The sequence below is a fragment of the Schistocerca americana genome, unplaced genomic scaffold (genome assembly GCF_021461395.2).
Source record: "Schistocerca americana isolate TAMUIC-IGC-003095 unplaced genomic scaffold, iqSchAmer2.1 HiC_scaffold_46, whole genome shotgun sequence".
Taxonomy (NCBI): Eukaryota; Metazoa; Arthropoda; class Insecta; order Orthoptera; family Acrididae; genus Schistocerca; species Schistocerca americana.
In genome coordinates, this window is record NW_025726192.1 from 2,785,815 (window position 1) to 2,857,903 (window position 72,089).

Sequence of the window (72,089 nt, forward strand, 5' to 3'; positions counted from 1 at the left end):
ACCTCCATTATGACAGCTGCCACCCATTCCACATCAAACGGTCCCTTCCCTACAGCCTAGGTCTTCGTGGCAAACGAATCTGCTCCAGTCCGGAATCCCTGAATCATTACACCAACAACCTGAAAACAGCTTTCGCATCCCGCAACTACCCTCCCGACCTGGTACAGAAGCAAATAACCAGAGCCACTTCCTCGTCCCCTCAAACCCAGAATCTCCCACAGAAGAACCACAAAAGTGCCCCACTTGTGACAGGATACTTTCCGGGACTGGACCAGACTCTGAATGTGGCTCTCCAGCAGGGATACGACTTCCTCAAATCCTGCCCTGAAATGAGATCCATCCTTCATGAAATCCTCCCCACTCCGCCAAGAGTGTCTTTCCGCCGTCCACCTAACCTTCGTAACCTGTTAGTTCATCCCTATGAAATAACCAAACCACCTTCCCTACCCTCTGGCTCCTATCCTTGTAACCGCCCCCGATGCAAAACCTGTCCCATGCACCCTCCCACCACCACCTACTCCAGTCCTGTAACCCGGAAGGTGTACACGATCAAAGGCAGAGCCACGTGTGAAAGCACCCACGTGATTTACCAACTGACCTGCCTACACTGTGACGCATTCTATGTGGGAATGACCAGCAACAAACTGTCCATTCGCATGAATGGACACAGGCAGACAGTGTTTGTTGGTAATGAGGATCACCCTGTGGCTAAACATGCCTTGGTGCACGGCCAGCACATCTTGGCACAGTGTTACACCATCCGGGTTATCTGGATACTTCCCACCAACACCAACCTATCCGAACTCCGGAGATGGGAACTTGCCCTTCAGTATATCCTCTCTTCTCGTCATCCGCCAGGCCTCAATCTCCGCTAATTTCAAGTTGCCGCCACTCATACCTCACCTGTCTTTCAACAACTTCTTTGCCTCTACACTTCTGCCTCGACTGACATCTCTGCCCAAACTCTTTGTCTTTAAATATGTCTGCTTGTGTCTGTATGTGTGGATGGATATGTGCGTGTGTGCGAGTGTATACCTGTCCTTTTTTCACCCTAAGGTAAGTCTTTCCGCTCCCGGGATTGGAGTGACTCCTTACCCTCTCCTTTAAAACCCACTTCCTTTCGTCTTCCCCTCTCCTTCCCTCTTTCCTGATGAGGCAACAATTTGTTGCGAAAGCTTGAATTTTGTGTGTATGTTTGTGTTTGTTTGTGTGTCTATCGACCTGTCAGCGTTTTTGTTCGGTAAGTCACCTCATCTTTGTTTTTATATATAATTTTTCCCACGTGGAATGTTTCCTTCCATTATATTGATACAATGTAGTCCAATTTTTTGCTAATACAGAAATAACATTTTGTGATTTATGTTGTGTACTCTTCAAAAGATCTAATGATGTCCTCATTCCTTTCTTATAAACAAAACAAGAAAAAACTGACAATAATTGTCGTTAAAATAAAACACAGAACAGTGTCTCCATAGCATCAATGAGCACATCCTTTCAGCACCTTTGACCCAGGCAGTGAACACAGCAGCGGTCAGTCTATGACTTGCAGCAGGTGAATCCCAGTCAGCTGCATTGTTCATGCACCCCACATAAATAATAATAAACAAAATCTAACAATACACATAACCAAGGCTTGATTTGTGACAGTATACCGCTGATGACGAAAAAAATTGGACCCAAAGATTTTGAGATGTGGTACAATAGAACTTTTGCTCTAGTTGAAGCGGTAAGATGCAAATGTTGTATTCACACTTTTAAAAAGCTCAGAAAAGTGTTATAACATTTTCAGAAGTCTAAATCAAACTACGGAAACTCTCGGTAGGAACTTAGAAATATAGGAAATGATAGAGTGCTACTTACCATAAATACATGTTAAGAAGTCTATTTTTTTTCTTTTAACAAATCTAGCACTGCATATTACTGCCAAATTAGTCATTACCTGTGATTGCCCCAGTGGCAGACGTATGTATAATAATGTCAAAACGTTTGTGACACTACACACTAGGAGAAGCTCAAGTTTCAGATACACATTGATTGCGTTCTTGATGATGCTATCCACATGTTCATCCACACTCTGCAAACCACTATGAAGAGTATGACAGAGGGTACATCTCACTGTACCAGATATTAAAGCTTGTTCATGTTTCAAGACCATTTAAATCTTTCTCTGCATGCTGTAATTAATCTAATATTGTCCTCATGGTTCCTATGGGAGCAATAGTTACAAGGTTGTAGCTTATTCCTAGAGTCGTCTTTTGGTAAGCATACTTTCTTAGGATAGTGTACATCTTATCCTGAAGCGTCTGCCAATTCAGTTATTTCAGCATCTCTGTGACACTCTCCCTTGGGTCAAACAAACCTGTGACCATTTGATCTGCCCTTCTCTGCATGCGTTCAATTCCCCATTAATCCATTTTGATACAGGTCCCACACATTTGAGCAATATTCTAGGATGGATCATACAAACGATTTGTAGAATGACTGCATTTCTATGGTATTCTACAAAAAAAAATCTCACTCTTTCGCCTGCCTTACCCCTGAGTAGGCCCATATGACTGTTCATTTCATATCCCTACAAAGTGCTTCACCCAGGTAATTGTACGAATAGACTTAATCCAAGCAAGACACCCTGATACTGTAGTCAGACCACACTGCGTTTTCTTCACTTTGCAAAATGCACGATTTTACATGTCTGAACATTTAAAAGAAAGTTTGAAATTATCAAGATCTGACGAATGTTTGTACAATTTCTTTCAGACTGCACTTTATTCTAGATAAATGCACTATTTGTGAAAAGAGTGCTTTACTATTAATATTGTCTGCAAAGTCATTAATGTACATGAACATGAACAGCAATGGTCACAACATACCTCTCTATGACACATCTGAGGTTACTTCTACATCAGATGATGACTCCCCAGCCAAGATAACATGTAAGTCATTCCTACCAAAATATCCTCAATTACAGTGACAAATTTCACTCGATACCCCTCACGGTAGCAATTTTGATAATAAGCATCAATCTGGCACTAAGTCAAAAGCTGTTCAGAAATCGAGAAATACTGCCTGCACCTGTCGAGTCAGGAAGACGAAAGTTTGAAGGTCAGGTTGACAAAACAGATTTTTAATACTCTTGGAAAGAACCCTAAAGTTTCTGACATAGTTCAGGGGAATGACAAAGGGATCTTTGACAGGCTGGATTAAATCTAGGCGGCGTCTCAGACCGACCAGAGTTACAACTTTAAAGGCTTCTACGCTGAGCAAATACAACGGGCTGTTGGAGGAAGAATGCAAAGCCAGCTTCTAGTAATGTGCAATTGCTATTCTGCGTGGTCTTTAATGGCCATTATCAAATTTTAAAAAATTAAGAATAACAATAACAGTACACAACAGGAAGGGTACAGCGGACTTTTCCTGATTGTTCCTTACATTACCTTTCCTTGATTTTTTTTTTAATGATAATGTTTCTAAGTCTTTCCTGGTTTCCATTGAAAGCTTTGGATTGTTTCAAAGATTAATTTACACATTTTTTAATATTTTAATGTATTCTAGGACAGGAACTCAAAGAGCACAAGTATAAAAAAACTGCATGTAGGACATTCATGTAAAGCTTCCCATTTTTAACTGCAAGGTAATGGCAGTCTATTTTGTTACAAGAAAATGAATCGGGACTTAGTTCTCCAGAGCTGATACTATTATAAGGAGTTGTGATGGAAGAACATGAGTTCCAAACAATGGATGCCTTGGATCTGTTTGCTGCTGCTTCTTTTTAATCTCTGCTGCTAATCCCATGAGTGAAAGATCTCTACCAATGAAAAAGTAGATTTGAATGACATCAAGTTTCTTCTCTTGTCAATAGTTGTTTCTACTGAAGAGAAATGAGTCTGGTCATCTTTGTCCATTTGCAGTAATTCAAAGGTGTCGTGGCACCTGACATGTATGCTTGAAAATAACAAACGATCAATATTGTAATTAAGAAAAGTATTGACAGCAGTAAGCTGTATTTATCACATCCAAAAAGTTTGTAAAAGCTGTGGACCCTTGTTTTATCATGTCAATCCATTTGTGCCAATGGCTAACAGAGTACCATTCACCATCATGTCAAGTGGCAATAACAGTTTGCTTGCATCATAAATATTGAGTGTCAAAAGTTAATTCCAACAATATGAAATAGGACAGATTGCTACTAACCAGTTAGAGCAGGCAATGGGCAGCAGACAAGCATACTGAAAAAAAAAACTGTCAGATACTATATACTCAAAAAAAACACTTAGGTACTGAAGGAATTATCCAAATACCAAATAGGGCTGAAATCAGTAAATGTGACATACATGTGAAGACAGAAAAATAATTACAGTTTCAGAAAAAACTGGATGATTTATTCAAGAGAAAGAGCATCACAAATTGGATGAGATGGTCCACCTCTGGCCCTTATACAAGCTTGGCTCTGGCTGATAGAGTTGTTGGATGTCCAACAGAGGGACATCATGCCAAATTCTATTCAAATGTCACGGTAGATAGTCAAAATCCCGAGGTGGTCTAATGGCCCTGCCCATAATGCTCCTTACATTCTCAATTGGGGAGAGATCCAGCAACTTTGCTGGCCAAGCTAGGGTTTGGCAAGCACGAGGACAAGCTGTGTGCGGACAGGCATTATCTTGCTGAAATGTAAGCAATGTATGGCTTGCCAAGAAGGGAAACAAAATAGGATGTACAGTATTGTCAACAGACGACTATGCTGTAGGGGGGGCATCCATGTCACCCCTACAGCATAGTCGTCTGTTGACCAAAAGGGATCTGTTAGGAAAAGAAATCGCACCCCAGATCATCAGTCCTGGTAGTTGGACCATATGGGATGTGACATTCACGGTGGCATCCCACCGTCTGGGGCGTCTTCAGACACATCTGTGCTGATCATTGGGGCTCAGTTCATAGTGGGATTCATCACTGAAGCCAATTATATTCCAGTCAATGCAATTCCAGACCAGGGACGTGCCTGGGAGCACACCAGATAGCAGTGCGATACCAACCTGGCTGCTGGCTGCCATACAGCCAAACGAGGACTGATGGTCTACTGTGCCATTTCTTTTCATAACAGGACCCCTTTGGTTGTCATCTGTGTCACCATTACAACACAGACATCTGTTGACGATATTATAAACCCCATTTTGTTTCTCTTCATGACAAGCCATCATTTGCTTACATTTCAGCAAGATAATGCCTGCCCACACACAATTCGTCTTCATACTTGCCACACCTTATCTTTGCCAGCAAGGTCACGGGATCTCTCCCCAACTGAGTATGTCTGGGGCATTATGGGCAGGGCCACCCAACCAGCTCATGATTTAGACAATACAATGCGCCACTTGGATAGAATTTGGCTTGATGTCCCTCAGTAGGACATCCAACAAATCTATCAATGCCAAGCTTGCTCAAGAGTCAGAGGTGAACCAACTTGCTCAATTTGTGAAGCTCTTTATCTTGAATTAATCAATCAATTTTTCTGACATTGTAATTTTTTTTTATTTTTTTTTTTGTCTGTGCACGTACATCACATCTACATATTTCCATCCCACACAGATAATTCTTTCATGCTGCATAATGTTTATTTTTATCTTACGAGTGTAATCTAATGGACAGAGCCCACCTCAGCATAGGGAGTCTCTGCTGGTTGGGAGTGTGGAGGTGGACAGACAGAGAGAAGTGTACTAGGGGGACAGTAACAGTGTGTGAGATTGGAATGGGAGCAGGGGAGGGCATTGAGGTGTGGGGCCACAGGAACGAAACCTAGAAACTTTAGCTGCGGCATATTCTTCACTCCTGTAAACCCCGTTATGTAAACCTTTGCTAGTCTCTCTGTCTCACCTGTCCTTTACCTGCTCCCACCCCAGCCTCACACCACCACACCTGCTTGATGAGGGCTGTCCCATACTTTCTAATATCCAAAAATCTTCCTTCAATGTGCCAGTCTGCCACTCAGTGTCTCCTCTAGGTGGGGAGCAGAAAGCTATCCTATTCCATATTATTGTTATTCCATCCCAGATTTCCCAATGTTTAAAAATTAATTTTACGCTTGCCGTAAAGTATTACACAAACACTAAGTGGTGAGTGAAAATCTCATTCTGGAAACTAAGTGGTTATTTTTTCTGATATTCAAATTATATTTTACTCTCATTTTTGTCCCTTTACCTAATCAACTTTGCAGTGTGACATTTCTGACGAAAGTACGAGTTATTCAGAAAGTAGGTAAAAAGTAGTGAATTCTTCCTTTGAATCACTCTCACTTTGTCTCAGGCGCGAGCAAATGTGTGTACCCGTATATGCATTTAGCTGTATCAAATTATCTTCCCCAACACACAAAATGGGGGTCATTATTCAATTTATCTTGAAAGTATGTGTGAAACGCACTTTCCACAAAAAGGCTCAGATGTATAACTCTCAAAATATGTGTTTGCACAATAGGTCTGGAATTTTTAAAGACAAGGCGAAGAAACCATTGGATTGTATAATTTTTTTATTAATCACAAAGAACCAACATGATTCAAAGACATCAACAACAGCAATGGACGTTCAAGTAAAAATGGAAATGTCGTGTGGCTAGGGCCTCCCGTCGGGTAGACCGTTCGCCTGGTGCAGGTCTTTCGATTTGACGCCACTTCGGTGACCTGCGCGTCGAGACGTTCAAGTGAATTGTCTGCCTCCAATTCTGATCACAGAGAAACACTCCAATAGGAGAGAGGGCACAACATCCTGCTCCATTTTCAAAAGCTGCAATGTCAAATATTACAACCTGTAACAAAAAAAGGTCATGTGATAATTATTGTTTACATACCGATTACAGTAACAGAGGCATATATGATCTAATAGGAAGGGGGAACAGAAGGGCAGGACATGGGGAACAATGAACAGATGAGATGTGAAACCATGGTAAGTTAATAGTGGCGATAATGCCAGTTAATTACATGTGTGGGAAAAGCAACCACTCTTGCAACTCAGAGCTACTCTTGTTTCTGCAACTGATCTTCCGTTCTTTCACTGTTCCTATTTTTCTCATATTAATAATTCTAGTTATAGAAGGTTTTCTAACTAAAAGCTTATTAGCATTTTGTAATGAAACCGATAAACAATACAGTCTCATTCTCTAATGGAAGAACACAGTACATCGCGTTCGTAAATAACTTGATCCAACAAAACTTATTATATGAGTATCTGGACATTCATTACATGACATTTAATTTTAAGTATCAATACAAACACTTACATAAAACATTATTTACACTCAAAACCCATTATTCAAAACTGATGTCCATATGTGTAACTGTTTACAGCAGCAATTATTAATATAGTTACTATTGCTAGCTTTAATATGGATTGTTAAAAAGTTTAGGAATGTTAACTAAAAAATGAACTGTAAGCAAAATCTTTTCTGTTAAAAAGTTAATGTTGAAACCACTGGAGAAACATTATAATGTATTATTGTAGTCATCATGTACACTGCAAAAAAAAAAAATTTGCAACACCAAAAAGTAATTAACGTAGAGTAATGAAATTTCAGGAACATATATGTCTAAGTAACTTATTTAAGTGATTAATGTTGCAAGATCACAGGATAATATAAGTGCGAGATACACCATTGCAAATGTGATACACTAATACATTGAAATCCAGTGTAACTGCCCAAATGTAAGCATGCAAACATGCATGCATTGTGCTGGATATGAGTTTGTGGGATGAAGTTCCATGCCTGTTTCACATTGTCATCGAAACAGGGATGGTTAATGCTGTTTTTGGGAGACACTGGAGTTGTTCGATGATGTCCCGTGTGCACTGAATTGGAGCCAGACCTGGTGATCAAACAGGTCAAGGCAACATGTTGACATACTGTAGAGTATACACCCATGCCTCCATCTTTGCTACCCTCCCTGTTTACCTCTACCCTGTTGCTTCATAACCTGGGTTGTGAGTAACTGAATCCACTTTCTCTTCTTCCCCTTCTTTCCCCTCTCTCCTCCCTGATGAAGGAACAAAGTTCCAAAAGCTACGATACGTAAATTTTCTGTTATGTTTTGTGTATCTATTGGCTGTACTGGCCAGCCCCTCTATCTCTTTGTTAGTATTTGTTTCACGTCTTTATATGAGACTTTCCATCATCACAATAATGTTAGTTTATAATTTATGGACAGCCTAATCCATTATTTCCTGTCAAGGTTTGAAACTTTAGTAAATCATAATTTTTGTCTTGGTAAAATAAAGGTGATTAGATGTTTCCCTCATGCACATGTAAGAGACTGTCAGTTCACATCTACGTTTGTAATCTGCAATCCACCAGGAGGTGCATGGTACAGGGTAAGTCCCATTGTACCAGTTATCAGGGTTTCTTGCTGTTTCATTCATGTATGGAGCGTGGAAGAATGATTGTCTGAATTTGTCTGAATGCCTCTGTGTGAGCAGTAATCATCCTAATCTTATCTTCACGACCCCTGTGAGAGCAATATGTGGGGGGGGGGGGGGGGGGGGGGGAGGGGGGGGGGTTGTGGTATATCCCTAGAGTAATCATTTAAGGACAGTTCTTGAAACTTTGCTAATACACTTTCTTGGGATAGTTTACACCTGTCTTCAACAGTCTGCCATTTCAGTTCCTTCAGTATCTCTGTGACACTCTCCCATGGATTAAGCAAACCTGTGACCATGCTGCCTTTCTTTGTATACATTCAATGTCTCCTGCTAGTCTTATCTGGTACAAGTCCCACACACTGTAGCAATAGTCTAGGGCAAGGTCTACAACCTGCTTTACCCACAACTGAACCTATGTGATCATGCCATTTCATATTCCTACAAAGTGTTACACACAGGTATTTGTACGAGTTGGCAGATTCCGACAGTGACTCACCAATATTATAGTCACAGGATACTAAGTTTATACATTTCTAAACATTCAGAGCAAGTTGCCAATCACTGCACTATGTTGAAATCTCATCAAGATCTGACTGAATATTTATGCAGCTTCTCTGAAATAGCACTTCATTACAGATAACTGCATCATCTGCAAAAATCCTGATTTACAGCAAGGTCATTAATGGACAAGAACTGCAAGGGCCCCAACACACTTCCCTGGGGCACACCTGAAGTTACTTCTACATCTGATGATGACTCTCCATCCAAGGTAACATGCTGTGTCCTTCCTATCAAAAAGTCCTCAATCCAGTTATGAATTTCACTTGATACCCCATATGATCCTACTTTTCACAGTCAGTGTAGGTGTGGAACAGAGTCAAATACTGTTAGGAAATCAAAAAACACTATCTACCTGTTGCCTTGATCCAATGCTTTCAGCAAGTTATGTGAGAAAAGTGAGAGTTGGATTTCATATCATCTATGTTTTTGAAAACCATGCTGGTTGATATTGAGAAGGTAGTTCCGTTCGAGATACCTCATTATGTTTGAGCTCAAAATATTTTCTAAGAATCTACAACAAATCGATGTCAAGGCTACTGGATGGTAGTTTTGTCACTCCTACAACCCTTCTTGTAGACGGGTGTGATCTGTAACTTTTTCCAAAAACTGGGTAAGGTTTTTTGGATAGATTACAGTGAGAAGAGAGGATAGCTCAGCCACAAATTCAATATAGAATCTGACTGCGATTCCATCGGGGTCTGGAGCTTTGTTTAATGATTTCAACTGTTTCTCAACACAACTGACACTAATACCTATTTCGTTCATTTTTTCAGTGTACGAGGATTGAATTGGAGCAGTTCTCCTGGGTTTTTATTTGCAAAGGAACATTTGAAAATCGAGTTCAGAATTTCAGCTTTTACTTTGCTACCCTCAATTTCAGTTCCTGTCTCACTTGCTAGGGACTGGACACTAACTTTTGTGCCACTAACAGCCCTTACATACGACCAGAATTTATTTGGATTTTGTGAAATGTCATTTGACAATATTCTGCTACAGTAGCCATTGAAGGCTTCATGCATTGCTCTCTTGACAGCCAAACATGTTTCATCCAGCGTCTCTCAATCTATAATCCTACACTTTGTTTTACACCTATTATGCAGTAATCTCTGTTCCTTTAGACGTTTTCTTTACAGTGACTGTATACCACGGAGGTTCCATCCCATTATGAACTGTTCTACTAGGAACCTATCTACTCAGTGTGTGGTCAACTGTTCTTTTCAAGTAGAGGAAGAGCACCTCTACATGCTCCTGACCTGTCCTGAAAGTTTCAAGTTCCTCACTGAGATAAGATATTACTAATTTCTACTTAGTTAACTGAACGCATAATAAGAGGATCCTCACGACACAGTAAATAACTGTGCGTCAGTCGGGTGTGGCCAATGTGGAGCCGACAAACGACGACTGAGTCCCTGCGGGTGGCTCGCAGGGATGACCGCCAAACAGTCGTCATCTCCTTGATACGACGGAGTTTGTTTGGCACGGGCAGGTTGCGCCATTCAGTGTCCCAGAATTCGAAAACTTTGCGGCGTAATAGTGCCCCCGAATCAGTCGCTGGGAGGCCAATCTCCAGAGGTGGTTTACTGATGGCCTCTTTCACCAGGCGGTCAACATTCTCATTGCCGGGGATCCCAACATGGCCTGGGGTCCACACAAAGACCACAGAGCGGCCGTTACGTGCAAGAGTATGCAGGGACTCATGGACAGCCATCACCAGACGAGAACGAGGGAAATACTGGTCGAGAGCTCGTAAACTGCTCAGGGAATTGCTACAGATAACAAAGGACTCACCTGAGCAGAAGCGGATATACTCTAGGGCACAAAAGATGGCGACCAGCTCAGCTGTGTAAACGCTGCAGCCATCCAGCAAGGAACGTTGTTCAGAATGGTCCCCTAGAGTAAGCGCATATCCGACACGACCAGCAACCATTGAACCGTCAGTGTATACAATGCCAGAGCCCTGATACGTGGTCAAGATGGAATAAAAACGGCAGCGGAAGGCCTCTGGAGGGACGGAGTCCTTCGGGCCCTGTGCCATGTCGAGCCGAAGGCAAGGGTGAGGAACACACAATGGGGGTGTCCGCAAAGTGGCCCGGAAAGGAGGTGGAACTGTAAAAACCGTAAGCCCAGAGAGAAGCTCTTTGACGCGGACCGCGATCGTACAACCTGACCGGGGCCGACGTTCAGGAAGATGGACGACCGATTGTGGGAACAGGAGACGATAGTTTGGATGACCAGGCAAGCTAAAAACATGGGCAGCATAAGCGGCCAGTAAATGTTGGAGCCTCAATCGCAGTGGAGGTACACCTGCCTCCACAAGTATGCTGTCCACAGGGCTGGTGCGGAATGCTCCTGTCACCTGTCGAACCCCACAGTGGTGAACGGGGTGCAGCAGTTGCAATGCTGAGGGCGACGCTGAGCCATACGCCACACTCCCATAATCAAGCCGGGACAGCACAAGGGCTTTGTAGAGCTGCAGCAGCGTATTACGATTGGCACCCCAAGTTGTGTTGCTGAGGCAGCGAAGGGCATTCAGATGCTGCCAGCACTGACGCTTGAGCTGATGAATATGTCGAAGCCAAGTAAGCCGGGCATCGAACAGCAATCCCAGAAAACGGTAAGTGTCAACAACCTTGAGAATGGCATCCTGAAGATAGAGCTCAGGGTGGGGATGGACAGTTCGGCACCGACAAAAGTGCATAAAAAAAGTCTTTGCAGGATAAAATTGAAACCCATGAGATAGGGCCCATGCCTGCGCCTTGCGTATGGCTCCCTGCAACCCACGTTCTGCAACACTAATGGTGGAGGAGCTGAACAAGATGCAGAAATCGTCAGCATATAACGTGGGTGAGACAGACGACCCAACTGCTGCTGCAAGGCCATTTATGGCCACAAGGAAAAGGGGCACACTCAATACTGAGCCCTGTGGAACGCCATTCTCCTGGATATGAAGTGAACTATGGGATGTGCCAATTAAAACGTGGAATGTCCGAACAGATAAAAAATTCTGAATAAAAATGGGGAGAGAGCCCCGGAGACCCCATCCGTGCAACGTGGCGAGTATATGGTGCCGCCACGTCGTGTCATATGCTCTGGAGAGGTCGAAAAAGAGGGAGACAAGGTGTTGGCGCCTGGAAAAAGCAGTGCGGATTGCAGACTCAAGAAAGACCAAAGTATAGGCGGTGGAACGGCCCTGACGGAAGCCGCTCTGGCACTGAGCCAGAAGACCCCGAGACTCGAGCAGCCAACACAGCCGTCGACTCACCATACGTTCCAGTAGCTTGCACAGAGTATTTATCAAGCTGATGGGTCGATAGCTATCCACAGTAAGCGGGTCCTTACCAGGCTTCAGCACCGGAATGATGGTACTTTCTCGCCACTGCGACGGAAAGACACCATCACCCCATATGCGGTTGAAGACGGCAAGAACACATCGCTGACAGACCGGGGACAGGTGTTTGAGCATCTGATTGTTGATGCCATCTGGCCCAGAGGCCGTATCGGGGCACTGTGCCAGGGCGCTTTGGAGTTCCCACAAACTAAATGGGGCGTTATACGTCTCAGGGTGGCGAGAAGCAAAAGAAAGCCGTTTGCCTTCCTCCTGGCGTTTAAGCGCACGAATCGCAGGCGGGTAATTCCCCGACGCAGAGGCCCGAACATACTGCTGTGCGAAATGCTCGGCGATTGCATCAGCATCGGTGGATACCGCCCCGTTGATGGTAAGCCCTGGGACACCTGTAGAGTGCTGCACTCCAAAGATGCGCCGAATCTTCATCCACACCTGGGAGGGTGAAGTACGGGAACCAATGGTGGAAACGTACCTCTCCCAGCGCTCCTGTTTCCGACTCTTGATGAGCCGCCGTGCCTGAGCACGGAGACATTTGAAGAAAATGAGGTTCTCCAAAGACGGGTGCCACTTATGTCGCTGAAGAGCCCGCCGACGTTCTTTAATGGATTCAGCGACCTCCGGAGACCACCAAGGCACTGCCTTTCGCCGGGGGCACCCTAACGAACGAGGAATGGTACGTTCTGCAGCGGAAACAATCGCTGCAGTCAGTGTCTCAACCACCACATCGATGGTACTGTGGGGGAGAGATGCAACAGTGGCAGCAGAGGAGAATGTTTCCCAGTTTGCCTTGCTAAATGCCCACCTAGGCAGGCGTTCATTGGATCGACGCTGGGGTAGTGAAAGGAAGATGGGAAAATGGTCACTACCACACAAGTCATCATGGACTCTCCAGTGGACCGATGGTAAAAGCCCTGGGCTGCACAACAACAGATCTATGGCCGAGAACGTGCCATGCGCCACACTGAAATGCGTGGCAGCGCCAGTGTTTAAGAGGCAGAGATCAAGTTGGGAGATGAGATTCTCGCCATCTCTGCCTTGGCCAGTAATCTTCGATCCACCCCACAGGGGATTGTGGGCGTTAAAATCCCCAAGGAGAAGAAAAGGCGTGGCAAGTTGGGCGACAAGTGCAGCCAATTCGGTCAGGGAGACTGTACCACCTGGAGGGAGATAGACACTGCAGACGTTTATGTCCTGGGTAGTCCTTACGCGGACAGCCACAGCTTCCAAAGATGTTTGAAGGGGCACAGGAGCACTATATACAGAGGTAAGGACATACACGCAGGCTCCACCTGACACACTATTGTAAGTGCTTCGGTTGCAGTAATAACCCCTGTATCCACGGAGGACAGGGGTCCGCATTGCCGGGAACCAGGTTTCCTGGAGAGCAATGCATAAAGCAGGTGTCAAGCTTACAAGCTGACGCAGCTCAGGTAGATGGCTAAAATAACCGCCACAATTCCACTGGAGGATTGTACAAAGCGTGTCCTGTAGAGGCATTCAGGCACTGAAAAGGCAAATTACTGGGCAGGGTCACATGCTGCCACCGACTGAGTGACGGACATCGCTACGGCCATCGTTTCTGAGGAGACGGCGAGATCCAGGTCATCAGGGGACGCAAAGAGCTCGACCTCATCCTCAGAGGCTGAGCTGACAGGAAGCGTTGGTGCGGGAACCACTGGGTCCTTATCCTTCTTGGAGAGCTTCCTCTTCTCTCTCTTGTCTTTCGGAGGAGGGTTGGCATGCTGGGAGGGCTTTACTGACGCATTATCAGGAACAGAGGAAGAGCGTGAAGCCCTTCGACCAGCAGCTGGTGGCTTCTTCAGCCACTGGCTAGTGTCTTGTGAGACACTGGGGAAGTCCTTGGAAGGGACTCCCCCAAGGGATCCCTTCCGAACAAGTGAGGCCAGAGGAGGCTGTTGCGTCTCCGGCTGAGCAGCCGGAGAGAGCTGTCGCTTCCCCGGCTGAGGAGCCAGAGAGGGCTGTCGCCGCTCCGGCTGAGAGGTGGGGACCGACGTCCTCGGTTGCTTGGGGCGCACTGCTCCCGAACTGTGTGTTTTGGGAGCAGTGGAAGAGAGAGTGGCCCCCACCGGTGGTGGGGCAGGCGAAACATGACTGTTCGGTGGGCCAAATGTCAAAGGAGTCTTTGCAGGAACTGGTGGCTGCAGTGTTACAGCAGCATAACTCCTCAACATAGGTGTGGGGTTGAGCCATTCTAATTTCTTCCTCGCCTCTTGGTAAGTTAAACGGTCCAGGGTCTTAATTACTTGTATCTTCCGCTCTCGTTGGTAGACTGCACAATCTGGCGAGCAGGGAGAATGATGCTCCCCACAGTTAACGAAGGTGGGAGGTGGAGCACACGGAGCATTTGGATGCGAAGGTCGTCCACAATCGCGACATGTGGGGCTGGCAGTGCATCTGGAGGACACGTGCCCGAATTTCCAGCACTGGAAGCATCGCATAGGGGGCGGGACATAGGGCTTGAAATCGCACCGGTAGATCATGACCTTGACCTTCTCAGGCAAGCAGTTGCCCTCAAAGGCCAGGATGAAAGCACCGGAAGCGATCCTATTATCCTTGGGTCCCCTAAAGACACGACGAACGAAGTGTGCACCTCGTCGTGCCAGGTTCTCCCGTAGCTCGTCATCAGACGGTAGCAGAAGATCTTTATGAAAGATAATCCCCTGGACCAAATTTAGTGACTTATGGGGAGTGACGTTAACAGGTATGTCACCAAGCTTCTCACAGGCGAGCAACGCCCTTCACTGTGCAGAGGAAGGTGCTTGTATCAAAATGGCCCCGCTCCGCATTTTGGAAAGAGGGGCCACTTCCCCGAACTTATATTCAAGATGGGTCACAAAGAACAGAGGCTTAGTCCCCAAAAATGAATCCCCATCAGTTCTGCTGCACACAAGATATCGCGGTGAATATGGCTCCTGTCTGTCCGCAGCCCTGCGTCCCTCCCAGGGCGTGGCTAGGGAAGGGGACGATTTGGGGTTATATGCCACAGCGTTAAAGTCTACTTTATTGCGCTTAGAGACGTTGGTGGTCGTGCGACCACCGGATTGAGATTGTACCCATTTCATTGCGGGGTATCCGCCCCGATGCCACCCACTCCGACCAGGGGCTCTCCCCACGGGTGGCACCCAGCCACAGCAAAGGCCACCTAGCAGGATGGCCGTTGCCGGGAGTCCTGATGCCCCGGAGAGACGGGCATCTACTCCTAGGCTTACGTGGGGAGGCGGCAGTTCAGGCATCGGCAGTACGATCCCTGTGTTGTCAGGGGGCTACAACCTAGAGGGTACATGACGACCCCACCACAACGGGCTGGCTACCGTGCTGGATTTTGGGTGCCATGGGTAGTCCATAGTGATCGTGGGTGCAGATGATGATGCACTAAGGGCGTAACTTACACAATCCATCAGGTGTGTATGCCCAAAATGAGGGATGGAGGGTGCAGTTACGACACCCAGACGATAAAGAGTGCCAAGGTCTTAGGGCACAGAGGACTGATGGTGCACCACGTAAGGGGTCCTTCCCCAAAAGGCTCTTACTTCTGTTGAATTTGGAAAAATGGAGGTCAAACCCTAATGGGGACCATCACATTAAAGGCCGAAACAGTTGAGACTCCTATTAGTCGCCTCTTACGACAGGCAGGAATACCGCGGGCCTATTCTAACCCCCGAACCCGCAGGGGGGAAATGGACACAGGCAGACAGTGTTTGTTGGTAATGAGGATCACCCTGTGGCTAAACTTGCCTTGGTGCACGGCCAGCACATCTTGGCACAGTGTTACACCGTCCGGGTTATCTGGATACTTCCCACTAACACCAACCTGTCAGAACTCCGGAGATGGGAACTTGCCCTTCAGTATATCCTCTCTTCTCGTTATCCGCCAGGCCTCAACCTCCGCTAATTTCAAGTTGCCGCCACTCGTACCTCACCTGTCTTTCAACATCATTTTTGCCTCTGTACTTCTGCCTTGACTGACATCTCTGCCGAATCTCTTTGCCTTTACAAATGTCTGCTTGTGTCTGTGTATGTGTGGTTGGATATGGGTGTGTGTGCAAGTGTATACCTGTTCTTTTTTCCCCCTAAGGTAAGTCTTTCCGCTCCGGGGATTGGAATGACTCCTTACCCTCTCCCTTAAAACGCACATCCTTTCGTGTGTGTGTGTGTGTGTGTGTGTGTGTGTGTGTGTGTGTGTCTGTCTCTATATATATATATATATATATATATATATATATATATATATATATATATATATCATTTATTTATTGTTGATGTGCCCTATTCTTGTATACACATAATATACAGAGAAGAATTGCATTTTATGTTCTTTATATCTGCTTTTTTCATATTCTATTCGAATTTTACGATTCCAACAGGACAGAAACATGCCACGTGAACTTACATTTGAAGAAATTCTAGCAGAACTAGAGAACCATCAAGAGAGTGACGATGAAGATGATATACAGAATTGGCAATTATTCCACCCAATGCAGATGTAATAACAGATGAAGAAGACACTGACGAAAATGTACTGTTGTACAAGATGACGCCGGTACTTTAGAGCTCACAACCAGCTGAGATGAAGTTAATGCTACAGTTGTACATCCAGAAGCCAAAAGAAGGAAAGCGTTGGGAGGTGGAGGAGAAAGTGGTATGTTATCTACAAAAAAATATATATGTAAGTGGTATAAATGTCAACCAACGTACACAAACAATAGTGATCCAGGGAAGAGCAACAAACATTATGATGCGGAATGTCTAGCAAATAACACAGTGCCCCAGGTGTTTGAGGATTTTTTTTTCTAAGAAACTAATGGATACTATTATTGAACAAAGCGAAATTTATGCTTGCCAACATAACAGAATAAATTTTCTGCTAACCAAAGAAGAACTAAAATTATTTATTGGCGTACTACTTCTGAGTGGTTATCATAAGCTTCCCCACAAGAATAAGTACTGGGAACAGGCTCCTGACGTCGGTGTTCCTTTAGTCTTCAACTCCGTGTCAAGAAATAGGTTTTGGGAAATAAAGAGATTCATTCATCTCAATGACAACTCCAAAATAGACAGAAACGACAAGATGTACAAACTGAGGTTATAATTTGAAATGCTGAAATAGGAATTTGGTAAATTTCGCGTATTTCATTCAGAACTCTCAACTGATGAAATAATGGTACATTATTATGGCAAACATTCAGCTAAAATGTTTCTGAGGGAAAAGCCTATCAAATTTGGATATAAAATTTGGTGTCTTACAAGTTCCAATGGCTTTCTTTATAATTTTTCACCATACTGTAGCAAGACTGACAACAAACAGGAGCCTTTAGGTGCAAGGGTAATAAATGAACTAAAAACCATTATTCCAGAATCAGAGTATCCGAATTATAAGCTTTTCTTTGACAACTTTTTCACCAGTGTTGACACACTGATCACACTCGGAAAGAGTAAAATGAAAGCTGCAGGAACAATAACAGAGATCCGAACCAATGCATGTCCTTTGATTGACTCGAAAAGAATGGCAAAAGGAAGGAACGTGGATTCTATGACTACATATTTGACAAAGAGAATGAAGTTCTGGTTGTGAAATGGAGTGACAACAAACCAGTATGTGTAGTGACAAATAACAGTACTATTATTCCTTGAGTTCTACTAAAATATATTCACGGGCAAAAAAAAGGAAATATCTGTTACACTGCCACATATCATTGAAGAATACAATGCCCACATGGGTGCCATATATCTACTGGACAAGCAGATATCACTTTATAGGACGAGGATAAGGTCAAAGAAATGGTGGTGGCCATTATTCACACAGATGATATATATCTGCATAGTAAACACATGGCGTGCATACCAAATTGCTAACTCTAATGAGAAGCTCTTACTTTTGGATGTCCGACAGAGAATAGTGATGTTTTTTCTATCAAAGGAAAAAGGATCAGTACCAAAACAAAGAGGAGCACAAGGAAGCAAATTGATGGGAGGATGGGTGAGCACAGATGTACGACTAGATCCAGGAAATCATTTCTTTGTGCCAAGTAAAACACAGAAGAAATGTGCTTACTGCAAGAAAAAAACAACAAAAATTTGTGATAGGTGCAATGTTGGTGGACATGACAAGTGTTTTGCTTCATTTCATACTGAATATTGTAATGTAATTAACTGTCAGAGATAAAGTTTATCTCATGCGAAAAGTACGATGCCCACAGTAGAGAGTTAAGGTAACTTCATTATGTTGCCATACAATGTGTTTAATTTATTTATTTATGAATATTTTCTTTCATGATAAATAATGGATTTGTTTGAGATGATAAATGTGGTATATTTATAGGTATTTATTTATATGTGTCTTTGGAGTGTATTAAGGTCAGAAGACCAAAGAATCTGGAATGCAGGAATGTCTGCAACTTCCGGGCACATGTTGGCTTGCACGCCAATTCTTTGTCGGTATTGGAGGGAGATGGACGTGTTTAAGTGACCAGTACAGTATAATGCATTTTTAGGGTATCAATGTTCGAAGAGAATATATTGTAGTTACTAAACAAAGAGTACGAATAAATATTATTTTTAGCCGAAAGTAATTCGAACCCGGTAGTGTTTATTTCAAACAAGAAGAAAACCCAGGCCATGCTTGTTAGAGTAATGTTTTGCAGACAAAACCCCTAGACAAACGAGATCTGCAGTGTGTAATCTATCGGCAGCTACTAATAAATAAGCCTTGCTGAAATTGTGCTGGAACTACTCGTATTATTATCAATTACAAACACGTTGTGCGAAAGTGGTCCTACCACAATATACCGCGTAAGATTCCACATCATTCAGTTATCAAGAAACGAGATAGGTAACAACCGGTACAATATGGTGGCGTCGTCCGGGATTATTGAAAATGTTACCGAAATGAACTACCACCGAGATTGCGAAGAAAACGACAGAATTCGTACATCCTGGCTGAAAATGTTAAAGGAAGTCAAATGCTGATACCTTCAAGACAAAGGAAGTCGAATGCTGATACCTTCAAGACAACGGGATGCAGTTACTGGAGCAAGAATAACGGCGCAATAAGTCACGAAAGAAGAAAAAAGTGTAAAGTGTTGTGCAACCAAAAAAGCAATATTCATATAAGTGTAGTGTTTCAGTGTTGTGAATTCCATCACGCACCAATCAACAAAGAAGACCTTATAAGAAAATAAGTAAACTGTGAGTAAAATAGTTTAGTTTCCTTTAGAAAAGATAAATTTGTTGTGTTTTGTTTATTCCTGTGTAAAAAGATGACTATTGTAAAAGAGGAAGGTATTGACGACGGTGTCGCCAACGCTAGTACAGATGTGAATTTATCATACGAAAGTGAATGCAACAGTAATAGTCCGAATCCTGTAGACAAAGTTGAAACTCATACGGAAAGACAGAATGAAGTTAAAGACATGCTATCAAAAATAATGAATTATATGGAGGGAAAATTTAAGGCAATTGATGACACTAACAGACAAAACGGACAGTGGTTAGGAAATATTAAAGACAGACTCGATGCTAATGAGATTCGTTTGGATCAAATGGAGCAAAACAATGCTGCTCAGTTAGACCAGACTCTCAAGCTCATGAGTGATAAATTTGAAAAACAATTCAAAGAATATGAAAAGAAAAATGACAATCACTTTCAAAAAGTAGAAGCAAAAATTTCCAGTTTGAGTCGTAATATGGTTAAGATCACGGGTAAGGTCAATTATGTCGGGAGAAAAGTTAAAAATGTAGATGCAAAAGTAAAAAATCTGAAAACTGAAGCAAGTACAGGTAGAGAGAAAATCCATAATGCGTTTAAAGTTGTGCATTCAGATATCAAACATGTAGAAGAAACAGTATCTGAGCGTATTTCTCTTGTAGACGATAAAATTGTTAAAGTAGAAAGCAAATTTGAACAAAAGATAGGAATTATTACTGAAAAAATAGATGTAAATAATCAGATAAACAAAAATGAAGTCAAGAGTTTAGAAAGTAGTATTAATGACATCACTAAGAAACTTGAAAGTGTTAGTAGCAATATGGTCAGCAATAGTTTGCCGAACAATATTGGCACTTTGTGGTACAATATTCCAGTACAAAACTTTTCAGATGAGAGCAGTATGCATCCGGTAGATTTCCCGCAGCATTTCAAGGATATCTTTTTTCCAAATATGAATGATAATTTGAAAATTAAATTTGTGAAAAGATTTCTAGAAGGTGAAGCATTGTCATGGACTAATCATTATTGTACTGAGGGAATGTCTTTTGCAGAGTTCGAGGAGAGGTTCTTAAGTAAATTCTGGTCAGAGACAGAACAGGCAAGAATAAAAAGCGAATTCTTGAATGGACCTGTTTATAAACATGAATTTCGTAGCATGAAGCAATTTTGCAGAAATCAGTTAAGGAAACTCACTCGCCTAAGCAAACCTTTTGATGAACTCACTCAAATTGATGCACTCAAAAGGAGGCTACCATGTGAACTACAGTGGGAGTTAGCTTATGGTCCAGATGACACAATAGATCAGTTTTTGAAATATGTTGACAAACTAGACAGAATTATTGAGAAAACGGGTAAACCACCACACCATAGTCAAAACCATTTTCAAAGGACAGGGCATACAAATTGGGGAAACACACAACATGATAAAAAGGAAACACACAATTTTGGAAGTAGTGATTCTCATCAGAGAAATCACCAGTACAACTTCAAGGGATCACAAGGACACAATTTCCATTACAAAGGTCAGTATGGAAATAATCATAACCAATCTGGTAACAGACACTTTGGAAATAAACCAAAGGAGTGGAATAGTCATAATGGTATGGGGAGAACTGAACAGGAGTTAAAAAACTGAATGAGGCTCCATTGGCGGTCCGCAAGGTAGGAGCTACTTATACACAAATGGAAAGGGCCAACCCAAACTGTCTAACTAAACAGAAAGATACCTGTGACATAATGAGTAATTATTTCAAAGAGGAGTGTTATCCCATTAATGTAGTATCTGTTACAAATAATATATGACATACAAATAAACCAGAAACAAAAGGTAAGTTATTTAAAGACACTGATTGCTTAGAAAACTGTGAAGACTTAAACTTAGATTCATTCTATGAGTGGGCTGAGAGGAGCACCTTGCTGGAAAATAGTTGTTCAAATGATCAAAGTGTATTAGGAATTAGAGAACTTATGGAAGAGTCTGGTGGGCTAGGAATGAAAAGAGCACCTAGTAAGGATGATTTAAATGTGTATCTGCATACTGAAGGTAAGAGTGCAGAGGATAAAGATGATAATTTTTGTGATGTTGATTGGGAAGAAAAGGAAATTGAGGATAGTAGTGAAGATAGATGTTTTATTGGTGTAAGTGAGGAGTTGGAAGCTTTAGGGATTACTAATATAAAAGAGGATAGTAATGAAATTAGCGAGGTACACATGAACACAGTTGACAATTTCAATGATAAGGATGCCAGAATTTCAGCCAATGAGTTATTTGATCTTAATACATGGAAGAAAAATGAGAAGGAATTGACAGCAGGTAATCTTAACAGCATTAGGGGAGTAGATGATGAAATGTCAGATAGTGAGCAATTTTTGTTTAACTTATGGGTTAACAGTAGTGCCATTAAGGATGATGAAAATTTCAGAAAGGTAACACTTGATATATGTGAAACTTTGTATCCAGACTGGTGGCATAGAATTAAGTATCACATTGCACAAATGTTAAGACAGAAATATAAAGGAGAGACACACAATAGCACAAATGAATGTAGTTGGCTTAATGAAATATTCAGAAATAGTAATCAGGCCAAAGAAAATGCAATTAGGGTAATAACAGCATATAACTCTGGTAGTAATGATACAGGTAAGGATACTGGAAAGGGATATGGATTCAGTGAAATTGAAGATGACTTATTACATGAGAATATTAACAAAAAATTTGACTTTGATGTAAGCAGTCCGTTTATTGATGTGCAGATAGGATCATGGAAAGGAAAGTGTTTAGTAGACACAGGAAGTCAAGTATCTGGGATATCAGAATCATTAAGTAAAAAACTGAAAACTAATAAGGATTATGTCGAGTTACCTGTGGTAGGAATTAAAATAAGAGGTGCTACCGGGAAGCACAGTAAATCAATAAGGAGTCAGGCTTTTATTACTTTTGAAATTGAAGGAGTATCATGGTCACATGGGTGTCTCGTCATTCCTGATCTCACAGAGGATTTTATCCTAGGCATGTCTTGGATAACAAAAGTAAGTGCAGCATTTGATTGGGCAGGGCAGAAATTAATGATGACTCTACCAAGTGGTGAAGTCATCACTACGAAACTTCTTCAATCAAATGTGTTTTGTATGAATAAGACTGTGAACAGTATTGAATTTACAAAAGAAGGTGAGTACATTGAAAGCCATGTCACAGATTTCGATACAGATGAGATAGAGTTTGAAAAGTTAGTAAATGAAAAAGTAGTCGAGGCTAGAGAACTAACTGAGAACCAAAAACAAGATTTGAAATTATTTTTGTGGGAATATAGTGATGTATTTAGCAATATACCAGGTAAAGTAATTGGATACCAATGTACTTTACAGTTGAAGCCACATGAACCTTTCTTTACAAAACCATACAGTATTCCAATCTCGAAAAGGGTAGCAGTGGAGAAAGAATTGCAAAAGATGGAAGTGTGTGAAATCATTGAGAGGAGTATAAGCCCTTATAATAATCCCTTAGTCACTGTAAATAAACCTAATGGACAAGTCAGATTAGTACTGGATTCCAGGAGGTTAAAAAAATGTTTATACAGAGAAACTGACCACCCAGAGAACATCGATGAGTTGTTATATAAATTTAAAAATATCCAAATTATGTCAAGCCTTGACCTAACTTCAGGTTTTCATCAAGTACCTCTTGCAATTAGTTCTAGAAAGTACACTGCTTTCTTATACAATGGGAGATGTTACCAGTATTGTGTAGTGCCTTTCGGATTAAACTCATCAGTCGCCGAATTTATAAGGGCACTAGACTATGTACTTGGCCAAGAAGTTGTGTCAGAATTAACAATTTATGTAGACGATATATTAGTTTCAAATCAAAGTTGGGAGGATCATTTGAAGTTATTGAAGAAGGTGTGTGAGAAACTCAGAAGAGGTGGTATGACATTAAAACTGGAAAAATGTAAATTTGGTGTGTCAGAACTAAAATTTTTAGGTCATGTCATTACTAAGGAAGGGATAAGTGCAGATCCGGAGAAAATAAAATCTATCGTAAACTTTCCATCTCCTAGAAACCGGAAACAATTAAAGTCTTTCTACGGACTCTGTGGATTCTATCGAAAATATGTAAATGGACAATGCCTTAATGTAACATGTTTAAGCAACTTACTTAGAAAAAATACTCCATGGAATTGGTCTGAAGAGTGCCAGAAAGCATTTGATAAAATTAAGAATGAACTTTGTAAGAACAGTCTTTTACACAGACCAGATTTTAGTTTGCCATTTTGTCTTCACACTGACAGTAGTGATTATGGACTAGGAGCAGAACTATTTCAGGAGAAAATTGTGAATGAAAAAAATCTTCATTGTACAATTGCATTTGCCAGCAGAATGTTACTTAAACATGAGAGAACGTACACTGTCACAGAAAAAGAATTACTCGCAGTACACTGGGCGTTTACAAAATTTAAAACATACCTGTTAGGACACAAGATAAAAGTCTATTCAGACCACAAAGCTTTAAGTTACTTGCAGGAGTGTAGATTATATCACAGTAGATTAACCAGGTGGGCAATGTTCATGCAACAGTTTGATTACGAAATTGTGTATATTAAGGGATCAGAAAACGTAGTAGCTGATGCTTTATCCAGGTTACCAGTAGGAGGAGATCAGGAAATGTTTGATCAAGAGGAAGAAAAGGAATTTAAAATAAGATACATGAAGGGAATCCAGGATGAAAAGCTCATAAAGACACTTTGCAATAACATCAGGAGGGGACAGAATAACGATCCTAATTGGAAATTGGTTAAGGACTGTTTAGGCAAAAGAGGGTATGATAAACTTGACAAGTACTATAAGGTCTTTAAGGGAACACTCTTTAGAAGAACAGATGTGGACTCTGACAATTGGAAGCTACGTTGGCCAGAGTGTGAGGCAGACAAATTAATGAAGTACACCCATGAGAGTTATGGTCACTGTGGAATACAGAAATGTGTAAAAAAAGTTACAAGAAAATATCTACTTTTATAACATGGTAAAGAAGGTGAGGAACGAAATATCAACATGTGACAAATGTCAAAGAGTAAAAGTAAGCAACAGAACATGTCAGGGAGAAATGCAGAACATCATTCCAGATAAACCATTAGATTTAGTAGCTGTAGACTTTTATGGACCTTTACCTAAAAGCAAAGGTGGCCATTGTTTTATATTCGTCATGGTTGATGTATTTTCCAAACTAATTAAACTTTATTCTGTGCAAAAAGCTACAAGTAAAGAGATCATTGCAAAAATTGAGAGAGATTACTTCAAGAGTGTAGGGAAACCTAAAGCTATACTATCTGATAATGGTTCACAATTTGTTTCAAAAAACTGGAAAGCATTCATGGAAAAAAACTAACACAAAACATATCTTGATATCCGTGTACAACCCATCTTCAAACCCAGCAGAAAGGTACATGAGAGAAATAGGGAGACTTTGTAGGACATATTGTAGTCACAAACATCCTAGTTGGTCCGACCATGTAAACAACTTCGAGGATATCATGAACAGCTTGCAGCATAGCTCTACTGGGTTTTCACCATATGAAATTATGTTTCACCTCAGACCAGCAAATCTTATTTCTGAATTAATAGACTTTCCACAATGTAGCTTAATATCAATGAAAGAACGTGAAGAGATTGTAAAGAAAACCATGAAGAAACTAGGTGAAGCTAGGAAAAACAGACGTAATAGGAAAATAAAGGCTACCACATTCAGAGTAGGTGACCACGTCTTAGTGAAATCCCACGAACGATCAAAGTTACTAACAGCAGAACTCAAGAAGTTCTTTGACATTTACATTGGGCCATTTGAGATTATTGAGAACCCCATCCAAATGCGTACCGATTAGTATATCCCAAGTCGAGAAAGCTGTTTGGTCTTAGGAATGTTTCTTTGAAGCCGTATATTGAGAAAAGAGCAAACTGAGCCTAAAAACATGCCTTTATCTGGAAAGAATTTTACTGGAAGTAAAGAAAGAAAGAAAAAAAATGCAGTCACCATACTATGCCATGTAACACATCTCATGCAAAACGATGTTGTATCTAGACTGATTGTCACGTAATTATATTATAAGATTAGATTTCATGATTCCTATGTGTTTTTTAAAGTAATTTTACAGTATTTAATGAATTGCAAAATATGTAAACTTGATAAATAAGGGATTTTATTTTATTGATGATGCTAGGAGACAAGACATGTCACCCACCCTCACAGTTTGAGAATAGCAAATCTCATAAATTTTGAAATTTGTTCATTCACTTAAATAGACCATAATGCTAAAAAAAAAAAAAATTGAATAGTTGATAGAATATATTTTCTTGTATATGCAAGTGTGCCTTTGTTTTACATCATGCTCACCATAACTGGTTTTATTCAGCTCTGTTTATAACCCCATAAAGATACTTTGTTGGCTTATTTTGCCTCTTAATTTTGATATAACATAATTCACAAGGCTCATGAGAGAATAGTGTTGTTGAATTGAAATACTTTTGCAAACTCACTGATGATATAGGAGTTAGTACTATGTTTGTTCTAATATGAGAAAATGTTTTAACTTTAGTATTATTTTATAGTAAATTTCTGGGCAACAAATCGACATATGTATTTATGTTGTGAGACAAAGGAGGAAGTCAATGGTTGATGAAAGAATAAACAGTTTACTACAGTTGTGATAAAAAGTTGTATACAAGCTAAGACAATGATGCAATTTCTGTATCGGACTGACAAGTGGACCAAGGTACACTTGCAAGTCCTGGTGGGCTATTGTAATGTAATTAACTGTCAGAGATAAAGTTTATCTCATGCGAAAAGTACGATGCCCACAGTAGAGAGTTAAGGTAACTTCATTATGTTGCCATACAATGTGTTTAATTTATTTATTTATGAATATTTTCTTTTATGATAAATAATGGATTTGTTTGAGATGATAAATGTGGTATATTTATATGTATTTATTTATATGTGTCTTTGGAGTGTATTAAGGTCAGAAGACCAAAGAATCTGGAATGCAGGAATGTCTGCAACTTCCGGGCACATGTTGGCTTGCACGCCAATTCTTTGTCGGTATTGGAGGGAGATGGACGTGTTTAAGTGACCAGTACAGTATAATGCATTTTTAGGGTATCAATGTTCGAAGTGAAAATATTGTAGTTACTAAACAAAGAGTACGAATAAATATTATTTTTAGCCGAAAGTAATTCAAACCCGGTAGTGTTTATTTCAAACAAGAAGAAAACCCAGGCCAGGCTCGTTAGAGTAATGTTTTGCAGACAAAACCCCTAGACAAACGAGATCTGCAGTGTGTAATCTTTCAGCAGCTACTAATAAATAAGCCTTGCTGAAATTGTGCTGGAACTACTCATATTATTATCAATTACAAACACATGGTGCGAATGTGGTCCTACCACAATATACCGCGTAAGATTCCACATCATTCAGTTATCAAGAAACGAGATAGGTAACAACCAGTACAATATACATTCCATAACATTACAATATTCTTTATTTAATGTTTGTGTTGCTTCTTACAATATTATGCATGGAGAATAAGATTGTGAATTTGGATAGCGCATTTGGCCAATGTCCCAAAAATGAGGACTTCTGTAGTTTTTGTTCTAATAAACTGAAACTTTTCAAAACAACTTTTTATTCAATTTATCACTCAATGTAACATATTTATGTATAAAAGTTTGCAAAAAAAAAAAGATCCAATAGAGTTTTGGCCAGTAAAGGGTTAAGGGAAAACCAGATGTAACACAAAATGTCTGGCAGAAAATCTGCTACAGGAACTACATCACAAACCCCGACTGCTCACAGATTATGCAAAGGACAATGGTAACTTCCGAAAATTCTCAAAAATACACATTTATTTGCATTGATATACAATGAAATTCAGGGGTGATGTATACTTTGGCTGAGCTGTGAACCACAAAGCATTGATTTGCTACGTAAATTACGTATACAAAACACTGGTAGCACTAACTTACAAAGTATAGTTTTGCAGGCATCTCAAAATTCTGAAACTTAACTATTTCTCACATAATTGGACAACAAAATAAGAGACAGAATATTTTGAATGAGGATGATAGGCATACTGTTCTAAAAATTTTTGAAAGAACACAGTTTAGTTTAAGCCTACAATTGACGGTAATAGTACTGGTTTATCACGGGATTCCCAAATGTTTGAAATTTCACAACATATCAGAATTCAAACAAGTATCGATACAATCAATGAAAAATTACGCAGAAGTGACATGAACAGCAAAATATACAAATATAGAACTTCAAACAGACACATTATCTAGTACAAACAGTCCCCACATAAGGGAAAATTCCTAAGTCAGCTTTATTTAAATGGGCAAATAAAATAAATAACAAAACTGGAAATTGTCCCTCCTCTTGCAATGAATTGCTACTGGACAACTGCTTTTGTACATTAAATGGAGAGTACAGTACACATCTAATTAACACCAATGGATATCTGTTCACAGAATAACAATCTTTGGATACTGTACTGCATAGTGTGGGAATTCTGAGACATTCTGGGTTGCTGCAGAGTGATTCATTTTTTAAAATAGACAATGTGTAGTGGTGTACACTGTTAACACACTAGGCATATTACACGGGCCACTTGTTCACTCCTTTTGTACACACATCAGTTAGACTGAGGTAGCAATGGAGTTTAAAAGCAAACATTCATACATGGCACTGAATTTAAGATAGAAGTGAATTTAAAGCAGTATTTGGAATCTCTTCATGCAATAAACCAACAGTCTGCTGCTGATTTAATGATTTCTGAGACACACTCTTGAAGACTGAAGTCAATAATGACAGCCACTACTGAAAGAAACTAGCTTCACCTCTGGATAATGATGACTGAAGAGGACAGCTCCCCACTGTCTCTACCAACAAAATGAATGCAGTCTTTGAATCAGATCAGAACTAGTTTGTTGAGTTCCTGCATGGCAATCTTCAGATCAGAAAAATAGTTGTGAAGATCAGAAAAATAGTTGTTAGATACAACACCTTTTAACACTTGAGTAAAAAAACTTGCTGCTAAATCCTGATATTAAACAGTTGAAAAATTTGATTCTCAGTGGTCAAAAGCAGCATACAATAACTAATGACAGAAAACAACTGTACCAATCTTAGAAACAAACATGTGATAGACCTTCTCAGAACACACCCATATGGCAAAAGTGAAAAAGAGGACACAAAAATTATTAATGTCATTGGATGAAAATGATATTTTTCAGCTTAAGATAATAGAGTTACTAAAAATATTTTTAATTAAGCAACTAGTTTCAGCTCGAAAAGCCATTTTTCGGTTTACACACATAGCGAGGTCCCACAGAAATAAAAAGGCAGCAAACTCACACTATGTGCTACTGTTCATCATGGCTTACAAATTACAGTAGAAATGCTACTGTTTGTTGTACTTTAAAAACATTTAAAATGACTTTTTGGGCCAGAACTAACTGTACAGGGTGATTCAAAAAGAATACCACAACTTTAAAAATGTGTATTTAATGAAAGAAACATAATATAACCTTCTGTTATACATCATTACAAAGAGTATTTAAAAAGGTTTTTTTCACTCAAAAACAAGTTCAGAGATGTTCAATATGGCCCCCTCCAGACACTCGAGCAATATCAACCCGATACTCCAACTCGTTCCACACTCTCTGTAGCATATCAGGCGTAACAGTTTGGATAGCTGCTGTTATTTCTCATTTCAAATCATCAATGGTGGCTGGGAGAGGTGGCCGAAACACCATATCCTTAACATACCCCCATAAGAAAAAATCGCAGGGGGTAAGATCAGGGCTTCTTGGAGGCCAGTGACGAAGTGCTCTGTCACGGGCTGCCTGGCGGCCGATCCATCGCCTGGGGTAGTTGACGTTCAGGTAGTTACAGACAGATAAGTGCCAATGTGGTGGCGCTCCATCCTGCTGAAATACGAATTATTGTGCTTCTTGTTCGAGCTGAGGGAACAGCCAATTCTCTAAGATCTCCAGATACTGTAGTCCAGTTACAGTAGCACCTTCGAAGAAAAAGGGACCAAAATCTTTATTGGCTGAAATGGCACAGAAAACGTTCACCTTAGGCGAGTCATGTTCATACTGAGTTGTTTCCCGCGGATTCTCAGTGCCCCATACACAGACATTGTGACGGTTGACTTTCCCGTTAGTGTGGAAAGTTGCTTCATCACTAAACACAATCTTTGAAATGAAAGATTCATCTGTTTCCATTTGAGCAAGGATAAAATCACAGAAATCGATTCTTTTAATCTTAAGCTGTTGATATTTTTTTTTATGATGCAACCAGTTTTGGTCAAAGACCATTTTTGAGGACCTGTTGTACCCACAGCATGGAAACAGGAAAAATTCAGGCAAAATGGATACTTCAAAATTGTAGTAACAATACATACAATGCTTGTGGATATTTAATTTATATTTCTGACATTGTATTCTTTTGATATATATAGTTTTTGCTGGTAATCAAATTCTGTAAGTGTTGCTTGTATTGTTACTATAATTTTCAAACATTCTTTACATCCCAAATTTTCCCGTATCCACGATGTATATACAACAGGTGCCTGAAAATGGTCTTCAACTGAAACCAGTCACACAGTAAAAAATTAAGTTGAATAACAGCTCAAGATGACACATACTGTCATTTCTACAACTCACTGCTTTTGGTATCACCTGTGAGTAGCTGTACGCTTTGATGACGTTGGCACTGGGGTCGTGCGGTATTCTACCACCACCAGTGCACTCGGTATCAACGCCGAGGCCTTTCACCCTGTCCATCGTCTCATCGTAGACGTCCGAATGGAAGCCAACTCACTTGTATCCTCGCACCTAGTAGCAGGAACCATAGTCAAACTTTCAACAAAATGTATCAAGAGTACTAAGCAAGAAGAAAACACAAAAGTAGCAACGTGAGTGGAAATTGTGGCATCAAAAATAATCTGAAAACATAACTTAAAGGAGCTGTTGTTATATCCACTATCTATAGGAAACACAAACAGGGGCTTCTGTTTTTTTTTTTTTTTTTTTTTTTTTTTATTCCATACCTACTGCAAATGCAAACGAAAGCTTTTGTATATTCGGACATGTGTTCTCTCGGAAAACACTGAACATAACGTAAATCATCTAGCTGACAAGGTAGTTGGCAACATCAGCACATGGCTTTTGGAGAACGGATTAATACTTCACTGCCAACAACTGAACTCTTGTAAAATAGAAATAGTCTTGTCCTGAGCTGGTCGAACAGACATTTTAAATTCTTAAGACTGAAGATAGATGAAAAGCTCTCTCAGAAGTATCATGTTCAACACCTTAAGCAGAAAATGAACACTTCTGTCTTCACTATACACTATGTCTTGGACACAAACACAAAAGCTTGTTTACTTTTGCTCTGTTATCTCATATGGTGTTATAGTTTGGGGCAATTCTGTGCACTTGGCAAGAATATTCTCATCCCTGAAAAATGCAGTCAGCAAGGTCTGCAGTGCCAGCTTGTGAACATTCAGGGTTGCCGCAAGTTTCCCCAAGTGACGTTCCCTGATTTCCAGCAAGTTTTAGCATTTTTCCCTGACAAATTTCAAGGTCTCAAGGGCAAGTAAAGACATAAGTTCACAAAAAAAATGTAAGGACTTCTGTATTTCTTCCCCTCATGAGCAAAAATCTTAAGTACTAATGTCAGCATCTTTTGTAATGAACAGTTTTTAGATGGAGAAAGAAAGACAATGGTATATAATATTCCATGAAGAGCACTGATGTTATTTTATTTCAATAAAACTAAACATATTTGGTGACACAAATACGCATTTCCTTGGAGTCGCAAGACAGATTTAAAATACCTACACTGATTTCAGAAATAACCTCAGAAAAAAGTATGCCTATTGAAAGTAGTATATAAAGCAGGCCAAAATATACAGGTACATAGCATACAAACCGCCTGTGACTGCCACAAGTTGTTCTTCCTATCGCTCATACTTTCTAATATACAGGGTGTACATTACATCTGGGAACACTTTCAATTATTTATTGCACAAGAACCAAACATAGCACAGATATCACACATATGTCTTTTTGAAGGAAACCCTGAAAGTTCTTTTTCATGTATACCACCGCAGCATACTTTGGTGATTTGCCGATAACACCAGTCATAAACATTGCAAGTTCAGGTGCGGAGCGAGCTTTCTGCGTGTTGGAGTTCGACAAACAAAGTGTTTGCTACAGCTGTTCAATGGATGTTTAGAACAAAGTACGGTAAGAAACCACCAATAAGGAAGGCACAACAAATTTATTATGACGGGTTGCTTGTGCCCAGCACAGAGAAGCAGACATCCCAGTGTGAGTGAAGTGAATTTGGATTGCATATGAGAGACATTCATAAGGAGTCCAAAGAAATTGGTGCGTCGTGCATCCCATGAACTCGAAATGGCTCCACTGACTGTGGCAAGTCATGCGACAGAAGTTGTCTATGAAACCATTCAGATTGGAGCTAGGGTAGAAGGTCAATAACAACGACAAAGACAAGTGTTTTGAGTTTTGTTCACAGTTGCAACAATTGAATAAGGACGGGGATGGAATTTTTGATCGCTTAAGTTTTAGCAATGAAGCCACTTTTCACACTAATGGGAAAGTGCACAGGCATAATTGTCGAATCTGGGGTGCAAAGCATCCACACGAATGCATTGAATTTGGGTGTGATTCGCTAAATGTAAATGTTTTTTGTGCTTTGTTGTGTCGAAAACTGTACGGGCCATTCTTCTTCGCCAAGAGAACTGTCACTGGATATTCCTACTCGGATTTGTTGCAGCAATGGCTGATGCTTCAGATGCAATTGGGCTCTCCGTTCATCTTTCAGCAGGATGGGGCTCCCCCCCATTTTCATCGTGAAGTTTGCGGGTACCTGAATACGGAGCTGCCGCATCGATGAACTGGCCGTGCTACAGAAGGGAACAGCTGTTTCATGAAATGGCCTCCCTGATCACCAGACCTCACTCTGTGTGACTTTTTTTCTGTGGGGACACATTTAAGATCCGGTGTATGTATGGTCTCTACCACGTGATGTAGCGGAGCTCCGGGAGAGAATACGAGAAACAAATATCACAATCGACGATGCCATGCTGGGACAGGTATGGCACGAATTCGATTATTGTATTGATGTCTGCCGGGTCACTCATGATTCGCGTACTGAATGTTTGTAAAAAAAAAAAAAAAAAGATATGTACATCCTGTATAAATTATTTTCTAAGCCCCAAAATGTACTAGAATAAATAAAATGTTTATAAAAAAATGTACCGCACACTGTACTTGCAGTGAGAAAGTCACAATTCCTGAACTCCATCGCCCGTGGCCTCTGGCCTGCCGAGGAGCACCACAGTCCTGAGTCCTCATATAAATCACGAAAACCCACTGCATTATACCACACACAAACAGAGCCGGCCTGGGAGCAGATCGGCGAGACTAGATCCGATGGGCAGGGCTTGCACATTATTGGGAAACGATGGGCTTCAAATCGGCAGACCCAATCCGTTAGAGAGACCCACAGAAATGGCCTGTGGTTTTGGCCCATCATGGAAGTCCATTCATGTGGCCAGCTTTACACAAGTCACTGACATTATGTTGACAAAATGAGATGGTGGTGATAAATCCATCAATTTGTGCAAATACTCTGAGAATTAATGCTAATGAAGATAGGTAGCAACTCAACGTAAAGATGATAGCTGAACCATGGACAGACACGTAGAAAAGACAATCACACTCTCACAACTAAATTTTTGGCCATAACCTTTCTTGGAAAATAACACACACACACACACACACACACACACACACACACACACATACACATATTCACACAATCACTCAGACACAACTCGTGCACATATGACCGTTGTCTCCAGCCACTGGGTCAACAATCTCCAAGAATCATATCAAAACAAACCACCCCTCACGCCACCCATCGGCAGCTACTAGGCTAGTGGCAAGAAGTGGTGGCAGCACTGACTGCAAGCTGAGGGGAGTGGTAGGAAGTGGAGAAGCAGTAAGAATGAGGGAGTAGGGAAGCGGTGCATGTATTAAGCTGCACCCAGCCAGCGACGATGCAGGAAATCCCAGTAAACAAACTGTTTTATCTACTGAGACAAAAAACAAGATTTCTCCAGGGTTTGTTTTCCAAATTTCCCAGCAGGGCAGAAAAAAAGAGTGATACACCTAAGTATTCAAATCCACACACAAAGGTTACCTTGTGGTATGCTAGAATTCCACACAGGAGACCCTCACAATACATGAGAACTTCTCTATGCAACATGTAATTTATCCTAATTTCTCTTAATTTCATATTTTATTAATTCTGTAATTTTTTGTTTATAAATTATATATTCAGCTTTCTGTAAACTAGGTACCACCTCATCCCATGAGCTTTGGATCAAAGTCTCAAGATACGCGATAAAAAAATAAATGTCAATCCCAAAACCTCACACGCCAATATAATGATCTGCATGCAATCATTCTGTTGATAATGGCACATTAAATTTGGAAAAAAAAATGCATTCAGCCCCCTCACATCATTACATCATCAGCGCAAACCAGACGATATTTCTCGTGTAAATCTACACAGCTATCTGGCAGTTCACACTTAAGGATACACGGCATTTTTCCAGCTCAATATTATGTAAAAATCAACACCTATTTCTTTCAGGCACTGTTTATAATGTATATGTTTTAAGATTTTTTGTTGATATCAGGTAATAGATCACACTTTCTAAACAAATTAGAAGTATTTTGAATATTTTTGAACCTGCTTAGAGTTATTTAAAAAAAGTAACAAGGAAATTCTTCCTCAAACTGAGGTACCATTTGATCCAATGTTATACATTTGAAGGAGACCAAATTTTTACCAGACATGCATGACATGGCTGAGGTACTAGACCTATTTAATTCCACCTATTACGTATATTACAAGGATAAAAAAGTATCACATCTTACATTTAATATTTATAATTTTTTCCTAATAAAAATGTTATTTTTTCTATGATTTAGCTGATTCTGCAATAAAGCTTAGGTCTACTACATAAGTATGGACTACCGAAAGTTACAGAAAAAATGAGAGCAATGCTTTATAAACTTTAGGAAATATTTGTACCTGAATTCTGAAGAAAACAACTAGCGGGAAATTGCGAATGAACATATGAGTCCAATTAAACTGTGCCTCAGAACATTCCTGAAGCATAGTCTACATCCTGCAGCCTTTCTTCATCTTCAAGCTTCCTCTTGGCATTCCTTTTAGCACTTCTTGCTTCTTTGGTAACTTGAAGAGCGAATCTCTCAGCTTCATGCACCCGTTGTCTGTCACACAGAAGAAATTGATCTTTCATATTAGAGCCACATTTTATGCCTAAATTTCTCAGGACTTCCTACCTTCCTATCACTCCATCATTGAAACATAGCACACCATCTAGTACACCAACTATTAATGTATTTATTCCTACAAAAACATTCTTGAGTAATCTTTCCCGTATGGAATGGTTGAAACTTTCATTTGTATTCTGAGTGCCCCCATGAAGACATTTACCGTATTTACTCGAATCTGAGCCGCACTTCTTTTCCAGTTTTTGTAATCCAAAAAACCGCCTGCGGCTTAGAATTGAGTGCAAAGTAAGCGGAAGTTCTGGAAAATGTTGGTAGGTGCCGCCACAACTAACTTCTGCTGTCGAATATATGTAGCGCTACACAGGCATGCTTTGCAGGCACAAAGATAAATACTGGCGCCAAACCCTCTGCATGAGTGTATTAAAAAAAAAAAAAGAAAAAGAAAAAGGGGTGGCAGACAAGTTTTTCCTCCGCCTTGAGTTTCGACCACTGCATTTTCATACATTATCCAACGAAGTAAATACAAATTCCGTATTGTGCACCTTTGAATGTAGCAGCATTTCAATGCACTACGAAAATCCGACTGGCAAGACTGTTTGGGATGTTTGTCAATATGGCCAACTCTACGTTCTGAATTTTTTCCTAACTGTGAGAAGAGATGGTTCCTTATAGGAACTTTTATGAATTGTGAATAGCATGCAGTATTCTCTTCACATAAGAATAATTAGAATATAAACATTTTGCCATGTATTCTTTCGTGTTTGCTGCTAACTCATTTAAATCCTGTCTGCCTAATAAACTACGAAACTAGAGTGAGACAACAGCAAACACGGAAAAATATAGATATCATCCCATATTTATATTTGTATTATTCTTATGCCTAATAGTGATACAGTCAGAAATGAAGCACGGCAATTGACTAGATTTTTAAATCGAAGATGACTAATTTCAGTGCAGAATGTAATGTACTAACGAGGTGCCTGCAAAGATTTTCAAACGGAGAAAAATTTTCGCTAAACTCCCGTTCAGAATATCTTCTATCGTACGCTGTCTATTATTTGGTTCTTGTTGATCATTCTCCAAGAAAGCAGGAGTGTAGGTAACAGTAAATAGCAGTCTCTTGCCATTGTTTCGCTAACGAAGTACGCGAAAGAGGAAGGGTACCCGTATAATATGGACGGAGCGCCTGACGCATAGTAATGGCTACCTGGTAAAGCTTAACTACTGAGCTTACGACTCGAACCAAACTACTGTAGCTGTATCGTCATTCATTTGACCTAAATTGTGTCTCATATTACAATGGACCAACTTTGTTTCGATTTGGAGGTGCGGCCTAAAACTTTTCTCTCCCCTTGAATTTCAAGTCTCAAATTTCAGGTGCGGCTTAGATTCGGGAAAATTTTTTTTCCTGGATTTCGAGTCTCATTTTTCAGGTGCGTCTTAGATTCTAGTAAATGTGGTACTAAGCAAAACAGGGTCCACTCAGGTCTCTAAAAATTGGTTTTATTTCACATAACAGGCTCAAGAAGAAAATGCTTATGATATTTTGATAGTATATTTGACCACTTTCTTTTGCTTTTTGGTAAGCACACCTAAGAATCTACTCCTTTAGGGCAAAGTCCATGAACAGTGTGGTCATCTGTGGACAACTTATGAAAGTAGGTGGCCCATACAGCTTTCCTCATTGCTGTATCATCATTCAGAGGTGCAGTTTGTCTAATGGCCAGTCCTTAATACCTCTGAAGGAGGTCTATTTCAGTTTTTGTCAATCTGTCTCAGCCAGACAGAGATTTTCCATCAGATAGCAATTTTCCTTTCATTTCTCTTCTTAGCTTCCTCAATCTAGCACCCATCCTCTTTTGCACATGTCCACAACACTCCAGTTTTGTTACGAAGCTATCACCATAAACATTGAACTCATTAATTTGATTGAAAGCTTTAGATTCCCCATCACCTAGGTACTTTGTATATCTAAGGTTATGAACGGGCACTGACCTCTGAAATAATTTTAGAGCTCCATCACTCTCCATACCTCTACTGTAACCATCATAATTATTATAACACTGATGTTCAATATGTCCTTCAGTGTTACTATGGCAGGTGTGGCAATAATTAGATAAGCACTCAACATCAAAAACTTTTCCATTCTCCACAGAAGTAGCACTTAAAACACCATTCAAGGAACGATGTCCTCGATGTTGCCATGTCCCATCAAGTGCAACAGCAATGTCCCTTGTTTCACTAATATTAACAGTTTTTTCTACTGCACATTTCATAGATGCTTTAGACACAACCGTCAAGGCACCTAAAAGTATTCTTATGTACTTGCTGAACCTACCGGGAGGAGGAAGATCAATCAAATGACAGAACGTTTGTGCAGCCTTTTTTTCCTTTTCCTATTGCACGCATTGCGTACACTAACTTCAAATTCACATCATATGAATTATGCACAATGTTCGAAGTCATTTTCGAGGTAGATTTATTACAGGATCTACACAGACCAACTAATTTTGGCGCTAAACCCTTCCTGCTACTTTGTTGTTCAGTTAGTTCCAGACAGCCTACACCATCACATTGTTTACATTTTTCCACTTCCTTTATCAAAGAAGATAAGATACCCACACCAACAACAACAAATCCACTACAAACAGCGTCATTTTTAACACAAAAATTTGAATCACCAGGAGGCGTGCCACATGTGAATTTCTTCACTGAAGAACTGACACGTAGGTTACTTTCAACAGTGTGGCTTGTTTTGTTTGTCAACTGGTTACCACAGAATTTCCTTTTATTGAATTTCTTGATGTGTGGCACACTAAAAAATATGTATTTCCACAAATATATGTAGCACTTGGGAAACAAACGTTTATTAACATGTGAACAAACTGCTTCAGAACACAAAAGTAAATACTTGCAAAGATAATCATTTACAGACGCTAGAAACCTGCACTGTTACCAACATATACAATGTATCATACATATAATCGCTGGAAACAGAAAGAAAGTGCACAGTTCTTTTCAAAATAATACTGGTTTCTGTAACAGAAATAAAGGGGGCATGGCAGTATACAAGGTGCGAATGTAAAGTAATGACACTGATGTGAAAAAAAATGTTGCTTACAGTTTTAGTCAATTTTCGTGTTGTCTCCTTCAAAGTTCCCTTCTGATTGCACACACTTTCTTTAGCACTTCTGCCATTGATGGTAACATTTCTGGAACTAATCTTCTGTAATATCCTCCAAGACCTTCGTCACAGCTCTTGGGACATCTTGTGTTATTTGAAAATGGTGTCCTTGACCGCCATTTTGACTCTTTCACAGAGAAAAAAGTTGCACGGAGCAATATTTGGTGAATAAGGTGGCTCTGGTAGTACCGAAATTTGTTTTGAGGTTAGAAATTACTGTACTGACAGAGCAGTATGGGATAGTGCATTATCGTGATGCAGAATCCAATTATCAGCAATGTTATTATTAGACGAACCGTTCCTCGATTGATGTGCAGTTCTCCTGCAATCATTTTCATGGATAAACTTCTATCAGATTTTACGAGTTCATGCACCCATCCGTGAGGTTGACAGTCATCCACTGCAGTCTTCATCTTCAACATTTGTTCTGCCTTCACTAAACATTTTATGCCAATCAGAAACTTGAGCTTTTGATATAACCTCCTCTCCAAAAGCCTTCTTAAGCTTACCGTAAGTTGTCGTCGCGTTTTCACTCAATTTAACGCAAAAAGAAATGGCATACTGTTGCGCAATATTATGCAGTTCCATTTCTGTGATGAGAGACACTAACACGTGTTAACTTATTACAGCACAACTCGTGACTGAGCAGTTGCTTCAACATGCCGCTTGGACTAGAAGCGGCTTATAGACCAAGGTCACAGATATTGTGCCTACGCAAGCCTGCAGGGGTGCCACACCTTGCAAAGAAAATCAGTCTCATTACTTTATTGTCGCACCTCGTACATGACCGTAACTTTAAAATTTGGTATGTATAGGTCTTTTTTCATTTCAAACCCTACAGTGTATATATCAATGTAATCAGGAAAGACTATAGAATTTAATAAAGTCATTTAAAAAATTTTGATTTTTCCACCATTTATAAGTATCCTGTATCCTTAAGTGTTCGGCAGAGGATTCATCGAAAAGCCTTCAGACTATTTCTGTAACATTCCACTCTTCAACAGCACTGGGGAAAAATATCATTTAAATCTTTCTGTGGGAGCTCTGATTTCTCTTACTTTATCATGATAATAATTTCTCCCTATGTAGGTGGGTGCCAACAAAATATTTTGCCATTCAGAGGAAATTTCCTGAAAACATCTCATCATAACAAAAAACACCTTTGTTTTAATGACTGTCATCCCAACTTGTATATCATGTCAGGGTATATGCGGACAAGGAAAAAAAATTCCCAGTTTTCTCAGTCAAAAATACACTTTCTCCCAAGTGAAAACATACTTTTTCCCTGTTAACTGACGGTATATTTTCTCTTGGAACTGTATAACTTATAAGTCCTTTGATTATGGTTTTATACACGGGCGTAGAATGTCCTGGCGCTTTAGGGAAAAAAATAAAAAAAACACGCATTTTGGAAAGATCTTTGATGTGCAGCAACATGTATGCTGCATATTTTTGTATCAGGAAAGTATGAACTCGAATTCCACCAAACACCGCATGTTACTTTCCAAAGCATTGAAATTGAGATTGGGATGCGCTTTTGTAAGTTAGTCATAGCTCATTTCATGCGATTTCGCCAGCCGATCACAGCAGGTATTCAGAGCTTAGGACACGTGATGTAGTCAACCAACAGCAACATCACTGTTAAGTAGCGCGAACACACAAACAGAAAAAGTTAATGGTTCAAATTAATGTAAATAGTGTTGCTAAACGAAACGCAAAGCCTTCACATATAATATTGGTCTATCAGATTAATACGCTGCAAGAGAAGCTAAGCTTTCACATAAAATGTTGGTCTTTTATGCGCGTATTACAATTTAAGATGTATCACACAAAGGTGCCAGTAAAATTTTTAATAACGACATTAATGTCTGATCTTCCAGTCTCAAAATTCATCTAAATGGCTCATCATCAAAGAGTTGATTTTTAAATGAGAGTCAAACACTTTGTGATTTAAGAAATTCATCGTATATTAACTCACATAGTTCTGGTGTAACTGCTAGAATGGTACTTTGATGGTAACGATTTTCAACCCACCATTCGAAATATTTTCCCACGACCTGTTAGAAATAGGTTCGTTTCTGCAGTTGCCAGAGAGCGCCAGATGACAGGCATCACTGCGCAAGCGCAGCTACGATGTCGTAGGGAGCCCGCATGTTCGTACGTGTGAAACAATAAAAGATATTACATTATGTAAGAAACAAGACATCAGAGGATACTCCAAGAGAATCAGAATTTCATGACCCATACTAAAATGTTCACATTTAAAGTGCAAATTTGTATGTCCAGAATCCCACGACCTGTTATTAAGCTTTTCTATGTGGTTTTTGGGATGTAAATTTTCTTGGAGTACCAGTACTGTCCTGTCTCATATTTGGTTCTTTATTATGGCGTAACGCCAAATAAGCTAGAAGTTGAAAATGTGCACTTGAAATGCAGCAAACACAGTGTGTGGAATTAAACACTTTGTCTAAATTATATTGTCTGCCTTAGTGGAAAAGATCAATGAAAGAAAATAACTTTGGCAAACCAACAAAAATAACTTCATTGTTCTAAAAGGCAATTAACGCTCGACTGTCAGAAAGATGGAAATAAAATAAAATCTGCTACTAATAACACAGTTTAGCCTTCCATAATTATGTGAATGTATTTTAATTCACTTAATAGCTCCCGGCCACAGAAATCTGTTTTGTCTTCATTTGACGTGGGAGCAGTAAATGAAGAGGAAACAGCAAAAACACTAAATGTAAAAATGGGTCACGTGGAGACTACACACTTCCCAACTGTAATTCAGACAGTTCTGCGCATCGGTCCCGGATCTCTAATATTTCCGAACCGGGGCAATACCCCGCCATCCCCTCGAGCGTTTGAGATAGGACGTTAAAAAAAATTATATATATATCCCGGGAGCGGAAAGACTTACCTCAGGGGGAAAAAAGGACGGGTATACACTCGCGCACACACACATATCCATCCACACATATACAGACACAAGCAGACATATTTAAAGACCACATATACAGACACAAGCAGACATATTTAAAGACCATTTTTTTGTGGGGGTGTTGTGAGGGTGACATGGTATTAGAAGGTGGAAAGTGTAACATGAGGTTGAAATGAAAATGAAAGATAAAAAAATATGGGGAGAGATAAAGGTGAACTAGAAACTTAAAGTAGCTGCTAGCTGTGGACTGTACAACTCGCCCTTACTAGTATAGCGATCTGCCCAAAAATTTTTTGTCAAAATTTCATTTTCTTGTATACACCGAGAACGTAATACGTAATCATTCTTACCTGTTATTCGTTTATTTCCACTCCTGTAATCTGAATCTATGGATTCCGCTAGTAATTACAACAACGCTCATCATTCGCAAACACAATCAACCACACAATCAGACAGCGGTTGGCATTCATCCGTTCAGCCTTACTTCGCTCAGCTCTGTCAGATTCCACTGACAGAGGAAACATGTACACTACGCACGCATTCACAAATCAACTTACGATTCATTCAAAATCAACTTAGAATGTGTTAAAAATGTTCAAAAACCGACAGGGATGAGTTTCAACGTAATATGAATAATCGATAAACTAACAAACTAACGTGCGCTGGATGCGAGTCGCTTTGTGAAACAAGGTTTCCTCCCCCCCCCCTCAAGAATATGAATTTGCCCCCCCTCCCTAGATTTGGACCTCCTGCGCATGTATAAATCTGGCAGCTTGGGCGCTCCAGTAAAATTTTTCCCAGTAGCATCTAGCTGCTTGCTGCGACTGCTTACACAGCCAACAATTTCTGTAGCCAGAAGCGGGAGAAGGTACTACTCAACTGTGCATGTGCATGATCGAGCTCGTAACTGTTAAAATGAATTTAATGTAAACAGTTGTGACGTCACGCTCAGCAGAGGCAATTTGCTGTTACAAAGCATTGCACAGTCTTCCTAAGGCCTTTGACGCATTTTACTGTTGGCGGACACTTGTATGAGCACCGTTTTGTTGCTGTATATGGTGCATTTCCCTTGAAATTTAAGTTTTATTTTCGTTTTTTCTCTTGTTCATGTTTTATTGCTGCAGTATTGAGACACAGAAATATCCTTTGTTAGAGTATTGGTTCTTACCAATCAAAATTACACAAATTTAACTGAAAACAAAAACAATGAAAAATTTCCCGGGTTTTTCCCCGGCTCTTCCGGGTCGTACACACCCTGCATGTCCATGGCGCACTCCCCCTTCTTAGCAATAAAACAACATAAGTTGCTCTTCTTTGAATGCTTTTTCATGTCCTCTGTCAACACTATCTGACAAAGATACCATAGCACACAGGGCCATAACTGTAGTTCAACAGTGTTTCAGTGAAAATTTTTTGTGTGTTTTCAGTTGTATCACCATCCACCATCTCCCTTCCAATTTAACAGTAAACACTGAAACACTATGTTATGCAGATAACAACCAACCTTAGGCTACAATTCCCCATTGGAAGTCACCGACATCAAAAGAAAAATTCAACTGAGAAAATTGAAAAATGATGCTAACGACTGTCTCTCAAATAATAATGTATCACAAAGTTGACCAAATATTAGTTTACCAGTTACTGACCACTAATTTGCTCGGTTCTTTGCCATCAGGACCCTCTGGACCAAAGACACCTATTAGAACATACTTAAATGTTCCTTCTGGGTCGATATCCACATCAGGAACAGCGGCAAGCTTCTCCGCTGCTGTCATTAGTGTCCTGTTAAACAGGTGATAAAATTATTCCAGAAATATTTATATACAACAGGTGAGAGAAGAGTAGTGCTGCAGTCACAATGTAAACAATACAATTCTGCCTCTAGGATTTATACTGGAAAAAATGTTTCCTTCAGAGAAATAATGATCTAATATTTGGATTTTGAAACGTGTGCCTATTAAGTAAATACAAGCATTCTGTGGAAGATCGTACACCATCCAAACCATAAAACTATCAATTAATTGTATCCAAAGGGAAACATACTTGAGAAAGCAATAAAATTACAAAGAGAGACAACTGCATTCGCGTAGAAAGAATTCGCTGGGTGAATTCCTTCATGTTTGGTGGACTCAAAAATATTTTTTAAAAACATTTATTGGTTATCGTTTAGAAAGAGCAGCCATTTTTGTTTCAGGCTGCAAGCATTCTTACACTTTTATAAGCGTCTGTGGTTTTTTAAATTATTCGGTAATGGATTGCGCCAGACCTTTCATATAAGAGGTATTTATTTCAGCAGACACTGGACCATAAATTAAAACCATGATCACCCTGCTGAATGTATTAGGGAATACACTTTTAATGTCTCAAAGTTGTTGGTTGTAAATTTAAAAAAACCATTTTTAATACTATCTTTCCAAAGAGTAGTTTCTTAGCCTTAATACATTTTGTGGTATTACACTACTCAGTATAGATACCTTTTTTTTTTTTTTTTTTTTAGAGAAACAATTATGACAAGCTTATACTTAAAAACACTTTAAAAACAAATGTTTTGAATTTTTTCATTCTTTGGTCTGCAAATCTTTGTTAATGGACCAGATATAAATCTGAAAATTACACATTTAATAGACCTTTATGATATCAAACTTCTGTATAAATTTCAACCTTGAGATTCCATGGACAAAAAAATTTCAAATACGAGTCAAAAATATGTTTCTTACTGTTTGCAATATCTGGGCTGATGGAAACAGTGTATAAATTACATAATTTAAAAATATCTAGGATAACTCTTTAAAAAATGAGACAATTCATTACATTATCCCGTTCTCAACTTATTTGTTTTTACTATGTTGTTTATTGAACAACAGAGATATTTCTTCACTCATGTTGGGCACAGGGTTAAATGTTCGCCTAGTCACAGTCATAAATTCCAGGGGAGAAGACAACTCCTTTAATGATTTTTAACGGGCCTCTCGAATTCATCCTTTTCAAATTTTTTAAACGGGGTTCTTGGTGCTGGTAAAATGTAACATCCACATCTTAGTTTTGACGAGCAATGTTACCAACTTTGGCAATCCACCACTGTTCGTCATAGACACAAGCCACTATGTCCTTACTTTGAAGTGTCAGTGGTACAAGTTTTCCACAGTGATACAGTTGAGCAAGTTGTATGACTAAGGTATAAAACAATGAAAAGATCAGGTGCCTTTAACCTTCTGACAAGTTTTGAATCTTTCCTCCAAGACATTGGCATAGAGTTCTCGTATTTCCTCACATTTAATGAAACATACGTAATCCCTTTTACCTATTCTTTATACAGAATGTGAACATTTCTTGACGTGTCCAGATTTGGTTCTCATAGGTCCGTTGCAGACTAGCTTTTGTGACAGCTCACTTTGTTGTACCCTTTATGCCATCACACTCACTCTTCCCAGGGCATGATGCAAAAAAGTGCTATTCTGCACCAAGCCAACGGTCTTTTTTTCTCGGAGAAAGGAGATATTAATATTTGTTTGCTTTTATATTGGCTTGCAGCACCATCAGAGAAGTTCATCAGTTTGTTTATGGAACTGTCGTGCTGTTTTACGTAGTTTGTTAACTGCAGGTGAAAAGCATGCACTGCTGTAGCTTTGTGCTCAAAGTAATCATTTGCAACACAAAAACTATGACTCTAGTTTATCTGGATCTTTATAACAGAACATAAATGGACAAACTGTGGCCTGTTTGTTTACCCAGTGGTGCCCTTGTATTTCACTTGAACAACAAAGGAATAGTTTTCAGAAAAGTCAGCAAGAACTATACATTCATCAACTGCCAAGGTTTCCTTTTGTCCTTCAGAAATTTATCCTGACTTTGGCAATTAAATGACACACTATTGAGTTTTCAAGGTTAGTAACCAACACTTAGAAAAACTATTCTCATTATTTTGAGACTCGATTGTTCAACTGCACACTTCAAGGGCTCATTATTAACTAAGTGTGAGTGAACAGATGTTGGTGGAAGGGGGATGACAACACACAGATTTGTACAGGCTTGTCTACATCTACATGGATACTCTGCAAATTACATTTAAGTGCCTAGCAGAGGGTTCATCGAACCACCTTCGCAGTTCTCTATTATTCCAATCTCGTATAGAGCGCAGAAAGAAGGAACACCTATATCTTTCCGTTCGAGCTCTGATTTCCCTTATTCTATCGTGGTGATCGTTTCTTCCTATGTAGGTCAGTGTCAACAAAATATTTTCACATTCAGAGGAGAAAGTTGGTGATTGGAATTTTATGAGAAGATTCTGTTGCAACAAAAAATGCCTTTCTTTTAATTATGTCCAGCCCAAATCCATTATCATTTCTGTGACACTCTCTCTCATATTTCACAATAATACAAAATGTGCTGCCCTTCTTTGAACTTTTTCAATGTACTCTGTCAGTCCTATGTGGCAAGGATCCCACACCGCGCAGCAGAATTCTAAAAGAGGACGGACAAGCGTAGTGTAGGCAATCTCCTTCGTACTGCCAATAAATTGCAGTCTTTGATTACACTTCCCCACAATATTTTCTGTTTGTTACTTCCAATTTAAGTTTGATATCATGAAGATCCATTAAGTGTGTAATTTTCAGACTTTTATCTGCTCTCCTTACAAAGATATTGTAGGTCAAAGAATGAAAAAATTCAAAAAATCAATTTTTTAAAATAGTGTACATTTTGTGTAAGCTTCTCACTATAAGAAGTAGTTATACTGTATAGTGAAATAGCACAATAAATATTAAGGCTGAGAAATTACTCTTACTTTGGAAAAATACAATTAGGGTAGATAAAAAATCTACTCACCAAGTGGCAGCAGAACTCGCACATAAAAGACGGAAGAGGGGTGAAGGAAGAGAACTGGAGACGTCTAGGAAAATTGGTAGATATCGGGAAAGTCACCCAGAACAGCGGGTCAGAGGAGACTTACCGTAAGTAATGTCTTTCCTTCTCATCCCGTACGGTAAGTCTCCTCTGACCCGCGGTTCTGGGTGACTTAACCAATATCTACCCCTTTTCCTAGACCTCTCCAGTCTTTCTCCTTCACTCGATTACTTCCCCTTCCACCCTTCTGCCTGAAGAAGGAGCCACTGGCTCCAAAAGATTGCTAATTACAGCTGTCTTTTATGTATGTGTTCTGCCGCTGCTTGACGAGTAGAATTTTTATCTATTCAATTAAATAGTTTAAAGAATGAGCTTTTTTAGCTTGCAATCAACAAGTTTGAGCCATTAAAAGTAGGGCCTATATTAAGGAATACATTCAGCATGGTTATCATGGTTTTTAATTTATAGTCCAGTTAATGATTCTTATTTGAAATTTCTGGGGCAACTCAGTACTGAATAATTTATATAAAAACAGATGCCTGTAAAAGCAAAAAATAGCCACTGTTTCTAAATGTTGAGAATAAATTTTTTTTAAAAATGTCTTTAAACCCATTAAACATTCGGGAATTCATCCAGCAAATATCAATTTTTTTCTGAAATGACCGAGCGACTGGTTACTTTTTTCCCTGGCCCACTAGTCCTAGCTTACATAACAGAAATTTTGATTTTTATCAATACCAACTGTCTGCTTTCACCTATCACATCATCAAAATGCTGGACATAAATCACTCATCGAAATCAGCCACACACTGCAACGACAAGTAGCCCAAGTTACCTATGGTGTTGTAAGTTGCCACAAATCAGAAACTGCTGTGTTTCCAGTAGCAAAACATACTGTTGCAAAATTGGCAGCAAATGGGTAGCATCACGTTGTGGCACAGCAACCATAAAGCTTTGCTTTGTCTCAACGTCATAACCACCAAAGACCCATTGCTCTCGCACCTATGACTTCGATGGTGCTGACGAAGCAGCTCTCGTCTATTTCAACAGTATGGCCAGGGCCGCCCAAAACTATTGGCTCAATTAAGAAATATTCATGGCAGATATTTCTACAAAATTGGCACCAATCGAACACAGTGTGCTCACTGCCAATTTTGAGCTCCCTTATTAAAAACTTTTGCCTACTGAGTTCGAAAACCCACATGTAAGACAGTTGCACAATTTTAGAAATGTCTAAATGACTGCCAGCAAAAAATGACATTTTCCTGACTGAACATTTCTTTCTACAGTCCCTGCCAATGGAGCAGCTCCAAATTTCGCCATCTTTCCCTGTAGTTTTCTCCAGCTTCATCTCGTTGTATCCAACACAATACCTATTTTCACACACCATATCGTTCTTCATAAGACCTTGTTGCCTAGCCCATTGTATTGAGCTTCGGGTGTTCTCCATAACATGGTATAAATCTTCCATTACCAAATTGCTCAAATCTGGAAAATTTCTCGCCATTTTGGCACACGCAGTAATATACGATACTTCAAAACGGACAGCCTCAACAGAAAAATATAGGTTGTTGGGCGCACTGATCAAGATGCATAACTGTGAGCAACAGGGACAAATACCATATGCAACAATATGCAAAGCCAACAATAGCTATCATGGTAAGGATGTATGAAACTGTCAGCATTACCTATGGCTAAAGAACTCTGTGAAGAAATATATTAAAATGTCTGCAGCATATTGGCATAGCAACATGAATAAGCTGGTGAAAGCAGACAGTTAATTAATCTTTCCCCCCCCCCCCCCCCCACCACCATATGAAAATAAGTACTTTTTTGGTATTCTGTGCATATATATGCTTATATCTTAAGAATATGTGTTTGCTTCAAAAATAGGTATTTTTCTCATGATCAGTGCATGTACCCCCCCAAACTGCGTAAGTGCCATTTTCGTTATTGCAGATGTTCGTTTTTTGGTATTGTGGGCTTGGTTTGAGCTATATAGGTCGAGTGAACTGTACGATTCCTGCTGGCTTTGTGGCTGTAGCATTATGTCGTAGGGTGAGACTTTTTTTAGGGGTGATGTGATGTGATGTTTTGTATTGTTAAAATTAGGTTGTCCTTGTGCTAGACCCCCTATTTCCCGCGGTTGTTCTGTAGTTTCATTTTATCATTGAAGTAAGATTACTTTCACTGTTTCTATTTTCTCGATCCCTTTACAAACGCAACCACAAATCACATGGAGTCAGTCTGGCAAAAAGCTAAAGAAAAAAATCCTATAAGGCCTTTCAGAACTCACTGTGCTATGCTGAATAACTACCTGGCGGAATTTCTCTGGTGTCAACGTTTTGGGGAAAACCCATTCCACAATTTTGTTATTAATTCCACCTTTCTAGAAGAGAGAGAGAGAGAGAGAGAGAGAGAGAGAGAGAGAGAGAGAGAGGAGGAAAAAAAAAAAATTAAATTCCGTGCATACATATGCAATGTGTCATTTTTGATACAAAAAAATTTTTTGAGACAGTTAACAGATTTTTTTCTTTGCATCCAAATGAAAAATAAGTACTTTTTTGGTGAAGAGCGCGTCAGATATGACTGTAACACTCAAGTTTTGAAATAAAAAAATTTTTGGCATTCAGCGCATATATATGCTTATATCTTCAGAAATACGTGTTTCCTTCAAAAATAGGTACTTTTCTCATGATCAGCGCATGTACTCCCTAGACTGCCTAAGTGCCACGAAAAGCAGAATCAGATGTTTCCCTCGACCTCTACAGCTGAAAGGAAGCCCAGATAGCAAGGAACCAATACAGCTGAAAGGAAGCCCAGATACCAAGGAACCAATAGCTACAACCTGAAGAGTGGAATCAGACATTTCCCTTGACCTATGTAGCTCAAATGCAGCTCTCAATACCTACCAGCAATAATAATAATAATAATAATAATAATAATGAAAACAATGTAAACTTCACACACCAACATAACTCAAAAAACACCACAAAAACCAAAACCTTCAACAACTCAAAAACGCAAAAACCTGTATATACACCAGATCAATTAAAACCAACCAAAGTACGATAAATGTAAAACAGACAGAACATCAGAATTACTACAGATTAAAACCAAAATAAAAGTTTATTACCAACAAAAGCATGCAACAAAATCACCTAGGTTGACCGCCGCTACCAGTACACACACACACACACACACACACACACACACACACACACACACACACACACACACAAAACTAATCAAACCTAACAAAATGCCACACACATAAAAAACCATCACTGAAAAATGAAGATTTCCAAACCCACATTGCAGCACTGGCTACCCAGACTCAAATAAACCCATGTTACCATAGTGATAATGAACCCAATATCACATGTTAAACTCAACAAACACAAACCAATTCAAAAACACACACACAACACCATTATGTCATGGGTCAAAGGAGACAGGTGGAATAGAACACTTCCAATGGCCCCTTAACTTAGTTCCTACCTCACGCAGACAGACAGGATGTGAGGACAAGAATGAATAGTTCTGAAAAATAAGATTAGTGTTTCACTTTTAAAAGTGTTAATCAGCAGTAGGGCCTCCTGGGATCTTGCTTACTTGACTATCAGTAGTGACCAGCCATACTGTTTCTTTATAAAACAATTCCTTAATAACTTCATTGTTTAATATTTGGATTCTTGCACTGATGTCACCTCACGTGTAAGATTGTTCCCCCTATTGTTATCTAGACAACAAACTTGAACTCTAAGACATGATATCACAGTACATAAAATGATTTTTACATGTTAGTCTGAGAACGTGGACAGTGACCAAGAAGGCATACCCTAAAATTGCACTTACTTTAAGTTTTCAAAATGTCACAACCCCTTTCTTCTGTCATTTATCACTCTTTAACCTCTGGCAACAATCTGTTAATATAAAAACTGCACTGTTTTTAGGGTTCATGTTAAACCACAGACCTCTCTATAACTGACTGGTTGGAGAAAGGCAAGACAAAGAACTGGTTATGAACTGTTGTGTCCAAATCAATCTTTGAAATGCCAAAAACAGGATTAGTTAAAAATGTGATACCAAGCTTATGAACGACAACACCCTTAACGTGGTGGAGATATAAGACACAGAACTGATCAACTGCTCACCTAACTAATAACACGTAAATGTTAGCGAAATAAAATGCTAGGGACTAACAGGATCTCTGTGAGAAAAGGTAGTTTTGGGCCCAGGATGTTCTTTCTATTAGTCCTTCAAATATATTAAAAACTTGAAAATACCAGACCCCAATTCGAAAATGGAGCCACACATAGGTACTTAAATGTATCTATGGAATGACCTACCAACCCAACCTATCCTAGATATATGTTTACACCAGTCTACAGATCAGCCTGTCAATGTAAATGAACACATATATACATCTTGTATGTCACAAGCATTCCCCCAGTCGAACACAATCTCCAGTAGGCCTAGACTTAAAGTACACCTAGCAAACAATACAGTCTAAGCTACCAGCCACAAAAAATAAACTTCATATTATGATCAAAACACACACTCAAAATATTTCACTGAAACAAACGAAATATCCTAGATGCCATATCACATCACATTTCATATAGGCTACCTATGGCTCATGTTGTTCACTGGACTCCAAACACGTTTATTTTTTCACACACAAGCATTTATTGCTTAGTCCAGTTTCCTGAATAAGTATCATGAGGCTATCGTGGTTAAGTTTGTCAAATTAACTCCCAAAAACATCTTTTTGATAGCAATATTCTTGAATACTGGTTGTTTCTCAGATTCCACACCCCCTTCGGAATACCAGCTTGGTGCTTTCTGGGGTTTAGATATTAGCTACACAGTCATAGTTATGCTACCAAGACCTTGTAATGGATCTGGGAGATGTTATTTTTTTACCGTATTTGTCGATACCGAATTGTAAATGTTTTCTTGTATTTTTGTCAGAATTTATTATAATTTGTCTTATTATATGTTAATTTACTTCTGTTTTTGAGAGTAAAAGCATATTGATTACTATTAGAAAATGTATCCACAGTCTAATATAACAGTCGCGACACTCACTGCTGTAAAAATTGTTGCCGTTTGACAGATGGAGCGACACTAGCGCTCCAAGTGGCAGGTAAGGTGAACGTCAGACGCGTCGTAAGCATAATGTTTGTTTGGATCCATTTCCTTCTTCATTTCCGAATTATTTGAGTTATTTTCTTGGCTCCAAGGGTTTGTGTGGTACCAGAAGGCATATATGTTACTAAAAATGATTCTAAAAAAAGCGCAAGTAAGGACAAAAATCATGAATAGAGTGGCAAGCTACAACACATTCGTGAAGAAACACTTTTGACATTGGACAGAATTGCAGCTTACCACATTGATATCAAAAGATTATAAACACACAGATTCACATGTAGGAAGCACATACATGTACCTCTACATGCAAAAACGACCGACAGCTCGTTTATCGTACTGTAGGCCTACTGCGTTTGTCATTTTCGCCCGTTGCCACAAGTACGACCTTCATCTTTATATTATTCTAAGTGACACAAGCAACTGCAAAATAGCGGGAGAAATATGCTAAAAACATTATAATGAGCTGATTACACTACATTTCAAGAAAAACCAAATATTTGAATAATTTTCAATCAATCAGTCAGTGCACAAGGTGCTGACAAAATAATGTCATCACACGAAAGAAGCAAGGAAAATTAGGTGACTAACAACAGAAGTGAACGAAATACATACCAAAGAAATCAGCAGCCCAAATGAGCCAACTACTTCAGTTTCTTATTTGCTTTCTTGTTGTTAGAAACTAAGTCTTGATTCCAATATTTGAGCCGGTAAACAAGTCTCACTTTAACAAATATCTTGATTAACAGCAGCTTAGTTTCTTCACAACATCCAGGGGGAAAACTTGGGACAGCCAGCAACAAGTTTACATATAATTCACCACAGTTTTTCTTGTGAGAATGTTAATCAAAAACTGATGCCATCTGATTTTCACAATCCCTCAAAAATAAACAAATATTTTCACTGCAAATAACCAAGCTTCAAAATTGTCTTCGTAACTTTTGAAATGGCAATAAAATTTGTCATTTGCATCTAAGTCCTGGCTGTTGTCTACAAGTAGATTCCTGCACTTGACACAATTATGTAAAGAAAAAAGTTTCTTCAACATGTAACCAAACACATATCTCATACTGTTTTGTTCTTCAAGGTCTGCTGGAACTTCCACATTTGGTAGCTTTGTTGCAGAACGTGTATCACTACTGCATAACAACTGAGAGACCTTTAATGTTTGAGCAGATTTCATGTCCAGTATTGCCTGACCCCAGTCAATTCCTTCACAATTACTGCTTGCCACATTAGAGGAATTTATCAGTTTGCTTAGTGTACAGCTGTTAAATGCAGCACAAAACTGCCTTGGAAATGGGTTGCTGCAAAAACCACCTCTCTGCCTCATAGTTGAAAAAAAGTTTTCCAATGTGTCTTGGTTAATTTTACGTGAGAATAAGTACAATTTTGTTCCAGTCAGTACCTCGAAAGCAAGCATTTCCAAAGCACATATATTGCTTAGAAGCCCCTTTACACATTTTATCCTCAGGGAGTAATCTTTTCCATCAGAGCCTACAAATTTCCAAGAGTGAATCCATGGCTTCATCACATGTAGAACATCCAGATGCTCTGAATCACTCCTAATACAGTTTCTTAGATGCACAGGCCCTTTCACACTGTATGTATTAAAGAAATCAAAAATGTCATTAACTTTCTGACAAAAGTCTGAAGTGCCAGTTGCAGATAATGGCATACTACCACAAAATACAAGTGTGTCAATACCAGCTGCCACTGTGTGGCGTAACACACGAACTGCAGCACCCACTTTCATTTTTGAAAAAGCTGGCAGTTTGACAGCTTTTTTAGTCAGCTTCGGAGCTAACTTGTATTTCCTGTGCAAGTCATTTGAATAGAGCTGAGAAATGTCCTTCCAAGAAGCAGTACCAACCAAACCATCATTTGATGTATGAATTATGCCATACCTAAATAGGTTGTTTCTGATGCTCTTAAACAAACGTGGGGTATCATAGAAGAAATAGATCTTCTGCTCCTCATATACCAAACTTGGATTGTCTTGTGTAATTCCCAGTCTCTTTCTACAGCCCACAAAATTTGAACCCTGATCAGTCACACAGGTCTTTACAACCAAGCCAATTTCCTTAAGTGTCTTGAGTACTTCATAAAATATAGCAGTCAAATGCATAGCTCCCACTGTTCCTTTACAAAAACAGTACAGCAATGGTTGTTTGAAACATGAAAAAATGCCACTAATCATTATCACCAACACACTGTTCGCAATTTTAACTGTGCCTCATATGTCAAATTTGCCATTAGAGACATTTCATCCAATGACATATTCACAAGTTTATCAATATAAGAAAAATGTTGCACCTTTTGCTTTAAAAGATGGAATATATAGTCACTTATCCCACATTTTATTTGTATGCCTTCCACATACCTTTGTAATGTACGCACTGATGGAAGCATAAAACATTCTGACAAAAACCTGTATGCCTGAGTGCTGTAATATAATAAATTTAGAGGAAACAGATTATTTTCGTCTTTCCATCTTGCAGCACGTTTTTCTCTCAATGGCATGGTAATCTGGCTTACCAACAAGTCAAGGGCACTTTTTTTAAATATCGGGGTCCTACAGTCTTTAACATTCGTTTGTCCTTGTTCACTTGCTCCTTCTGATACAGTTTCTGTCGCTGTCTGTAGGCACTTTCCTTGTCCCGTAATAGTTTCGCTCAAAGTCTAGCGATTTGCACATTCTGACACTTCACACGCTTTTGTAAGACACGAACAGCTGCACTTAATCTAACCACTTCATCGTCAAAGCAAATTGTGTTGACGATTCACACGAATCTGGCACTGATACATGCAGAGTTGAACCGGCTGCTTCTGTGTCATAGGACTGTTTTACTGCTTTAGATTGACTGTCGAATCTTTGTGGCAGTTTCCTCTTCATCGTCAGCTGAGGTGGCTTATTTGGAATGTCAAACAGTGTGGGTACTGCATTCCACACGAGTCTGTTGTTGTCTGCGTTCATGAACTGGTTTTGTTCGAAATGTGGCGAACAAAACCTAATATTATTATACAGGTACACTGGTTCTTTCTTAATGAGGCCTTCTCGCCTGCTATTAACAAGCCATTTTCTGCTCCTAAAACGAAACATTCATCATTTATACACATATAGTTTGCAAGTGAATCCTGACGATACAGTTTAGTAACATGATGGTATATACCTCTCAGGATCCTTAGGAAACCTAAAAAAAAGACAGCTGTGGTGTCTTCTTCCTGTTGTTAGTGCAATTTATTGCGCTACAAACGCGACGCCAGTAAAAGCCATTGTATAAATCGAAATAAACAACCACTATTCTCTTTCACGATCGCGGCGAATTCACAGTGTAACGCAGCAGCCTCTTGGGACAGGCGTCTAAAGCTAGCGAAATGAGGGATGCTCAACTACCGGACCTACCGATAGATGGCTCTAGCGCGTGCCGGCCAAAGATCATATCATAGAGTGTGGTCCGCCATATCTGAATTTGGCGAGAACCGAGAAACGAAGTGTCAAAACACGGATGAAAATGTTTTTCGTTCTGCGCCCTGATAAGTCTTTTATATTGGATGTTCTAGATATCTACACATCAACATAATGAAGTGTTTCTAATCTAGCGAGAAAAAACAGTGACAGTTCTGCTATGAAATTCCTAAATTCGAGTGTGTTTTGGAAGTTTAACAAGCTGGCCTATAAATTGTTTACTATTAATTTTATGAGCGCTTTACTTATTTGCCCGTTTTAAAATACTATTTAAGATTCAATGGATCTCAACAAATTACCTTGGTTGCCAAAGCTTTTAACTGCAGGTATAATTAGGAAAATCAAGTGTGGAAAACAGTGAAGATGTCTCTTGAAAAAAAGTTGACTGACAACAGAAATTACAACTGAACTATTAAAGTATTACTTAGTTATAAACGGAAAAACTGTTATTTTTCTTTATCTGAAGTGATGCATTACCGATCTGCATATATGCTGACACTGTAATTGCAACATGAACTTACGAATTTGGCTCTCTCTTTGATCAGAAATTTAAATGCCATGATTTTATTAACGCCTGTACATGACACAGTGTATTTTAACTGAGTGATAAGGTAGAACCACCAGTTTTTGACAGTGCTTCAGTCTTTGATACGAGACAAGAAATACATTTAAATGAGACGAAACACAAAGGCCAACGTTAAGGCTCCTCTTAAATGCATAACTGGTATCATTTGGAAGTTAAGTGTAGTAATAATATTACATTGGACTGACCCATGATGATGTAGGAAGTGAAGGAACTTGTTGAAAATAACATCGATCACAGCTGTTAATTTTAAGGTTGGGCTGTCTAAAAACTGTAATTTTCCAGTCTGACGTGGTTCTAGGTGCTCAGTCCGGAACCGCGCGACTGCTACGGTCGCAGGTTCGAATCCTACCTCGGGCATGGAAGTGTGTGATGTCCTTAGGTTAGTTAGGTTTAAATAGTTCTAAGTTCTAGGGAACTGATGACCACAGATGTTAAGTCCCATAGTGCTCAGAGCCATTTGAACCATTTTTTCCAGTCTGACACCCAAATAATGACTGGTACCATGGTTTTATTTTAAAATTGAATTCAAAACATGTCAGTGAGCAAAATTAATTACACTATGAATTACAACCATGGAATTTAATTTCTGTGAATCTTGGTTCCAGTCTTTGACATGGTGTCAATCACTGGAATGACTGATTGTCGTGATACGGCCCAAGCAAAAAACAAACCTGAAAGCGAAACCTGCAGAAGCTGGCCAGACAGGCACCCCAATGGCTGCTACAATCTGTGTGAGACAAGGGTGACATTATATTGCAAATTTAGTGTAAAAAGTTCCATATTGTCTGAATTTGCCCTATACTGACAGGACATTCTAGTCCAATCGATTTTCTTATCTGCAAAAGTACACTAGCCAGTACCAGTGGTACAAAGGTAGTGCCAAATTGCAAACTATCAAAATGGTTCAAATGGCTCTGAGCACTATGGGACTCAACTGCTGTGGTCATAAGTCCCCTAGAACTTAGAACTACTTAAACCTAACTAACCTAAGGACAGCACACAACACCCAGCCATCACGAGGCAGAGAAAATCCCTGACCTCGCCGGGAATCGAACCCGGGAACCCGGGCGCGGGAAGCGAGAACGGTACAGCACGACCACGAGATGCGGGCTGAAAACTATCCAGTAACAACAGAAGTATTGCTGGACAATGTACAGTAAATAATATGTAATAACCTGAGAAATTCAGAGTTGGTTTGAAGAAATAGAATAGCATTTGGAAAGAGTAACATTTTGAAAATAACAAATGACACAAGTAGGGTTTTCAGTTCTTATGAAACCTCACTTAATTTCTCTCTCTCTCTCTCTCTCTCTCTCTCTCTCTCTCTCTCTCTCTCTCTCTCTCTCCATTCTTACGGGAAAAATGTGATAAAATAAAACTGCAAGAAAGTTGTGTACAATGTTGGAAATGATGGAAAAGAAAATCTCACTATGCTTTTAACAGCATATGCTGCTGTAAAGCTTGCTCCTCTTAAGAACATCATTTTCTCAGAGGGAAACATTCCATGTGGGAAAAATATATCTAAAAACAAAGATGATGTGACTTACCAAACGAAACCGCTGGCAGGTCGATAGACACACTAACAAACACAAACATACACAAAAACTTCAAGCTTTCACAACAAACTGTTGCCTCATCAGGAAAGAGGGAAGGAGAGGGAAAGACGAAAGGATGTGGGTTTTAAGGGAGAGGGTAAGGAGTCATTCCAATCTCGGGAGCGGAAAGACTTACCTAATAGCATACCAAGAACATGAGGGTGTCACAGTGGAGATTTGTTTTCTGGTACAGACGTCTGATACAACTATTCCACAGCAAGACTTACTTTCAATAGGTGTGGTGGCAGTGCATTCCCATAGGATAACAGAATATTATGTCCTCCAGGAATCACATTGGGTACACCACTTACAGCATAAACTGTACAGCAACTACAATGTTTTGTGAGCAAGTAATACCAGTCAGTATCTTTAATTTTAACATAAGTCTTGACTCCCTTAATTACCTGGTTATACGTGTGCTTGTACTACAGGTTATTGGTAAAGCAAATACTTATTGAATAGGTCTTCACACTTTTAATACTTTGCAGAAATTCTGAAAAAAGTAAATTCTTTTATTACTGTATCACCTCTATGGTGAATTAAGAGGTACTGACTGGTTTCGTTGAACATTTAATAGAAGCCTTCTTTTTACCTGCTCTTGATAAAGAGCCATTCCAGGTTCTGTACATCACAATCTCTCGCATTTTTCATGAGGTTTGTTATTCTGTACACTAATATTTCTTCTTCTAAATGGTAAATATTGCATTCAGACATTGTTGGTATTAAAGGTAATTCATGAAATAAATTATATTTAAACCAGAAAATTATAGGTTCCACATGACACATGAAAAGTACCTTGTTACACACATGTATGTACAGATTCCAAAATGTCTGTGAATTTGAGTTACAAACTTTTTTAAATAGAAATATGAAGATCACAATACTATGGCTCTGCAATAACTCAAACGTAAAATACCTTAGTTCCTTATGGGAAACTTTGTTCTTTACGTGACTCGAGCAACTGCTTTCACTCTTAATGGAAAACTAAATGGTTTATGTTGAAGTTAACTTGCAAAAAGTGTAACCATTGTTACATAATTTCTGTGAAGTAAGATGCTGTTATTACTATGACCAAACAAAATCTTTTTAACATGTAGTACACAGTTCAAATCAGCAAAAAGTGTAACTGTATAATTAAGGTAAATGTTGATGAAAATTAGGCATGTAACATGAATACTGAAATTTCCTAATCCGCAGCTTATGGTCGTGTGGTAGCGTTCTCGCTTCCCGCGCCCGGGTTCGGTTCCCGGCAGGGTCAGGGATTTTCTCTGCCTCGTGATGACTGGGTGTTGTGTGATGTCCTTAGGTTAGTTAGGTTTAAGTAGTTCTAAGTTCTAGGGGACTAATGACCATAGATGTTAAGTCCCATAGTGCTCAGAGCCATTTGAACCATTTTTTGAAATTTCCTAGATTTCCAAGTGTAACTGTAATCACTGCATTCAGTACTTTGTAGTGCTAGAGAGATAATTCTATATGATTATTTGCATTCTCTTCACCTCCCCCCTCCTTCAACACAGGAAAATATAATAGAAAGACCTCCTTGCAAAATAAAGACAAAATTCAGAAAATTAGGTTTTGCCTGAATCAGGCCCCCTTATTCTAGAATGGTTCTAAAGTAATAAGAATGCTCACGATCAATTGAAATAATGTGTTCATTCTAGGAAGTATTAAAACAAGAATTAAGAGAGTAACAATTTTATTGCTCTTATGTTGCAGAGTATCCACAAACATTACTGTTTGAAACACAGGGCCACTGCATACTCCATTAGATCACACCCATTCTGTGATAAAACTGTTTTCTTAAAGTGAAAAATCAAGTTAACATAGTTATTGCGGGAAATATTTTCTCACACTGAAAGCTATCTGTCAAATAAGTCTCAGAACTTTTTTTTCCATTAATTTCACACAAATCACCTGTTTTTAATGCAAGTGCATGTTTTGTAACACCAAACATCTCAAAATAAGCTTATATAATAAACAATTATAATTTTGTTACAATATCTACACAGGATGTAAAGAGTTAATTTTACTTCAATGTGATTCATCCTTTGAAGTTCATCATTATACAACAACAAATCTATGGACAAAATATTTTTAAAAATCTGTCAAAATGTCACACCCATCTGCATGAAATGTACCAATACATAATCTTTTCCAATTTGAGCACTATAAATGATTAAACAATATGAGTTTATTTGACTTCTGCCTTATACTTGATTTGTTGTTTAAAATTTTCTCAGCAGGCTTTTTTTCCATATGTTTTTAAGTGTGTACAGGAGTACAGGGCAATCTTACAAACAAGTTTAGTCTGATGTAAGTCCTCAATCCCAATTTCATAATGGTAATCATGACCAAGAGCAGGAGCAGGAGATGGGTAATCTACAAATTTAATTTTAACACAATGCAAAATCTTGGCCTGTATATATTTCTGTCGCATATCCCCAGCAATCACAAACATCTGAAACAGTTTCTGAGTATTCTACAACAGAGTACACGCAGTCACTTGTTTTAACCAGTTTTCCCCAGTTAACAAAATTTACAAATGCATTTTTATTGGCCATATTGGGAAAAGCAAAGAGATAAATACATTCTAATGGAGATTTAACTACTGATGGCTTCAGTATGTGAAGACAGTCTTTGCATGTGATCTGCCTTGAAAGGTGCAATGACACATACCCTGCAATATAATAAAGTATGTTTTGCTTGAAAAATGAGAACTTAATCTTATCATCAAGAATTGCACACCACTTCTCTACTTCATTTCCTGCAGCACTTTCATCACTTTCTACTACATGCTTTGTCCGCAGCTCGTAGTCGTGCGGTAGCGTTCTCGCTTCCCGCGCCCAGGTTCCCGGGTTCGATTCCCGGCGGGGTCAGGGATTTTCTCTGCCTCGTGATGACTGGGTGTTGTGTGATGTCCTTAGGTTAGTTAGGTTTAAGTAGTTCTAAGTTCAGGAGACTGATGACCATAGATGTTAAGTCCCATAGTGCTCAGAGCCATTTCAACCATTTTGAACTACATGCTTTCTTGCATGAAAATCATAAACAGGTGGTAAACAACACACATTAAAATGTGAGCAATTCCCATTCATTGCAGTGACACTGTTACTCAAGAGCAACTTTCTCATGGCACATTTGAACTGGTATGCATTTGCAATGTTGTTCCAACCACCTCTGGACTGAATGCTGGAAAAAAAAGCTCTATGTGGTTTTGTGACAGTTTATAAGTTAGAAAATACTTCAGAGGAGATTCAACACGAAGCATAATTGCCAGAGCTATGTGCCTGACTGATTGGATATTGAAAATTATCCCAAAAGCAAAAGTATTTCTCGCATGGAGCAGCAATGGAACACCAATGATTTTTAAGCTTTTGATATAATTTTCAGTGTGTCTGAAAATACCAAGCCAATAATATTTGTTGTCAAGTCTCAGGGGGCTCTTATACCCTTTGTGTAATGGATTTCTGGAGTTCAGAATATCAAAAATCCTATTAATATAATACAAAAATTCTACTATTGCTTCACTTCCTTTAAAATTTGGATCACCAACCCTCCTCAAAAACTATATACTATCTGCCACGCTAGAACTCAAAAGTCTGTGCAGCTAATGAAACATTCATTTTTCTATTTACATTACTTATACGTTGTCCTGATAGTTTGTTGGCAAATGTCATACCTTCTTCTTGTTGTACCTTGTTCAATTTCTCAATGAAATGCCATCTAATAATGACAGTTGGAGACTCAATAGCAGATACTTCTGCTAGAGCATTTCTGGCAAACTTAATCATATGACACATGCCCAAGATACAATAAACATTGTATTTTTCCACAGGATGAGGAAAGTAGCTTTTAAAATCACCCTTGGAAAAATTTAAAGTACAGCCAAGCGAACGTAAAGTGCTTATATTTACCTTAAAGCCATCACATGTAACACACCAAACCATAGTGCCAGAACTATGCAGCCTCTCTAAAGCAGATTTTATCAGTGTGGCTTGATTATATGCCTGTTCACCATTGATAAAGAAATATGCAATCGGGCATTTAAATTTGCCTTTAATAGAGACAAGCATGAAAACCAGAGCCTCAGATGCCTCTATTACTTCTTTTGACTGAGGCACGGAAATACGGAAGCGTCCGATCCCGCCCGTCTGCTTTGACCCATGACGTCACAAATATGGCGGAAACGACCATAAACCACGATTCCAATATGGCGCATATAAAGTCGTTATGTTAAAACAAGCGTTCAGTGCATAGTGCTGTGGAATGTGGAAAAAACAGCAAATTGGCGCTCATAGGAAGAAGAACAACACCAAAAATGCAACAGGAGCGTAATATGTAAGAAACTGTCCACGCAACCTGCCACTGATGATGCCTTGCAGAAAATAAAGGCGAACCGCGTATGGCACTAAGATTGTGTTTTATTCAGTTGCTGTCAGACGGTCCATAAGTGAAACTTATCAATATACCGTAGCGTTATGTACACATTGTGAGGACGAAAATACATCGAAAAACAAACACACACACTTTCCACAAGAAGCCTAATGACACTAACGGGACAAGCGCGGGAAATGGGGTGTTTTGGGTGGGGGGAAAACTAAATATAAACAAATTTAGACGCCTTGCGTAGCTACAACGTGTAAGTGAAGACAGCCATGCATGAATACCCACCCACCTCCCCAGGGGTCGTAACCCTGCAACCCATAGAAGATAAAGATGCTTCAGTAGCAGATTAGTGTTTTTTGTCTTAAAAAAAAAATCTCACGGGATAGAACGAACAGATCAGAAAAGTAAATAAAATATGATAAAACAGAACTGGAGACAGCCACACTCAAACCAAACTCCGCGCCGTCATGACGTCACACACGACAACACCCTTACGTCACGGGTCAAAGCCGACGCGTGGGATCGGACGCTTCTGTCGACCCTCTACACTTGCCACCCATTTGGAAATCAATGATGTATGGGGCAGAGGCACTAATTTTTGCAGGTATTCATATGCTGCTGGTGAATAAAAGTAAACAGTCATAGCAAACATTTTCACATTTGTTGTGTATCTATTACTCTTCGACGAGAGAGAGGTGTTCACTACATTGCACACTAATTCCACTTGTGTTCCTTTCTGATGATTGAGGAAGTTATGTAACTTCTCAGGAAGATGCCCCTTCTCCTTCAATGAACTTATGATGTCATCCATGGAAAACACTTTCTTCTTCGAAGTTTTTCACGGACGCACTTCAGTTTACGTTTTAATTCGTGCACAATGTCTGAGGGGAAAAAAAATAAAAATAATGCGAGTTTCGGTCGCCATGTCTTCCATTTCTACTTTCGACTGTATACCACAATCAATTACTGAAGAACCAACTGCATTCTGAAATAAAGAAATAATTTCGTTATATATGATTGAAATAACTCAAGGCTTGATGAAAAAATATTATAAGAAAACTATGGGGGTGTGAAAACATCCTTATACTAACGTTTTCGACACAATTCGCAGCTTCTGCATTGGATAAGTGGGACATGCTTTCCACGGAAGAATTTTCATTGACAACATTCTCCACGCAATCAGTAACGTCTGCAATGGGCAAATCGAGCACAGATTCCATGACAGAACGCCAAAAACAAAAATATGGACCTGTATTACAACATTGCTTAGACCTATGTAGCGTACGAAATAAATTCACAAAAGTAAAAAGCACACACATAGCAAGGAAATTAATTAGCTACCTCAAATGGAGAATCATCATTGTCACTCAAAATCCTAACAACATGTCGTCGTGGCTGTTTATTTGGTGGCATCAAATGTGCCGGAAAGTCAAAAACTGATGGCACTGCTTCGGGTTTGAGACGTTTCTTCCACGTTCCAGGGCTCACTACGTAATCATCTTGTCGGAAATGGTTTCCGCAAAGTAACTGCAAGACGTAGGATTAAAATCTTTCCGCTTCACGGAAGTAATCCACGTCTTTAGTAGCTCTGGGTGCTTTAGAGGAAACCTGGTCAAAAACATCGAATTAGCAAACGCACTAAGTCTGTATTTTTATCGCATTGCATCGGTAGTCCTATTACCTGTGAAATGGTAAGTCACTCTCCTTACTCCACCGCTTCGTACAACTGAAAGCGGAACAAGAAATCACCATTTCGATAATCCATAATTCCTTATACACCGTACAGACCGAGAGAAACTTCTTGCCAAATTTGAATATGGCGGGCAATACAGACGACAGTAATCAGCTGGTAGAGCCATCTATCGGTAGGTCCGGTAGTTGAGCATCCCTCATTTCGCTAGCTTTAGACGCCTGTCCTCTTGGGGCGCTGCTGGCGCTGTAGGCAACAAAATCGAGGAGAAGTGTCGCTACTGTTATGATGTATCGAAGAATAGCAAAGAGACTGATTACGAGTGGAAACTTGTGAATTGTGTAAAATATCTTTGACGTTGGAGTCGTCTTTGACTATTGTTTTGGTGTGTGTTGACGGAAGAACAATGTAAAGGTCGCCGTCATAAATAATTTTGAATTATATTACTATTATTTTTGTATTAACTAAAAAGAAGAAACTACATTTGAAGAAACTGTATTTGAAACACCAAAATGAGAGAAACACGTTGAACCACGTCTTTTCTGCAGCTGACAACGATGCATTGTGGAATCATACTTAGACAACTGAAGCCTAGACTAATATCGCCTTGCAAACGTCTAACGGAAAAGGTACTGTCACGAAATATGGCAAATTTAAGTAAATAAAAAATAGTGATCATATTTTCAACTTGTGTCTTAGCCGGGATGCCATATTTCAACTGGGGACTGTAGCCGGGATATTGTGTTCACGAGATTTTCAACAGTGCTACGAGGAAGAACAGTTTTGTGTGTTAATACCTGTTTCTTCAGAATGTGTGTTACAGTGTTTGTGTTCATCGGGAAGTAAAAGTTTTGGAGAAGAAATGTTTCGGCAAAAAATATAATTTTCGACAGAAGAAAATACTTCAAGAATTTTGGTCAACAATCACATGGATGGAAAACGTGGTTTTGCAACAGTAGAAGAGTGTTCCAGATAAGTCACGAAAACCTCGTATTTTGTTAATACAATATTTTTATCTTGTTTTATATTGTTGTGTATAAATTTTTGTTCTTCACAATGACTTACGAGTTTTTCGAGAGTATTGTGCCTAAAGTAGAAAGTAGTAATTTAATAGACTTCGAACATCAGGACAGGTCAAATCAAAGAGAAAGAACCGATCAATTTGATTTAAAAAGTTTTCTTGTAAATTTCACGAAAGAAATTAAACAATCAGTTGACGACAATAAGACTTACTGGGATGAAAAAATTGATAACATTTTGTTGCAAGTCCAAGCAGTCAATACCCAAGTGGGTGAGCTATCGAACAGAGTTGGCAGTGTTGAGGAAAAAATTGAATCTGTGGAAGCAAAAGTAAATGAAATTGATGCTAAATTGAGCGGTGAAATTAATACTGTAAAAAATGACTTACTGGTAGATAGGGAACGAAATTTAATGTATTTTAATGAGATAAAAGGGGATATAAAAAATTTGGATGAGAATACAAAAAGTTTGACAATCGTTTGGTTACTCTAGAAGAAAAAGTAGAATGCAATGATTTAGAAAACAAAAAATCTGTCAAAGAACTTAGCGAAAAAATTGAAAGTTTTAACATTGAATTTCAAAGCAAAAATTACAATGTCAACACATGTAATCTTGTATCTAATATTCCACTGAAGCACTTTTCGGTAGATGGACCCTTACATCCTGTTGATTTTATGCTGTATTGTAAGGATTGTTTTTTACCTCACTCACCAGATGAAATAAAAATTAAATTTGTGAAAAAATTCTTAGAAGGGGAAGCTTTGACTTGGGCAAACCAGATTGTAACTCTGGAAAAATTTTGGGGTGATCTTAAACAAACTAGAATCAAAAGTGAATTTTTGAATGGGCGAAACTATAGAGAATCAGATGGGAGCATGAAACAATTTTGCAAAAGTGAACTTCAAAAACTTATTCATTTAACAAAACCTTTGGATGACTTGATCAAAATTGATACCTTAAAGAGAAGATTGCCATCAGCAATGCAGTTGAGTTCAGTTCATTGTCCTGATGGGTTTACTCAGAAAGGTAAAGGTCAAAATTGGGGAAATGACAACTTTCAAAAAAGGGAACAAAACAATTATCATGGCGTCAGTCAAAATTCAGGGGGATATAACAATTTTGAAAAGAAGGACCATAAATTTTATCCAAAACAAGAACAACATTTTCACATTAATAATCAACAAAATAGAGAACACTTTAGGGATCAAAATCACAGAAATTTTGATAGAGGTCCGTACAATAGGAACTACCAACAATCAGGTAATGTTTGGCATAGGAATGGGATCAGAAATGTTGAACCGAGCGAGGTGGCGCAGTGGTTAGACACTGGACTCGCATTCGGGAGGACGGCGGTTCAATCCCGCGTCCGGCCATCCTGATTTAGGTTTTCCGTGATTTCCCTAAATCACTCCAGGCAAATGCCGGAATGGTTCCTCTGAAAGGGCACGGCCGAATTCCTTCCCTAATCCGATGAGACCGTTGACCTCGCTGGCTGGTCCCCTTCCCCGAAACCAACCAACCAGAAATGTTGATCAGAGACATTGGCAGAACCACAATCACCAGTTCATACAGGAACCGGAAATAAAAAACGAGTAGACGCCCCCTTGAAGGTCCGCAAGGTTGTGGCAGAAGGTGAGCATGATGAAAGGACCAATGGATGTGACTATCATAAACCCAAACATGACAGTTCCAAACCTAAGCTATCACATGAGGTTATTAGTTGTTACTTATTGAAAAAATTTCAAGAGGAAAATAATATTGATAAAGATAAAATTTTCAGTACACAAGAACATACAGTAGATAAAAGTAATTGTGATTCATTTAATTTAACAGAGTTTTACACTCGGGCAGAAAAGAACAACACTTTGTCAGATGATGTAATTTGTAGTAGTTCAGAGATGTGTGTGAATGAAAGAGAGAATGCATGCTGTGAGAATGAAAATGTTGGTGAAAGGGATCTGGTAACTTTAGAAAGGGGAAATAATATTTTGGGGAATAATTTGAATGTGTATGACCTGAATATGTGTAATGATAATGATGTTGTTGATAAAGTTGATAATGATGGTAATGGTATTGATGATGATGTTGAGGAAAGGTATTTCATTAGTTTAAATAGGGAATTGGGTATATACATGGTTGAAAATGGATTAAATAGTGAGAATATTATAGAAATTCCGAGGGATGTTACCAGGATGAATAAAGCTCACAAGCTGGATGTATGTGAAAGTGTGAATTTTGATGTTGTTGATAAAGAATCTGACTACACAAATGACAATGACACATGTATAACTTTAACCTAAGTGAAACTTTTACAGATACTAATGATACACACACATTTCTTATGAATATATGGCTCAACAGTGAAACTATTTCTTTTGACAAGAACTTTAGAAAGATGCTTATTAATGTATGTGAAACTGTATGTCCTGAGTGGTGGAAAAAGATGAGATATTTTATTTTTGAAAAGCTGAAGGATAAGTACTTCAATAGTATACAATGTGATTTGGATGAAAATTCTTGGCTATTTGAGATAATAGAGAGTACTCATGACAATTTTGTGTCTTGTGCAAATTTTATAACTGTGACAAATAATACATGTAATGATATGCCATATGATTCTGATAAGTATAGGTTTGGGGAAATTGAAAGTGATTTATTACATGAGGATACAGGTTCTGAGAAAAGTGATCAATTTTGCAGTCCCTATATAAAAGTTCAAATTGGGTCATGGATTGGTAAATGTTTAATTGATACAGGAAGTGAGATCTCGGGAATATCTGAAAGGTTAAGCAAGAAATTGAAAGTGGGGAAAGATTATGTTGAAATGCCAGTTGTTGGGGTAAAGATAAAAGGTGCTACTGGGAAGAGCAGTAAATTGGTAAAAAGCCAGGCTTTAGTGACATTTTTAATTGGAGGCAAGTTGTTCACACATGGATGTTTCGTAATTCAGGAATTTAATGAGGATTTTCTTTTGGGTATGAATTGGATAGTAGAAGCAAATACAGCATTTGATTGGGTTGGAAAAAAACTTTTGTAGAAACTAGTGAAAGGGAGTACATTCAGACAAATTTTGCGAACACACTTGGTGATCAGAGTAATGGAAATTTTGACAGTATTAATTTACTAAAAGAAAAAAGATTGGAGAATATTGAAACTCATAGATTTGATACCAATGAAGTTGAATTTGGGAATTTAGTAAATTTGAAAATTTCAGAAACACAAAATTTATCTGGGGAGCGAAAACAACAGTTAGAAAATCTGCTGTGGGAATACAGTGATGTTTTCAGTGACATACCTGGAAGGGTAAAGGGTTGTCAGTGTGAGCTTCAGGTAAAACCTCATGAACCATTTTTCATAAAACCATACAGTATTGCAATATCAAAAAGACCTGGTGTTGAGAAAGAGCTGAAAAAGATGGAAGGATGTAACATAATAGAAAGGAGTATCAGTGCATATAATAATCCTCTAGTAGTAGTTTCGAAAAAAGATGGTGGAGTAACATTGGTTTTGGACTCTACACACTTAAACAAAATTTTGTTCAGACAGATAGACCATCCTGAAAATATTGATGAGTTACTCTATAAATTTACGGATTTAAAATATATGTCAAGTTTGGATCTAACTTCGGGTTTTCATCAGGTACCACTTTCGGTTAATCCTAGAAAATATACTGCTTTCTTGTACAATGGTAAGAGTTACCGTTACCAATATTGTGTTGTGCCATTTGGGTTAAATTCTTCTGTTTCTGAATTTATAAGAGCTTTGGATCATGTACTGGGGCAAGAACTTGCGTCTAAACTGATAATTTATGTAGATGACATTTTGGTTACAGGGCAAAATTGGGAGGAACATTTTTTGATTTTGAAGTCAGTTTGTGAAAAACTTAGAAAAGGGGGGATGACATTGAAATTAGAGAAATGTAAATTTGCAGTTTCTGAATTGAAATTTTTGGGTCATGTTGTCACAGACAAGGGAATTTTGGCAGATCCAGAAAAAATTAAAGCAATTTCAGAAATTCCTATTCGTAAGACTAAAAAACAATTAAAGTCGTTCTTTGGGTTATGCGGTTATTACCGAAAACATATAAGTGATCAGAGTCTGAATGCACCATGTTTAAGCCAATTACTTAAGAAAAACACTGTTTGGGTTTGGGATAAAAGTTGTCAGGAAGAGTTTGATAAAATTAACCAAGAGTTGAGAAAGCAACACTTATTACACAGACCTGATTTTAGTTTTCCATTTTGTTTGAACACGGATAGCAGTAATTATGGGCTTGGAGCAGAGTTATTTCAAGAAAGAGTAAAGAATGGAGTTAAGATACATTGTACCATAGCATTTTCAAGCAGAATGTTGCTCAAGCATGAGAAAAATTATACAGTCACAGAGAAGGAACTTTTGGCAATTCATTGGGCTTTTACAAAATTTAGAATTTACCTTGTTGGACATAAAACCATAGTATTTTCGGATCACAAAGCTTTGAGTTACTTACAAGAGTGCAAATTATACCACAGTAGATTGACCAGATGGGCAATTTTACTGCAACAGTTTGACTTTGAAATCAAACACATAAAAGGTTCTGAGAATGTAGTAGCTGATTCACTTTCAAGTTTACCAATTGGGGGAGAAAAGGAGATTTTTGAACAAGAGGAGGAAAAGCAATTTAAAATTAGATACTTGAAAGGGGTGGAAAATGAAAAAACAATTAGAGCTATGTGTAACAAAATTAGAAAAAATCAAAATTTAGATCAGAGTTGGAAATTAATCAAAGAATGTTTAGGCAAGAAGGGGTATGAGAAACTTGATAAATTTTACAAATTGCATAAGGGGATTTTGTTTCGGAGAACAGATGTAGATTCTGATAATTGGAAACTGTGTTGGTCAGAGGCAGATGCTGATAAGCTGATCATTTACATACATGAAAGTTTCGGTCATTGTGGGATACAGAAGTCAATTCAAAAGATACAAGAAAATGTTTATTTTTACAATATTGGAAAGAAGGTAAGAAAAGAATTGGCAACCTGTGACAAATGGCAGAGAGTTAAAGTGAGCAATCAAAGATGTGGTGGAGAGATGCAAAACATTATTCCGGAAAAACCTTTAGATCTTATCGCAGTGGACGTATATGGAATGTTACCAAAGAGTAAAGGTGGTTACTGTTACATATTTGTTATGGTAGATGTATTTTCAAAATTAATTAAACTATATCCAGTGAAAAAAGCTACTAGCCATGAAATTATAATAAAAATTGAAAGAGATTATTTCGAACAGGTGGGTAAACCAAAAGCTATATTATCAAATAATGGTTCACAGTTCACCTCTAAAATTTGGAAAAAGTTTATTGAAAGATAAAAATTGAAGCATATACTTATATCTGTTTATTCTCTGTCCACCAATCCTGCAGAAAGATATATGAGGGAAATTGGGAGACTTTGTAGAAACTATTGCAGCCATAAGCATCCAACCTGGTTTGAGCACATTCGAAATTTTGAAGATATTATGAATAGCCTACAACATAGTTCCACAGGATTTTCACCATATGAGATTATGTATAATATTAGACCTCCAAATCTTATATCAGAACTTATTGAATTTCCTAAATGTCCACCTTTAACTATGCAAGAGAGAGAAGATATTGTCAGGGGAACTATGAGGAAACAAGGGGAAATAGGAATAAAAGATATAACAATAGGGTAAGATTAACCACTTTTAAAATTGGGAATCTTGTTCTGGTCAAATCTCATGAAAAATCAAAAATGTTAACTTCAGAAATTAAAAAATTCGTTGATATCTGTATTGGGCCTGTTGAAGTCATAGAAAATCCACACCCTAATGCTTATCTTTTGGTGTATCCTAAGTCAAAGAAATTATTTGGTCTCAGGAATGTTGTCTCTTAAAAACTGTATAAACAGAAATCATAATTTCAAAATTTAAATAACCTATTATCATCTAAAACAAAAGTTCTCCACTGCAATACGCTTGTTAGAACAAAACTGCCTGTACAACGAAGTGTGTATATTTGCATGTATAAATTAATAATTTGAAGTCACATATTAATTGAAACTGATGAAAAACACTGTTCTAACAAAGAATGAGAGAAAGATTTATTTTTACTTTTTTACAAAAAAAAGTCTCCATAGTGAGCATTTCTGAATTTTTCTAATTTTTGGAAGCTAAGTCTTCCCTGTGGGTGAAGGCATGCATGTGAGGACATGCATGCAAAGGTATAAGTTTCAAAACCAATTTTAGATAAAGCCTCATGATATATGAGCAGTTTATTGTTGTTTATACTGATGTTGTGGGGAGCAAAAGTACTCTTCACAAGAATGTAACTTGTAGTAATATTGTAGTAGAGAGGAAAGTGTACATAAATAATTGCAAAAAATTTAGATAATACTGATGTATCTTTAGCTGTACTAAAAGAAGAAAATCATAAAAAAATACAAAATAAAAAAAACCTAAGTAAAAAAATTTAAAAAGGAAATCATAAGCAAAAAAAATATACAAAAAACAAAAAATCCATGACTAATAAAAAAAATATAAAAATTAAAAAAAAATCAGATGTTAAAAAAATATATATATATAAAAGGGAAATATAGAGAAAAACACATTACACTATATATGTCCAATATCATTTTTACTGTACAATATGTAAGCATAATGAAATTAACATTAATATTTAAAAAAAAATTAAAACTTATTCTAGGAAATGAGTTTTACCTTTCTATTATTTTCAATCTGCATGCTGTATGTTAGAATATTTTTCATGTATGTTTTATACCATGTATATTTGTCATGTTAAATAATTTCTTTACTTGAAAATTTTGTGTATGGGATTGATGGGGAAGTATCATTGCAACAACAGCCAGTAATAAGTCCACAGATTCAAAGAGTCCAAATTTGGAAGAGGCTATCAGACTGCATCATTAATGTACTAATTGTGTAATACAGATCCATCACTGAGTGTTGTCGGGATTTTGTTGTATATGTCCATAACAACAAAAGCCCTGGGGAGCAGTTTAATGGATCTGGGAGATGTTATTTTTTTACCGTATTTGTTGATACCGAATTGTAAATGTTTTCTTATATTTTTGTCAGAATTTATTATAATTTGTCTTATTATATGTTAATTTACTTCTGTTTTTGAGAGTAAAAGCATATTGATTACTATTAGAAAATGTATCGCAGAATAGCAAAGAGACTGATTACAAGTGGAAACTTGTGAATTGTGTAAAATATCTTTGACATTGGAGTCGTCTTTGACTATAGTTAGTCGGCAGCTAACTCTTGGTGTATGTTGACGGAAGAACAATGTGAAGGTCGCCGTCATAAATAATTTTGAATTATGTTACTATTATTTTTGTATTAACTAAAAAGAAGAAACTACATTTGAAGAAACTGTATTTGAAACACCAAAATGAGAGAAACACGTTGAACCACGTCTTTTCTGCAGCCGACAATGATGCATTGTAGAATCATACTTAGACAACTGAAGCCAAGACTAATTTCGCCTTGCAAATGTCTAACGGAAAAGGCACTGTCACGAAATATGGCAAATTTAAGTAAATAAAAAATAGTGATCATATTTTCAACTTGTGTCTTAGCCGGGATGCCATATTTCAACCTTACCAATGATTTACGCTACAATTAAAACAAAACTTATTCACAATTCCAATTACAATAGCTACACATTTCATGTACCGGTTTTCGTAAATACAGATCTTTACGTACTTGGTTTAGGTGAAATAATGCCAATGCGTCACAATTATTTCGATGTGAGCAATGAAACTTCACGTAAAACATGACTGCGATAAAATGCGTAATAAAATAAATATACCGAGGTCTAGAAATAAGCATGATTACACATAAAAGGGATGATTAATACAGTTCAATATTAAAAATGTGTATTCAACAAAACCGTAGTCCTACAGAACTGGAGGGGTGTGACGGTAATGGTTTTATTTTATCAGTGAAATTACATACCGGTACTGGATGTTACTAATGCACCTGCAACCATCAAATAAATGATTACAAATTTAATTTACCGGTTTTTCTCCCCCGGAATCCAAAACATCAGACAGTATATATAATAATGGTATGAGGCAATGAAGGGAGATTATTTGAGGACGTATTTTCATCAATTTTGAGACGTTATGACTCGTAATAGCCCTGGAGACGTCTTTTACAACAATCGAATAATTTGTAGCAGTACACCGATAAAAATAACTGCTTGCAACTAGCAAGTAATCGCGCAACGCGCAACCAAACTTCGAACACACAAATAA

General features: G+C 38.6%; 1 protein-coding gene and 1 long non-coding RNA gene across 2 annotated transcripts; one reads left to right on the plus strand and one right to left on the minus strand.

Annotated features, from left to right (window-relative positions):
• Window positions 1-6,728: 6,728 nt before the first annotated feature.
• On the minus strand, window positions 6,729-34,778 carry LOC124583619. Its single transcript, XR_006974218.1, has 3 exons — window positions 34,717-34,778; window positions 30,261-30,416; window positions 6,729-6,790 (listed from the first exon to the last, which is right to left on the minus strand). It is a non-coding gene; the product is annotated as an uncharacterized LOC124583619 (long non-coding RNA).
• Window positions 34,779-47,499: 12,721 nt separating this feature from the next.
• Window positions 47,500-48,985, plus strand: LOC124583615 (diacylglycerol kinase A-like). Its single transcript, XM_047131341.1, has 3 exons — window positions 47,500-47,577; window positions 48,544-48,750; window positions 48,809-48,985. Exons 1-3 carry the CDS (start codon window positions 47,500-47,502, stop codon window positions 48,983-48,985), a joined length of 462 nt encoding a protein of 153 aa, XP_046987297.1.
• Window positions 48,986-72,089: the final 23,104 nt, after the last annotated feature.

Bases quoted from the DNA above. Each gene is read 5' to 3' on its own strand.
- LOC124583615 (XM_047131341.1), top strand. From the start codon at position 47,500: ATGCATAACTGTGAGCAACAGGGACAAATACCATATGCAACAATATGC. The intron at 47,578-48,543 runs GTATGAAACTGT...TTTGGCATTCAG, and splicing joins ATAGCTATCATGGTAAGGAT to CGCATATATATGCTTATATC. The intron at 48,751-48,808 runs GCTACAACCTGA...GCTCAAATGCAG, and splicing joins CAGATACCAAGGAACCAATA to CTCTCAATACCTACCAGCAA.